Source organism: Ranitomeya variabilis, chromosome 2 (genome assembly GCF_051348905.1).
Source record: "Ranitomeya variabilis isolate aRanVar5 chromosome 2, aRanVar5.hap1, whole genome shotgun sequence".
Lineage (NCBI taxonomy): Eukaryota > Metazoa > Chordata > Amphibia > Anura > Dendrobatidae > Ranitomeya > Ranitomeya variabilis.
The window spans coordinates 887874607-887946695 of record NC_135233.1 but is presented as its reverse complement, the minus strand read 5'-3'; positions in this window follow the sequence as shown (position 1 = coordinate 887946695).

Below are 72089 nucleotides of genomic sequence, written 5' to 3'. Positions count from 1 at the left end.
GGAGCGCCATTTGACTTTTCAATGCAAAATTGACTGGAATTGAGATGGGACGCCATGTTGCGTTTGGAGAGCCCCTGATGTACCTAAACATTGAAACCCCCCACAAATGACACCATTTTGGAAATTAGACCCCCTAAGGAACTTATCTAGATGTGTTTTGAGAGCTTTGCACCCCCAAGTGTTTCACTACAGATTATAACGCAGAGCCGTGAAAATAAAAATTCTTTTTTTTTTTCACAAAAATGATTTTTTAGCCCCCAGCTTTTGTATTTTTACAAGAGTAACAGAATAAACTGGACCCCAAAAGTTGTTGTCCAATTTGTCCTGAGTACGCTGATACCCCATATATGGAGGGTAACCACTGTTTGGGCGCATGACAGAGCTCGGAAGGGAAGGAGCGCCATTTGGAATGCAGACTTAAATGGATTGGTCTGCAGGCGTCACGTTGCATTTGCAGAGCCCCTGATGTACCCAAACAGTACAAACCCCCCACAAGTGACCCCATATTGGAAACTAGACCTCCCAAGGAACTTATCTAGATGTGTTGTGAGAACTTTGAACCCCCAAGTGTTTCACTACAGTTTGTAACGCAAAGCCGTGAAAATAAAAATTCTTTTTTTTTTTCACAAAAATGATTTTTTAGCCCCCAGCTTTGTATTTTTACAAGGGTAACAGAATAAATTGGACCCTAAAAGTTGTTTTCCAATTTGTCCTGAGTACGCTGATACCCCCTATGTGGGGGGTAACCACTGTTTGGGCACATGACAGAGCTCGGAAGGGAAGGAGCGCCATTTGGAATGCAGACTTAAATGGATTGGTCTGCAGGCGTCACGTTGCATTTGCAGAACCCCTGATGTACCCAAACAGTACAAACCCCCCACAAGTGACCCCATATTGGAAACTAGACCTCCCAAGGAACTTATCTAGATGTGTTGTGAGAACTTTGAACCCCCAAGTGTTTCACTACAGTTTGTAACGCAAAGCCGTAAAAATAAAAATTCTTTTTTTTTTCACAAAAATGATTTTTTAGCCCCCAGCTTTGTATTTTTACAAGGGTAACAGAATAAATTGGACCCTAAAAGTTGTTGTCCAATTTGTCCTGAGTACGCTGATACCCCCTATGTGGGGGGTAACCACTGTTTGGGCACATGACAGAGCTCGGAAGGGAAGGAGTGCCATTTGGAATGCAGACTTAAATGGATTGGTCTGCAGGCGTCACGTTGCATTTGCAGAGCCCCTGATGTACCCAAACAGTACAAACCCCCCACAAGTGACCCCATATTGGAAACTAGACCTCCAAAGGAACTTATCTAGATGTGTTGTGAGAACTTTGAACCCCCAAGTGTTTCACTACAGTTTACAACGCAGAGCCGTGAAAATAAAACATATTTTTTTCCCACAAAAATGATTTTTAGCCACCCAAATTTTTATTTTCCCAAGGATAACAGGAGAACTTGGACCCCAGAAGTTGTTGTTCAATTTGTCCCGAATACGCTGATAACCCATATGTTGGGGTAAACCCCTTTTTGGACGCACGGGAGAGCTCGGAAGGGAAGGAGCACTGTTTTACTTTTTCAACGCAGAATTGGCTGGAATTGAGATCGGACGCCATGTCGCGTTTGGAGAGCCCCTGATGTGCCTGAACAGTGGAAACTCCCCAATTCTACCTGAAACCCTAACCCAAACACACCCCTAACCCTAATCCCAACGGTAACCCTAACCCTACCCCTAACCTCACCTCTAACCGTTTAATGAACATTTTCTGACAGTCATAAGTGCCACGTATTTAAGTGCCACGTATTTAAGTGCCACATATTTAAGTGCCACGTATTTAAGTGCCACGTGTTTCAGTGCCACGTGTTTCAGTGCCACGTGTTTCAGTGCCACGATATTTCAGTGCCACGTATTTCAGTGCCACGTACTATAAATACTATAACTATGTGGTTATACGTGGCACTGAAATATCGTGGCACGTAAATACGTGGCACTTAAGTACGTGGCACTTAAGTACGTGGCACTTAAGTACGTGGCACTTATATACGTGGCACTTATATACGTGGCACTTATATACGTGGCCACTGAAATATCGTGGCACTTATATACGTATATAAACGTATATTTTAGTGCCACGTATTTCAGGTTAGGGGTAGGGGTAGGGTTAGGGGTAGGGTTTTTTTTTTTTGTTTGTTTTCTTGTGTTTTTCTATAAAAACGCATGCGTCTAAAAACGCATGCGTTTTACCACGTTTACATGCGTTTTTTCACACATGCGTTTTTTTAAAAAACGCATGCAGATAAAAACGCAAGTGTGAAACCAGCCTAAAAGACGCTTTTTATAGCAAAAAAGTTTTTGCGTCTCCACTTTTTGAGACCTATAATTTTTCCATATTTTGGTCCACAGAGTCATGTGAGGTCTTGTTTTTTGTGGGACGAGTTGACGTTTTTATTGGTAACATTTTCGGACACGTGACCATTTTTGATCACTTTTTATTCCTATTTTTGTGAGGCAGAATGACCAAAAACCAGCTATTCATGAATTTCTTTTGGGAGAGGCGTTTATACCGTTCCGCGTTTGGTAAAATTGATAAAGCAGTTTTATTCGTCGGGTCAGTACGATTACAGCGATATCTCATTTATATAATTTTTTTATGTTTTGGCGCTTTTATACGATAAAAACTATTTTATAGAAAAAATAATTATTTTGGTATCGCTTTATTCTCAGGACTATAACTTTTTTATTTTTTTGCTGATGATGCTGTATGGTGGCTCGTTTTTTGCGGGACAAGATGACGTTTTCAGCGGTACCATGGTTATTTATATCCGTCTTTTTGATCGCGTGTTATTCCACTTTTTGTTCGGCGGTATGGTAATAAAGCGTTGTTATTTGCCTCGTTTTTTTTTTTTTTTTTCTTACGGTGTTTACTGAAGGGGTTAACTAGCGGGCCATTTTTATAGGTCGGGTCGTTACGGACGCGGCGATACTAAATATGTGTACTTTTATTGTTTTTTTTATTTTATTTAGATAAAGAAATGTATTTATGGGAATAATATTTTTTTTTTTTTTTCATTATTTTGGAATATTTTTTTTTTTTTTTTTTTTTACACATTTGGAAAAAATTTTTTTTACTTTTTTACTTTGCCCCAGGGGGGGACAATACAGATCGGTGATCTGCCAGTTTGCATAGCACTCTGACAGATCACCGATCTGAGGAAAGTGCAGGCTGCTTCACAGTGCCTGCTCTGAGCAGGCTTCTGTGAAGCCACCTCCCTCCCTGCAGGACCCGGATCCGCGGCCATCTTGGATCCGGGTCTGGGAGCTGCAGGGAGGGAGGTAAGACCCTCGCAGCAACGCGATCACATCGCGTTGCTGCGGGGGGCTCAGGGAAGCACGCAGGGAGCCCGCTCCCTGCGCGATGCTTCCCTGCACCGCCGGCACATCGCGATCATGTTTGATCGCGGTGTGCCGGGGGTTAATGTGCCGGGGGCGGTCCGTGACCGCTCCTGGCACATAGTGCCGGATGTCAGCTGTGATAATCAGCTGACACCCGGCCGCGATCGGCGGCGCTCCCCCCGTGAGCGCCGCTGATCGCGTATGACGTACTATCCCGTCGGCGGTCATACGGGCCCACCCCACCTCGACGGGATAGTACGTCGGATGTCAGGAAGGGGTTAAATGGGAATTGTGTCCATGGGCCACTTCCAAGACCCAGACTGGAGGGAGAAATCGGTTCCAATACCTTCGTACAGATCTCTCCAAAAATAAAAGCCCATGTCTGGTTTTCCTAAATATGACTTGGTCAAATAGTTTGACCAAGTCTACACTCACTTTTATTTTGCGCTGTGGCTGTAATTACAATGTTCTCCAGCAGTTTCGGTATGTTTCTATGCACATCCTGGGAGACACGTAACAACCCTCATAAATTATTTCCCTTACTGCCTCACAGTAGTGTAAAGCTGAGATACAGAGGAGTACTAAGATGGCGGCAATGAGCCCCCGGCTGCTATGATAACCCTTCCATCCTCCCACAATCATGTTGCAGGGAACTGACATGAGTCAATGAGAGTGCACACCTGTGGTCACGCTATTTAAATGCAGGTATCAGTGATTGGCAGCGGCATTTAAGTAGTTAAACAGCAGCAATCATGGCTTGCCCTGATCTCTGCTGTTATGGAGAGATGCCGGCTATGTATTACAGCTGGCATCTGCTATGAATGGAGCAGATATTGCTGCATACACTCACATCCTGGCCATAACATACGTATATGGCAGGCTGTGGAAAGGGGTTAAAAGGAATCTGTCAACAGGTTTTTGCTATGTAATCTGATGTAGGGGCAGAGACCCTGATTCCATCAATGTATCACTTATTTTAATGAGTGCAGCAGTTGTGATAGTGTTATGGAAATATTAGGGTTGGATAAATATATCCCTGTGTGTGCTGTGGCCGCTCCCAATAAGACTGAGTATTTTGAGCGCTCATCAAGAATGGACTGTACACAACTGTGACAGAACAACATTCCATCAATACTGATACTTTATTGTACATACATAGTTTTATATTTTCACATAGAAAGGAGTGGTTAGGGGTTGTCAGGGGTGGTTAGTTAATTACCATATTGTCTAGCTCCTCTGTCATTGGTTATCTAAACATATATGGAATATTGTGACTAATGCTCATATGACAGCGGATTAAGCAACTAAACTTGAGTTCTGTGTCTAGGACAAAGTGGAGACATCTGATCAGCAGTCACCAAACATCTGACACTCTTCTGCTTTTGAGAGATGGAAAACCCCATACAATCTGTCTGGCTCATATCAGTTCATTGTCAGCCATTTTAATCCATTGATTATAATGTATATATTGGCTGTGAGCATATGAGTATATATGATTATAGAGGGGTATACATGCAAGTGAGATCTACATGATATATATATTTCTATCACAAGCCCCCCTTAGATATCACTTGCCCTAATCCTAGCCTCCTGTCCCAAAGCGCTGCAACTCTTTTGTGCTGTCGGCGAACTGACACAAGCCTAACGCCTGTGCCCCACTCCGTACAGACTTTTCGCAAATGGGCGGTCAGGAGATCTGTCCCTAACGGGGGTTCGTTGCAATCAGTCTCTTAGTCAATAGCAGGTGTAGTGAGCGATGTGTAGTCTTTATCAGGTAGGTCATCTTTTCGGTCAGGCCGCAACATCATTCTGGCTTGGGTGTCATCTTCTGGTAGGGGAGCTTTCTTGCGATGCGATGAGTGGATCCAAGCGGGTCTTCCCTCCAGTTTCGCAGAGTTTGGTGTCATCAGCAGCACTTGAACAGGACCATCAAATCTGGGATCGAGTGGTGTTCTCCTTACAAACTTTTTTCCACCAACTCCCAGTCTCCTGGCTTCTAGGAGTGCATACCGGACACTGAATCTGGATCTGGCAATGAAGAAAAAACTCGAGAATGGATGTTAGCAAGTTTCTTGGTGAGTTCAATTACATAAGCAGACAAAGTATCATATTACATAATCAGCTGCTAAGGGAAAGGATACCGCTAACCTGGGACTAGACACAAACAAAATTTCATACGGTGACAGCTTTTCTGGGCCTATGGGAGTGTGCCTAACACTGAGTAGTGTGATTGGGAGTGTGTAGGCCTAAGTCTGACCCTACTGCTGACTAGATCTCATGTGAGGTTTGCTGTGAATGCGGGTCCCTGGTCACTCTCTATCACTTCTGGGACCCCATAGCTGCATATCTCGTCTCTGAGAGTAGCTTCTTTGCAGTAGTCTTTGCTGACTGGTTATTCACTGGGAAAGCTTCTGGCTGTCATCCTGAGAACATGTCCACGACCACAAGGGCATATTTGAATCCTTCACTTGGCGGAATTTGGATGTGGTCTATCTGGATCCTCTGGAAGGGGGTACAGTGGTCTGGCCAGACGATGTGTGGGAACTTTCTTCATTCTTCCAGGGTTGCATTTGCCACAGGTCAGACAGCTGTTTATGAACTTGGCTGTTAGGGTGGAGATTTCTGGAGCGAACCAGTAAGCACCAATCGGATCATTCATATGTGTCTTTAATCTGTGTGTGGGCCCATGTGCCACCATAGGGTACATGCTTCGGGGTAAACAGGGTTTGTAGTCCATTGAGGATACCCTTCCTTCTTCATGTGTTGCTCACTTCTGCATCCAGCATTCCTTCTTGTCCTTTGGGGCTTGCTCTTGCAACTTTTTTGAGCAGATCCCAGGATGTCATCTTGTCAGGTTTCCTGTCTTCAGCAGTCCTGTAGTAGCCGTCCGGCTCCACGACCTCTTCCACTTGTCCATATTGTCTTCCCTTGACTGTTTCTTTGGCTGCCATATCCGCCATGTTGTTGCCTCGTGCCTCTACTGTGTTTAGTTTTCCATGCGCTTTGACTTTTAGTATTGTCACCACTTTTGGAAGTTGAAGTGTGTTCAGCAGGTCCTTAATGGCTCCATTGATGCATCACGGTTGTTCCGCTTGCTGTGATGAAGTCCCTTGCAGCCCAGATGGGTCTGAAGTTGTGTGCTATGCCATGCAAGTACCTTGAATCGGTATACATTTTCTCAGTCTTGTCTTCTGCCATCTGGTAGGCCTTCATCAGCGCTATCAGTTCTGCTTCCTGGGCTGACAGACTGGGCGGCAGACTTCTGGACCACAGGATCTCTTGATTGCTGGTCACTGCACATCCCGTGTGGAATCTTCCTTCATTATCTGCGAATCTGGAGCCATCCACATAGAGGATCAACTCTGGGTTGGTCAGTGGCTCTTCTGCCACCTTGGGTAGTCCTGCTGTTTCCTGTTGCATGATGCTGAAGCAATCATGGTCATCCGTCCGGAGCAAATTCAGTTCCCATGCAGACTTTTTATCTGAGGGTCCATATCTGTATCCCCCCTTGGGAGTGGGAGTAGAGTGGACGGGTTGAGGACTGTGCATCTGGAGATGGTGACATTGTCGGGCAGGAGTAGAGAGCACTGGAGGCGAAGATGCCTGGCGGTGGAGAGATGTTTTGGCTGGGTTTGGTTGAGGATTGCTGAGATGTCATGCAGAGCCAGGATTTCCAATGGTTTTTCCACTGACGTCAGTAGTCCTGTCCAGGAGGGCGTGTGCTGCAACTGCTGCTCTCAAGCGGGAGGAAGAGGCTCCCCTTGCAACTGGATCCAGGCAAGCTGAAAAGTAGTCCGAAAGTCTCTGCTTTCCCCCCTGAAGCTGTGTCAGGACTCCAGTAGCAAGGCCTTCTCTTCTCATCAAGTAGAGACGGAATGGCTTCTTGTAGTCAGATAGGCCTAGTGCTGGCGCTGAGACTACAGAGCCTTTTAACTTCTTGAACGAACTGAAGGCCACCTGTCTGGAGGAACAGGGTCACGCTGACGTATTCACACAGAGGCTGCATTAGGACGGAAGCATCAGGGATCCAGGCTCTGCAATACGAAACTAGACCAAGGAAGGCCTGTAGCACCTTTGGAGTTGTCGGAGGGACCATCTTCTCCACTGTGGTCTTCCGGTCATCTGTCAGGTGTTTCGCCTGGTGAGCAATACAGTGTCTCTGGAACGTAACTTGCTTCAGACACCACTGGACTTTGTTCTTTGAGATCTTGCAGTGCTGCTCCGCCAGGTAGAGTAGGAGATGCAAGGAATGGGCTTTACACGTGTCAGAGTCAATTGCACAAAGGAGTAGATTGTCCATGTATTGTAGCAGGGTTACTTCTGCATGTTCTGCGACCCAGTTGGTGAGGACTGTGGACATTGCTTTGGTGAACGGTGAAGGGCTGTTCTGGGCCCACTGTGGCATCACTGTCCATGTGTGGTGTCCCCCCTGGTGCATTAAGGCAAACAGGAACTGGTCATCCGGGTGAAGGGGAACACTGAAGAAAACATTAGCCAGGTCGGTCACTGTGAACACTTTTGCTGTGGCAGGCACATTTGAGAGCAGAGTGTGCGAATTCAGAACAATTGGAGTTTCAAACACCGTGACGTCATTCACAGCTCTCAGGTCATGTACCATTTTGAACTTGGCTGGCTCTCCTTTTACAGTCTTTTTCTTGACGGGGAAAAGCGGGGTATTGCAAGGCGATGTGCGAGGAACAATGATTCCTATTTCCAGGTAGACCTTCAGTCGGTCAGAGGCAGCTTGACTCTAGGCCTGGCCTGGGCCTTACGAGGGTACGGGGTACATGGCTTGAGTGACACCCGTACTGGGGCAACTTGAGGTTTTCTCACGTGCTGGGGTCCCTTAGACCATAGACTTTCTGGTACTACGTCCAGTACCTCCTTGAGTAGGCCTCATTGGTTGCTTAATGTTCTTGTAGGGCCGCCAGCATGACTCTTCTTGGGTCAGGGATGAAGAAAGTGTCACTGTCCCATCTTCGTGGAACACTATGGTTGCCTTCAGCTTCTGCAGTAGGTTCGCTCCCAGCAGGTTGAGTGGCAGGTCCTTTACACCACAAACTGGGACAGGATAGAGTGTCCTGGCTGAGTGCACATGCTCAGTGGCTTTGTAAGCTGAGAATGTCTGACTTGACCATCAATGCCCATGCGAGACACAGAGGATTCTGATAGGCAGGTGGGATCAGTGAGTTCCACAGGTGTCATCACACTTCTGGCTACACCACGTTGGATCTGACAATGCCATCCATTTTAAGGGTAATTTGAGGTAGTGGTCTTGCAGATGAAGTTTTACATATCAGGAGCATAGTGTCTTGCGGGCCTGGCTTGCTTGCCTCTGTCCTATGGACGGGGTACTTCACTGCTTTCTGCACTTCTTCCTTGACCTGTTTCTCTGGACCAACTCTTGGGTTGCATGGGTCCAGTCTCTTCGGGGGCGTGGGTGCCCTGCACTGGTTCTGGAAATGGCCAAACTTGCCACAGATGTAACACTTGACACTTCTTCTGTCTTCGTAGGGTGGTTGCGCTTCCAGGTCAGTGGTCACCATGAGAGGGGCTGTCTTCTGCACCCCTGGTTGGGACTCAATCCCTTTGGCTACTGTGGACAACATGATGGGTACTGCAGCGGCAGCGGGGTCCGGCCTGCTGATTGAAGCTGCGGTGGTAAGACGGGGCCTGCAGGTGCATTCGTGGCGAGGCCCGGGGGTGCCATGAGACCGACGGCTGCATCCAACCCAAGGTCTTGGGGCATTACAGGGGCTGCGGCTGCATCTGCCGTCACTTCTTACCCCTGCTCCGACATAGCTTCTCCCCTTTGCTAACCTTATTGAGGTCGGTGTCTCCTCTCTGGAGTCTGCAGCGGTTCTTCCAGTGTGTTGATCGGCACTTTGCAGCGTCTTCACCTCTGGCTCCCCTTCCGGCGTTCTCAGCAGCACGGCACCCGTTTCCTTCTTTGCGCTCTTTGTGGTGCTATAATGGCGGCAGTTTTGGCAACAATTAGCAATAAACAGTCTCCTAGGCGCACATAAAACATTTTGCTGGGTCAGTCCACTGCTATTGACCTGTTCCTAGGCCTAGCCACTATCAGTGGTTTCCTGATTGGCTGTCTCAGTCCATGCACAAAGACCTGTGCCAACATTTGCCTGTGTATCTGGTCTTGAATGGTGAAGCCCAAGTCTTGGAATACTTGCATTACTCTGCCATGAAACTTCTTTACAGACTCTGTCTTGTTTTGGCTCATGTCATGGCTTGTCCTGCCAATCTGCCTTTGGCCCACTCTCTGAGCTGTTATATTAGCTGTGGCCCTGACTCCCAAGCATGTACATCTAATTCTGCTGGAAGTTTGAATTGTTCCTTCATGATTGGCCAGAGTGCATCACCTGCTTCTATTTTCATTCATGGCCCAGAGATCATTCCAGGTGGCTGCATATCAGGTGGCTTCATATGTTTACTGCTTCTGCCACTTTCTTCGGTAAAATGGCATGGGATGCATCCCTGGGTCTGGAAGATTGTCACCTGACTTGGGGTGGAGTGCACATAGTGTAATGGTGGTGCCTCTATCTGCCCCTGTATTCTTGGTGCCTGTGGGTTTCTTTTTCTAGTACTGGACAGCATATATGATGTTCCCTCTTCATCTTCATCAGAGGAATAGTTGTGATAGCTTGTACTGGGGTCATACACTGGCTGATATTGGACTCAGAAGTTGCTTTTTATGTGAGGATGTCTCCCCCCTTGCTGAAGCTATGATGGATTAGGCTTATAGTTCTATGTTGGTGTGAATGTAGGCAGCTCTGACCGGTGCTGAAGTTGTACATTATCAATACATGGTGATATCAAAGTTCATGTAAAACCTTAACGGTTACAATATTGTTGACTGTGAAATGAGGTAACGGAGGATCTGTCAGTGAGCTCGTTCTGATATCATTCCTCCCCCCTCTGCACCCAGGGCTGAGCTGCCTGCTGCCTGATGTGTCTGGGGCTGCCCACTGTAGGGGGGAACTTTCACCTTCTTTCCCCGATATGACAGCTGGCAATGGCTGGTTTGTGCCAGGGGCATAGAGGGAAACCTTGTGCTGTAAGCACCATATTGTTCGAATTGGGCGTTGGCCCAGCCGGCAACAAAGAGGAAAAAAGAGGAAGAAGAAGGAGGAGGGGTTGAGGAGTGAGACAAAGGAATAGTAGGAGGGGAGAGAGAATGTGGAGAAGAGGGAGGAGAAGAGAGGAGTGGAGAAGGAGGGGAGTGAGAGGGTGAGGAGAAGATGGAGGGTATGGAGGGGAGAGATAGAGAGGGGAAGAGAGAAGAGAAAAAAATGTGGAGGAAGAGGAGAGGAAAGGAGAGAGAGAATGCGGAGAGAAAAGACTGACAGGGAAAAAAAGAGGATAGAGGAGAACAACAAGAATAATAGAGAGGAGCAATTATGCCCTCTCCCTGTAGGGAGAGACGGGGCGCACCACATACTGTGCAAAAATAACTACCTACTGCGCAGATTCTCCTGTCTCATACCCACAAAAATCACTTCCTGGTTTGCTCACATAACTTTCTGTACCACCTAAACGATGTAAGCTCTGCTGCTACTTCATACCATGTATTAGTATTCAGCAATCTAACATCAGCTAACTTCCCTTATTTTCCTTTCTACGTCATGCCACTCCGCAGCTTGAAGTCTGCCATTCTTATGAATTTCACGTACTTTATTCCTTCCAAAAATCTTCACATACTTAACACCTTCGTGTTCTGCCACTATCTAGGGGCTGTTTTCTCATCAGGAAGTAAAAAGACTTTCCTGTTGCTCGGCCACTTTATTCCCCATGGAAAAAGCAAAAAAAGAAAAACACACAATAATGAAAAAAACAGTACTAAAAAAACTTCTAAAAATGAGTATATAAAACTCTAAGAAAAACCCAAAACGATAAGAAAAACCGTCAAAAACTTAGTTCACAACCAAAAACTCAAAATTATAATACAAAAGGAAAGAAAAAAAACTTTTTCCAAAAATAAATAAATAAATAAAAAAATAAAAAGGTAAAGAGATTGAAGATTGAGGAAAACTTAATTAAAAATTTTAAAATGCCGCAAAAAGAAAAAGACCCTTTAAGAGAGTAAAAAAAAATTAAAAATGAAAACGGCTTTTCTCTTCTCCTTTTTTTTTTTTTTTTTTAGAATCTCTGCGCTCAAATGCAGTCAGAGACACACTTCCTCTTTTTATTCCGTATGCTATTGCAATAATATCAAATGTCACTAAAATCACATATCTGAAAACATGTATGTCACATCAAAAATGATAGATACAATTTAACTTAACTTCTTCACAAAAAGCTACACATAGCCAGCATTGCAGCTGAAAATAGTCAGTAAAAAAAACCCGATGTGACAGTGTGATTTACAATGCATAGATCTCTCTGCTAAACAGCACGGAGAAAGAGGAAGTTCGGAGAAGAGAGAGAGAAAAAAAACTTTCTTTTACGGTTATATGCCCTTAAAGCGGCAATAGTACATGACACAAACAGAAACAGATAGACAATCCGGGAGATTCCCTTTGAAATTCTGTGACACGTGCAGGTTGCGCTGGGAACAGACTACTGCCAATCGCACTGGACACACCTGTGCCCGGGCCGCCTGAGTGCCTGAGTGAGAAGCACAACAAGCGGGAAATCTACCACCCCGGTCCGGACGTCCTGACTGGCCGCCGGCTACGGGAATCTGCAGTAGCCCTCTAAGTTATCACTACCCGTGCCTGGAACATGGGACTACCTGCCCCGGAACTCTACCTGTTCCTCCTATGCACGGGAATCCTGCAATAACTTATCGAGCGATTTGACCTCCTGCGGTCTGTTTCCCAGCAACCACAAACAAAAGTCACTTTTTCCTTCTCTCGGATTTTACACAAACACATACACGGTCCACAGCAGACACCTCCCAGGGTGGATTCGTGGCTACGGATTTTTTACACTACCTGGGAATTTGTGACCAGACCACACCTGACCGGCAAGAGGTATAGACAAGGACTGGGCACAGGGGACTTTCAGGTAAGATGATAACATTTTCTTACCTTACTTATGGAGCTGCGCAGTCTCCTGCCCCTGTGCCAAGGCCACGGCTACAACTTCCGTATCTCCGGTTAGAAGGATCCCGTGCGTTTCATCCGTGCCTCGCTGTTGGGCGCCATTAATGTTATGGAAATATTAGGGTTGGATAAATATATCCCTGTGTGTGCTGTGGCCGCTCCCAATAAGACTGAGTATTTTGAGCGCTCATCAAGAATGGACTGTACACAACTGTGACAGAACAACATTCCATCAATACTGATACTTTATTGTACATACATAGTTTTATATTTTCACATAGAAAGGAGTGGTTAGGGGTTGTCAGGGGTGGTTAGTTAATTACCATATTGTCTAGCTCCTCTGTCATTGGTTATCTAAACATATATGGAATATTGTGACTAATGCTCATATGACAGCGGATTAAGCAACTAAACTTGAGTTCTGTGTCTAGGACAAAGTGGAGACATCTGATCAGCAGTCACCAAACATCTGACACTCTTCTGCTTTTGAGAGATGGAAAACCCCATACAATCTGTCTGGCTCATATCAGTTCATTGTCAGCCATTTTAATCCATTGATTATAATGTATATATTGGCTGTGAGCATATGAGTATATATGATTATAGAGGGGTATACATGCAAGTGAGATCTACATGATATATATATTTCTATCACAAGCCCCCCTTAGATATCACTTGCCCTAATCCTAGCCTCCTGTCCCAAAGCGCTGCAACTCTTTTGTGCTGTCGGCGAACTGACACAAGCCTAACGCCTGTGCCCCACTCCGTACAGACTTTTCGCAAATGGGCGGTCAGGAGATCTGTCCCTAACGGGGGTTCGTTGCAATCAGTCTCTTAGTCAATAGCAGGTGTAGTGAGCGATGTGTAGTCTTTATCAGGTAGGTCATCTTTTCGGTCAGGCCGCAACATCATTCTGGCTTGGGTGTCATCTTCTGGTAGGGGAGCTTTCTTGCGATGCGATGAGTGGATCCAAGCGGGTCTTCCCTCCAGTTTCGCAGAGTTTGGTGTCATCAGCAGCACTTGAACAGGACCATCAAATCTGGGATCGAGTGGTGTTCTCCTTACAAACTTTTTTCCACCAACTCCCAGTCTCCTGGCTTCTAGGAGTGCATACCGGACACTGAATCTGGATCTGGCAATGAAGAAAAAACTCGAGAATGGATGTTAGCAAGTTTCTTGGTGAGTTCAATTACATAAGCAGACAAAGTATCATATTACATAATCAGCTGCTAAGGGAAAGGATACCGCTAACCTGGGACTAGACACAAACAAAATTTCATACGGTGACAGCTTTTCTGGGCCTATGGGAGTGTGCCTAACACTGAGTAGTGTGATTGGGAGTGTGTAGGCCTAAGTCTGACCCTACTGCTGACTAGATCTCATGTGAGGTTTGCTGTGAATGCGGGTCCCTGGTCACTCTCTATCACTTCTGGGACCCCATAGCTGCATATCTCGTCTCTGAGAGTAGCTTCTTTGCAGTAGTCTTTGCTGACTGGTTATTCACTGGGAAAGCTTCTGGCTGTCATCCTGAGAACATGTCCACGACCACAAGGGCATATTTGAATCCTTCACTTGGCGGAATTTGGATGTGGTCTATCTGGATCCTCTGGAAGGGGGTACAGTGGTCTGGCCAGACGATGTGTGGGAACTTTCTTCATTCTTCCAGGGTTGCATTTGCCACAGGTCAGACAGCTGTTTATGAACTTGGCTGTTAGGGTGGAGATTTCTGGAGCGAACCAGTAAGCACCAATCGGATCATTCATATGTGTCTTTAATCTGTGTGTGGGCCCATGTGCCACCATAGGGTACATGCTTCGGGGTAAACAGGGTTTGTAGTCCATTGAGGATACCCTTCCTTCTTCATGTGTTGCTCACTTCTGCATCCAGCATTCCTTCTTGTCCTTTGGGGCTTGCTCTTGCAACTTTTTTGAGCAGATCCCAGGATGTCATCTTGTCAGGTTTCCTGTCTTCAGCAGTCCTGTAGTAGCCGTCCGGCTCCACGACCTCTTCCACTTGTCCATATTGTCTTCCCTTGACTGTTTCTTTGGCTGCCATATCCGCCATGTTGTTGCCTCGTGCCTCTACTGTGTTTAGTTTTCCATGCGCTTTGACTTTTAGTATTGTCACCACTTTTGGAAGTTGAAGTGTGTTCAGCAGGTCCTTAATGGCTCCATTGATGCATCACGGTTGTTCCGCTTGCTGTGATGAAGTCCCTTGCAGCCCAGATGGGTCTGAAGTTGTGTGCTATGCCATGCAAGTACCTTGAATCGGTATACATTTTCTCAGTCTTGTCTTCTGCCATCTGGTAGGCCTTCATCAGCGCTATCAGTTCTGCTTCCTGGGCTGACAGACTGGGCGGCAGACTTCTGGACCACAGGATCTCTTGATTGCTGGTCACTGCACATCCCGTGTGGAATCTTCCTTCATTATCTGCGAATCTGGAGCCATCCACATAGAGGATCAACTCTGGGTTGGTCAGTGGCTCTTCTGCCACCTTGGGTAGTCCTGCTGTTTCCTGTTGCATGATGCTGAAGCAATCATGGTCATCCGTCCGGAGCAAATTCAGTTCCCATGCAGACTTTTTATCTGAGGGTCCATATCTGTATCCCCCCTTGGGAGTGGGAGTAGAGTGGACGGGTTGAGGACTGTGCATCTGGAGATGGTGACATTGTCGGGCAGGAGTAGAGAGCACTGGAGGCGAAGATGCCTGGCGGTGGAGAGATGTTTTGGCTGGGTTTGGTTGAGGATTGCTGAGATGTCATGCAGAGCCAGGATTTCCAATGGTTTTTCCACTGACGTCAGTAGTCCTGTCCAGGAGGGCGTGTGCTGCAACTGCTGCTCTCAAGCGGGAGGAAGAGGCTCCCCTTGCAACTGGATCCAGGCAAGCTGAAAAGTAGTCCGAAAGTCTCTGCTTTCCCCCCTGAAGCTGTGTCAGGACTCCAGTAGCAAGGCCTTCTCTTCTCATCAAGTAGAGACGGAATGGCTTCTTGTAGTCAGATAGGCCTAGTGCTGGCGCTGAGACTACAGAGCCTTTTAACTTCTTGAACGAACTGAAGGCCACCTGTCTGGAGGAACAGGGTCACGCTGACGTATTCACACAGAGGCTGCATTAGGACGGAAGCATCAGGGATCCAGGCTCTGCAATACGAAACTAGACCAAGGAAGGCCTGTAGCACCTTTGGAGTTGTCGGAGGGACCATCTTCTCCACTGTGGTCTTCCGGTCATCTGTCAGGTGTTTCGCCTGGTGAGCAATACAGTGTCTCTGGAACGTAACTTGCTTCAGACACCACTGGACTTTGTTCTTTGAGATCTTGCAGTGCTGCTCCGCCAGGTAGAGTAGGAGATGCAAGGAATGGGCTTTACACGTGTCAGAGTCAATTGCACAAAGGAGTAGATTGTCCATGTATTGTAGCAGGGTTACTTCTGCATGTTCTGCGACCCAGTTGGTGAGGACTGTGGACATTGCTTTGGTGAACGGTGAAGGGCTGTTCTGGGCCCACTGTGGCATCACTGTCCATGTGTGGTGTCCCCCCTGGTGCATTAAGGCAAACAGGAACTGGTCATCCGGGTGAAGGGGAACACTGAAGAAAACATTAGCCAGGTCGGTCACTGTGAACACTTTTGCTGTGGCAGGCACATTTGAGAGCAGAGTGTGCGAATTCAGAACAATTGGAGTTTCAAACACCGTGACGTCATTCACAGCTCTCAGGTCATGTACCATTTTGAACTTGGCTGGCTCTCCTTTTACAGTCTTTTTCTTGACGGGGAAAAGCGGGGTATTGCAAGGCGATGTGCGAGGAACAATGATTCCTATTTCCAGGTAGACCTTCAGTCGGTCAGAGGCAGCTTGACTCTAGGCCTGGCCTGGGCCTTACGAGGGTACGGGGTACATGGCTTGAGTGACACCCGTACTGGGGCAACTTGAGGTTTTCTCACGTGCTGGGGTCCCTTAGACCATAGACTTTCTGGTACTACGTCCAGTACCTCCTTGAGTAGGCCTCATTGGTTGCTTAATGTTCTTGTAGGGCCGCCAGCATGACTCTTCTTGGGTCAGGGATGAAGAAAGTGTCACTGTCCCATCTTCGTGGAACACTATGGTTGCCTTCAGCTTCTGCAGTAGGTTCGCTCCCAGCAGGTTGAGTGGCAGGTCCTTTACACCACAAACTGGGACAGGATAGAGTGTCCTGGCTGAGTGCACATGCTCAGTGGCTTTGTAAGCTGAGAATGTCTGACTTGACCATCAATGCCCATGCGAGACACAGAGGATTCTGATAGGCAGGTGGGATCAGTGAGTTCCACAGGTGTCATCACACTTCTGGCTACACCACGTTGGATCTGACAATGCCATCCATTTTAAGGGTAATTTGAGGTAGTGGTCTTGCAGATGAAGTTTTACATATCAGGAGCATAGTGTCTTGCGGGCCTGGCTTGCTTGCCTCTGTCCTATGGACGGGGTACTTCACTGCTTTCTGCACTTCTTCCTTGACCTGTTTCTCTGGACCAACTCTTGGGTTGCATGGGTCCAGTCTCTTCGGGGGCGTGGGTGCCCTGCACTGGTTCTGGAAATGGCCAAACTTGCCACAGATGTAACACTTGACACTTCTTCTGTCTTCGTAGGGTGGTTGCGCTTCCAGGTCAGTGGTCACCATGAGAGGGGCTGTCTTCTGCACCCCTGGTTGGGACTCAATCCCTTTGGCTACTGTGGACAACATGATGGGTACTGCAGCGGCAGCGGGGTCCGGCCTGCTGATTGAAGCTGCGGTGGTAAGACGGGGCCTGCAGGTGCATTCGTGGCGAGGCCCGGGGGTGCCATGAGACCGACGGCTGCATCCAACCCAAGGTCTTGGGGCATTACAGGGGCTGCGGCTGCATCTGCCGTCACTTCTTACCCCTGCTCCGACATAGCTTCTCCCCTTTGCTAACCTTATTGAGGTCGGTGTCTCCTCTCTGGAGTCTGCAGCGGTTCTTCCAGTGTGTTGATCGGCACTTTGCAGCGTCTTCACCTCTGGCTCCCCTTCCGGCGTTCTCAGCAGCACGGCACCCGTTTCCTTCTTTGCGCTCTTTGTGGTGCTATAATGGCGGCAGTTTTGGCAACAATTAGCAATAAACAGTCTCCTAGGCGCACATAAAACATTTTGCTGGGTCAGTCCACTGCTATTGACCTGTTCCTAGGCCTAGCCACTATCAGTGGTTTCCTGATTGGCTGTCTCAGTCCATGCACAAAGACCTGTGCCAACATTTGCCTGTGTATCTGGTCTTGAATGGTGAAGCCCAAGTCTTGGAATACTTGCATTACTCTGCCATGAAACTTCTTTACAGACTCTGTCTTGTTTTGGCTCATGTCATGGCTTGTCCTGCCAATCTGCCTTTGGCCCACTCTCTGAGCTGTTATATTAGCTGTGGCCCTGACTCCCAAGCATGTACATCTAATTCTGCTGGAAGTTTGAATTGTTCCTTCATGATTGGCCAGAGTGCATCACCTGCTTCTATTTTCATTCATGGCCCAGAGATCATTCCAGGTGGCTGCATATCAGGTGGCTTCATATGTTTACTGCTTCTGCCACTTTCTTCGGTAAAATGGCATGGGATGCATCCCTGGGTCTGGAAGATTGTCACCTGACTTGGGGTGGAGTGCACATAGTGTAATGGTGGTGCCTCTATCTGCCCCTGTATTCTTGGTGCCTGTGGGTTTCTTTTTCTAGTACTGGACAGCATATATGATGTTCCCTCTTCATCTTCATCAGAGGAATAGTTGTGATAGCTTGTACTGGGGTCATACACTGGCTGATATTGGACTCAGAAGTTGCTTTTTATGTGAGGATGTCTCCCCCCTTGCTGAAGCTATGATGGATTAGGCTTATAGTTCTATGTTGGTGTGAATGTAGGCAGCTCTGACCGGTGCTGAAGTTGTACATTATCAATACATGGTGATATCAAAGTTCATGTAAAACCTTAACGGTTACAATATTGTTGACTGTGAAATGAGGTAACGGAGGATCTGTCAGTGAGCTCGTTCTGATATCATTCCTCCCCCCTCTGCACCCAGGGCTGAGCTGCCTGCTGCCTGATGTGTCTGGGGCTGCCCACTGTAGGGGGGAACTTTCACCTTCTTTCCCCGATATGACAGCTGGCAATGGCTGGTTTGTGCCAGGGGCATAGAGGGAAACCTTGTGCTGTAAGCACCATATTGTTCGAATTGGGCGTTGGCCCAGCCGGCAACAAAGAGGAAAAAAGAGGAAGAAGAAGGAGGAGGGGTTGAGGAGTGAGACAAAGGAATAGTAGGAGGGGAGAGAGAATGTGGAGAAGAGGGAGGAGAAGAGAGGAGTGGAGAAGGAGGGGAGTGAGAGGGTGAGGAGAAGATGGAGGGTATGGAGGGGAGAGATAGAGAGGGGAAGAGAGAAGAGAAAAAAATGTGGAGGAAGAGGAGAGGAAAGGAGAGAGAGAATGCGGAGAGAAAAGACTGACAGGGAAAAAAAGAGGATAGAGGAGAACAACAAGAATAATAGAGAGGAGCAATTATGCCCTCTCCCTGTAGGGAGAGACGGGGCGCACCACATACTGTGCAAAAATAACTACCTACTGCGCAGATTCTCCTGTCTCATACCCACAAAAATCACTTCCTGGTTTGCTCACATAACTTTCTGTACCACCTAAACGATGTAAGCTCTGCTGCTACTTCATACCATGTATTAGTATTCAGCAATCTAACATCAGCTAACTTCCCTTATTTTCCTTTCTACGTCATGCCACTCCGCAGCTTGAAGTCTGCCATTCTTATGAATTTCACGTACTTTATTCCTTCCAAAAATCTTCACATACTTAACACCTTCGTGTTCTGCCACTATCTAGGGGCTGTTTTCTCATCAGGAAGTAAAAAGACTTTCCTGTTGCTCGGCCACTTTATTCCCCATGGAAAAAGCAAAAAAAGAAAAACACACAATAATGAAAAAAACAGTACTAAAAAAACTTCTAAAAATGAGTATATAAAACTCTAAGAAAAACCCAAAACGATAAGAAAAACCGTCAAAAACTTAGTTCACAACCAAAAACTCAAAATTATAATACAAAAGGAAAGAAAAAAAACTTTTTCCAAAAATAAATAAATAAATAAAAAAATAAAAAGGTAAAGAGATTGAAGATTGAGGAAAACTTAATTAAAAATTTTAAAATGCCGCAAAAAGAAAAAGACCCTTTAAGAGAGTAAAAAAAAATTAAAAATGAAAACGGCTTTTCTCTTCTCCTTTTTTTTTTTTTTTTTTAGAATCTCTGCGCTCAAATGCAGTCAGAGACACACTTCCTCTTTTTATTCCGTATGCTATTGCAATAATATCAAATGTCACTAAAATCACATATCTGAAAACATGTATGTCACATCAAAAATGATAGATACAATTTAACTTAACTTCTTCACAAAAAGCTACACATAGCCAGCATTGCAGCTGAAAATAGTCAGTAAAAAAAACCCGATGTGACAGTGTGATTTACAATGCATAGATCTCTCTGCTAAACAGCACGGAGAAAGAGGAAGTTCGGAGAAGAGAGAGAGAAAAAAAACTTTCTTTTACGGTTATATGCCCTTAAAGCGGCAATAGTACATGACACAAACAGAAACAGATAGACAATCCGGGAGATTCCCTTTGAAATTCTGTGACACGTGCAGGTTGCGCTGGGAACAGACTACTGCCAATCGCACTGGACACACCTGTGCCCGGGCCGCCTGAGTGCCTGAGTGAGAAGCACAACAAGCGGGAAATCTACCACCCCGGTCCGGACGTCCTGACTGGCCGCCGGCTACGGGAATCTGCAGTAGCCCTCTAAGTTATCACTACCCGTGCCTGGAACATGGGACTACCTGCCCCGGAACTCTACCTGTTCCTCCTATGCACGGGAATCCTGCAATAACTTATCGAGCGATTTGACCTCCTGCGGTCTGTTTCCCAGCAACCACAAACAAAAGTCACTTTTTCCTTCTCTCGGATTTTACACAAACACATACACGGTCCACAGCAGACACCTCCCAGGGTGGATTCGTGGCTACGGATTTTTTACACTACCTGGGAATTTGTGACCAGACCACACCTGACCGGCAAGAGGTATAGACAAGGACTGGGCACAGGGGACTTTCAGGTAAGATGATAACATTTTCTTACCTTACTTATGGAGCTGCGCAGTCTCCTGCCCCTGTGCCAAGGCCACGGCTACAACTTCCGTATCTCCGGTTAGAAGGATCCCGTGCGTTTCATCCGTGCCTCGCTGTTGGGCGCCATTAATGTTATGGAAATATTAGGGTTGGATAAATATATCCCTGTGTGTGCTGTGGCCGCTCCCAATAAGACTGAGTATTTTGAGCGCTCATCAAGAATGGACTGTACACAACTGTGACAGAACAACATTCCATCAATACTGATACTTTATTGTACATACATAGTTTTATATTTTCACATAGAAAGGAGTGGTTAGGGGTTGTCAGGGGTGGTTAGTTAATTACCATATTGTCTAGCTCCTCTGTCATTGGTTATCTAAACATATATGGAATATTGTGACTAATGCTCATATGACAGCGGATTAAGCAACTAAACTTGAGTTCTGTGTCTAGGACAAAGTGGAGACATCTGATCAGCAGTCACCAAACATCTGACACTCTTCTGCTTTTGAGAGATGGAAAACCCCATACAATCTGTCTGGCTCATATCAGTTCATTGTCAGCCATTTTAATCCATTGATTATAATGTATATATTGGCTGTGAGCATATGAGTATATATGATTATAGAGGGGTATACATGCAAGTGAGATCTACATGATATATATATTTCTATCACAAGCCCCCCTTAGATATCACTTGCCCTAATCCTAGCCTCCTGTCCCAAAGCGCTGCAACTCTTTTGTGCTGTCGGCGAACTGACACAAGCCTAACGCCTGTGCCCCACTCCGTACAGACTTTTCGCAAATGGGCGGTCAGGAGATCTGTCCCTAACGGGGGTTCGTTGCAATCAGTCTCTTAGTCAATAGCAGGTGTAGTGAGCGATGTGTAGTCTTTATCAGGTAGGTCATCTTTTCGGTCAGGCCGCAACATCATTCTGGCTTGGGTGTCATCTTCTGGTAGGGGAGCTTTCTTGCGATGCGATGAGTGGATCCAAGCGGGTCTTCCCTCCAGTTTCGCAGAGTTTGGTGTCATCAGCAGCACTTGAACAGGACCATCAAATCTGGGATCGAGTGGTGTTCTCCTTACAAACTTTTTTCCACCAACTCCCAGTCTCCTGGCTTCTAGGAGTGCATACCGGACACTGAATCTGGATCTGGCAATGAAGAAAAAACTCGAGAATGGATGTTAGCAAGTTTCTTGGTGAGTTCAATTACATAAGCAGACAAAGTATCATATTACATAATCAGCTGCTAAGGGAAAGGATACCGCTAACCTGGGACTAGACACAAACAAAATTTCATACGGTGACAGCTTTTCTGGGCCTATGGGAGTGTGCCTAACACTGAGTAGTGTGATTGGGAGTGTGTAGGCCTAAGTCTGACCCTACTGCTGACTAGATCTCATGTGAGGTTTGCTGTGAATGCGGGTCCCTGGTCACTCTCTATCACTTCTGGGACCCCATAGCTGCATATCTCGTCTCTGAGAGTAGCTTCTTTGCAGTAGTCTTTGCTGACTGGTTATTCACTGGGAAAGCTTCTGGCTGTCATCCTGAGAACATGTCCACGACCACAAGGGCATATTTGAATCCTTCACTTGGCGGAATTTGGATGTGGTCTATCTGGATCCTCTGGAAGGGGGTACAGTGGTCTGGCCAGACGATGTGTGGGAACTTTCTTCATTCTTCCAGGGTTGCATTTGCCACAGGTCAGACAGCTGTTTATGAACTTGGCTGTTAGGGTGGAGATTTCTGGAGCGAACCAGTAAGCACCAATCGGATCATTCATATGTGTCTTTAATCTGTGTGTGGGCCCATGTGCCACCATAGGGTACATGCTTCGGGGTAAACAGGGTTTGTAGTCCATTGAGGATACCCTTCCTTCTTCATGTGTTGCTCACTTCTGCATCCAGCATTCCTTCTTGTCCTTTGGGGCTTGCTCTTGCAACTTTTTTGAGCAGATCCCAGGATGTCATCTTGTCAGGTTTCCTGTCTTCAGCAGTCCTGTAGTAGCCGTCCGGCTCCACGACCTCTTCCACTTGTCCATATTGTCTTCCCTTGACTGTTTCTTTGGCTGCCATATCCGCCATGTTGTTGCCTCGTGCCTCTACTGTGTTTAGTTTTCCATGCGCTTTGACTTTTAGTATTGTCACCACTTTTGGAAGTTGAAGTGTGTTCAGCAGGTCCTTAATGGCTCCATTGATGCATCACGGTTGTTCCGCTTGCTGTGATGAAGTCCCTTGCAGCCCAGATGGGTCTGAAGTTGTGTGCTATGCCATGCAAGTACCTTGAATCGGTATACATTTTCTCAGTCTTGTCTTCTGCCATCTGGTAGGCCTTCATCAGCGCTATCAGTTCTGCTTCCTGGGCTGACAGACTGGGCGGCAGACTTCTGGACCACAGGATCTCTTGATTGCTGGTCACTGCACATCCCGTGTGGAATCTTCCTTCATTATCTGCGAATCTGGAGCCATCCACATAGAGGATCAACTCTGGGTTGGTCAGTGGCTCTTCTGCCACCTTGGGTAGTCCTGCTGTTTCCTGTTGCATGATGCTGAAGCAATCATGGTCATCCGTCCGGAGCAAATTCAGTTCCCATGCAGACTTTTTATCTGAGGGTCCATATCTGTATCCCCCCTTGGGAGTGGGAGTAGAGTGGACGGGTTGAGGACTGTGCATCTGGAGATGGTGACATTGTCGGGCAGGAGTAGAGAGCACTGGAGGCGAAGATGCCTGGCGGTGGAGAGATGTTTTGGCTGGGTTTGGTTGAGGATTGCTGAGATGTCATGCAGAGCCAGGATTTCCAATGGTTTTTCCACTGACGTCAGTAGTCCTGTCCAGGAGGGCGTGTGCTGCAACTGCTGCTCTCAAGCGGGAGGAAGAGGCTCCCCTTGCAACTGGATCCAGGCAAGCTGAAAAGTAGTCCGAAAGTCTCTGCTTTCCCCCCTGAAGCTGTGTCAGGACTCCAGTAGCAAGGCCTTCTCTTCTCATCAAGTAGAGACGGAATGGCTTCTTGTAGTCAGATAGGCCTAGTGCTGGCGCTGAGACTACAGAGCCTTTTAACTTCTTGAACGAACTGAAGGCCACCTGTCTGGAGGAACAGGGTCACGCTGACGTATTCACACAGAGGCTGCATTAGGACGGAAGCATCAGGGATCCAGGCTCTGCAATACGAAACTAGACCAAGGAAGGCCTGTAGCACCTTTGGAGTTGTCGGAGGGACCATCTTCTCCACTGTGGTCTTCCGGTCATCTGTCAGGTGTTTCGCCTGGTGAGCAATACAGTGTCTCTGGAACGTAACTTGCTTCAGACACCACTGGACTTTGTTCTTTGAGATCTTGCAGTGCTGCTCCGCCAGGTAGAGTAGGAGATGCAAGGAATGGGCTTTACACGTGTCAGAGTCAATTGCACAAAGGAGTAGATTGTCCATGTATTGTAGCAGGGTTACTTCTGCATGTTCTGCGACCCAGTTGGTGAGGACTGTGGACATTGCTTTGGTGAACGGTGAAGGGCTGTTCTGGGCCCACTGTGGCATCACTGTCCATGTGTGGTGTCCCCCCTGGTGCATTAAGGCAAACAGGAACTGGTCATCCGGGTGAAGGGGAACACTGAAGAAAACATTAGCCAGGTCGGTCACTGTGAACACTTTTGCTGTGGCAGGCACATTTGAGAGCAGAGTGTGCGAATTCAGAACAATTGGAGTTTCAAACACCGTGACGTCATTCACAGCTCTCAGGTCATGTACCATTTTGAACTTGGCTGGCTCTCCTTTTACAGTCTTTTTCTTGACGGGGAAAAGCGGGGTATTGCAAGGCGATGTGCGAGGAACAATGATTCCTATTTCCAGGTAGACCTTCAGTCGGTCAGAGGCAGCTTGACTCTAGGCCTGGCCTGGGCCTTACGAGGGTACGGGGTACATGGCTTGAGTGACACCCGTACTGGGGCAACTTGAGGTTTTCTCACGTGCTGGGGTCCCTTAGACCATAGACTTTCTGGTACTACGTCCAGTACCTCCTTGAGTAGGCCTCATTGGTTGCTTAATGTTCTTGTAGGGCCGCCAGCATGACTCTTCTTGGGTCAGGGATGAAGAAAGTGTCACTGTCCCATCTTCGTGGAACACTATGGTTGCCTTCAGCTTCTGCAGTAGGTTCGCTCCCAGCAGGTTGAGTGGCAGGTCCTTTACACCACAAACTGGGACAGGATAGAGTGTCCTGGCTGAGTGCACATGCTCAGTGGCTTTGTAAGCTGAGAATGTCTGACTTGACCATCAATGCCCATGCGAGACACAGAGGATTCTGATAGGCAGGTGGGATCAGTGAGTTCCACAGGTGTCATCACACTTCTGGCTACACCACGTTGGATCTGACAATGCCATCCATTTTAAGGGTAATTTGAGGTAGTGGTCTTGCAGATGAAGTTTTACATATCAGGAGCATAGTGTCTTGCGGGCCTGGCTTGCTTGCCTCTGTCCTATGGACGGGGTACTTCACTGCTTTCTGCACTTCTTCCTTGACCTGTTTCTCTGGACCAACTCTTGGGTTGCATGGGTCCAGTCTCTTCGGGGGCGTGGGTGCCCTGCACTGGTTCTGGAAATGGCCAAACTTGCCACAGATGTAACACTTGACACTTCTTCTGTCTTCGTAGGGTGGTTGCGCTTCCAGGTCAGTGGTCACCATGAGAGGGGCTGTCTTCTGCACCCCTGGTTGGGACTCAATCCCTTTGGCTACTGTGGACAACATGATGGGTACTGCAGCGGCAGCGGGGTCCGGCCTGCTGATTGAAGCTGCGGTGGTAAGACGGGGCCTGCAGGTGCATTCGTGGCGAGGCCCGGGGGTGCCATGAGACCGACGGCTGCATCCAACCCAAGGTCTTGGGGCATTACAGGGGCTGCGGCTGCATCTGCCGTCACTTCTTACCCCTGCTCCGACATAGCTTCTCCCCTTTGCTAACCTTATTGAGGTCGGTGTCTCCTCTCTGGAGTCTGCAGCGGTTCTTCCAGTGTGTTGATCGGCACTTTGCAGCGTCTTCACCTCTGGCTCCCCTTCCGGCGTTCTCAGCAGCACGGCACCCGTTTCCTTCTTTGCGCTCTTTGTGGTGCTATAATGGCGGCAGTTTTGGCAACAATTAGCAATAAACAGTCTCCTAGGCGCACATAAAACATTTTGCTGGGTCAGTCCACTGCTATTGACCTGTTCCTAGGCCTAGCCACTATCAGTGGTTTCCTGATTGGCTGTCTCAGTCCATGCACAAAGACCTGTGCCAACATTTGCCTGTGTATCTGGTCTTGAATGGTGAAGCCCAAGTCTTGGAATACTTGCATTACTCTGCCATGAAACTTCTTTACAGACTCTGTCTTGTTTTGGCTCATGTCATGGCTTGTCCTGCCAATCTGCCTTTGGCCCACTCTCTGAGCTGTTATATTAGCTGTGGCCCTGACTCCCAAGCATGTACATCTAATTCTGCTGGAAGTTTGAATTGTTCCTTCATGATTGGCCAGAGTGCATCACCTGCTTCTATTTTCATTCATGGCCCAGAGATCATTCCAGGTGGCTGCATATCAGGTGGCTTCATATGTTTACTGCTTCTGCCACTTTCTTCGGTAAAATGGCATGGGATGCATCCCTGGGTCTGGAAGATTGTCACCTGACTTGGGGTGGAGTGCACATAGTGTAATGGTGGTGCCTCTATCTGCCCCTGTATTCTTGGTGCCTGTGGGTTTCTTTTTCTAGTACTGGACAGCATATATGATGTTCCCTCTTCATCTTCATCAGAGGAATAGTTGTGATAGCTTGTACTGGGGTCATACACTGGCTGATATTGGACTCAGAAGTTGCTTTTTATGTGAGGATGTCTCCCCCCTTGCTGAAGCTATGATGGATTAGGCTTATAGTTCTATGTTGGTGTGAATGTAGGCAGCTCTGACCGGTGCTGAAGTTGTACATTATCAATACATGGTGATATCAAAGTTCATGTAAAACCTTAACGGTTACAATATTGTTGACTGTGAAATGAGGTAACGGAGGATCTGTCAGTGAGCTCGTTCTGATATCATTCCTCCCCCCTCTGCACCCAGGGCTGAGCTGCCTGCTGCCTGATGTGTCTGGGGCTGCCCACTGTAGGGGGGAACTTTCACCTTCTTTCCCCGATATGACAGCTGGCAATGGCTGGTTTGTGCCAGGGGCATAGAGGGAAACCTTGTGCTGTAAGCACCATATTGTTCGAATTGGGCGTTGGCCCAGCCGGCAACAAAGAGGAAAAAAGAGGAAGAAGAAGGAGGAGGGGTTGAGGAGTGAGACAAAGGAATAGTAGGAGGGGAGAGAGAATGTGGAGAAGAGGGAGGAGAAGAGAGGAGTGGAGAAGGAGGGGAGTGAGAGGGTGAGGAGAAGATGGAGGGTATGGAGGGGAGAGATAGAGAGGGGAAGAGAGAAGAGAAAAAAATGTGGAGGAAGAGGAGAGGAAAGGAGAGAGAGAATGCGGAGAGAAAAGACTGACAGGGAAAAAAAGAGGATAGAGGAGAACAACAAGAATAATAGAGAGGAGCAATTATGCCCTCTCCCTGTAGGGAGAGACGGGGCGCACCACATACTGTGCAAAAATAACTACCTACTGCGCAGATTCTCCTGTCTCATACCCACAAAAATCACTTCCTGGTTTGCTCACATAACTTTCTGTACCACCTAAACGATGTAAGCTCTGCTGCTACTTCATACCATGTATTAGTATTCAGCAATCTAACATCAGCTAACTTCCCTTATTTTCCTTTCTACGTCATGCCACTCCGCAGCTTGAAGTCTGCCATTCTTATGAATTTCACGTACTTTATTCCTTCCAAAAATCTTCACATACTTAACACCTTCGTGTTCTGCCACTATCTAGGGGCTGTTTTCTCATCAGGAAGTAAAAAGACTTTCCTGTTGCTCGGCCACTTTATTCCCCATGGAAAAAGCAAAAAAAGAAAAACACACAATAATGAAAAAAACAGTACTAAAAAAACTTCTAAAAATGAGTATATAAAACTCTAAGAAAAACCCAAAACGATAAGAAAAACCGTCAAAAACTTAGTTCACAACCAAAAACTCAAAATTATAATACAAAAGGAAAGAAAAAAAACTTTTTCCAAAAATAAATAAATAAATAAAAAAATAAAAAGGTAAAGAGATTGAAGATTGAGGAAAACTTAATTAAAAATTTTAAAATGCCGCAAAAAGAAAAAGACCCTTTAAGAGAGTAAAAAAAAATTAAAAATGAAAACGGCTTTTCTCTTCTCCTTTTTTTTTTTTTTTTTTAGAATCTCTGCGCTCAAATGCAGTCAGAGACACACTTCCTCTTTTTATTCCGTATGCTATTGCAATAATATCAAATGTCACTAAAATCACATATCTGAAAACATGTATGTCACATCAAAAATGATAGATACAATTTAACTTAACTTCTTCACAAAAAGCTACACATAGCCAGCATTGCAGCTGAAAATAGTCAGTAAAAAAAACCCGATGTGACAGTGTGATTTACAATGCATAGATCTCTCTGCTAAACAGCACGGAGAAAGAGGAAGTTCGGAGAAGAGAGAGAGAAAAAAAACTTTCTTTTACGGTTATATGCCCTTAAAGCGGCAATAGTACATGACACAAACAGAAACAGATAGACAATCCGGGAGATTCCCTTTGAAATTCTGTGACACGTGCAGGTTGCGCTGGGAACAGACTACTGCCAATCGCACTGGACACACCTGTGCCCGGGCCGCCTGAGTGCCTGAGTGAGAAGCACAACAAGCGGGAAATCTACCACCCCGGTCCGGACGTCCTGACTGGCCGCCGGCTACGGGAATCTGCAGTAGCCCTCTAAGTTATCACTACCCGTGCCTGGAACATGGGACTACCTGCCCCGGAACTCTACCTGTTCCTCCTATGCACGGGAATCCTGCAATAACTTATCGAGCGATTTGACCTCCTGCGGTCTGTTTCCCAGCAACCACAAACAAAAGTCACTTTTTCCTTCTCTCGGATTTTACACAAACACATACACGGTCCACAGCAGACACCTCCCAGGGTGGATTCGTGGCTACGGATTTTTTACACTACCTGGGAATTTGTGACCAGACCACACCTGACCGGCAAGAGGTATAGACAAGGACTGGGCACAGGGGACTTTCAGGTAAGATGATAACATTTTCTTACCTTACTTATGGAGCTGCGCAGTCTCCTGCCCCTGTGCCAAGGCCACGGCTACAACTTCCGTATCTCCGGTTAGAAGGATCCCGTGCGTTTCATCCGTGCCTCGCTGTTGGGCGCCATTAATGTTATGGAAATATTAGGGTTGGATAAATATATCCCTGTGTGTGCTGTGGCCGCTCCCAATAAGACTGAGTATTTTGAGCGCTCATCAAGAATGGACTGTACACAACTGTGACAGAACAACATTCCATCAATACTGATACTTTATTGTACATACATAGTTTTATATTTTCACATAGAAAGGAGTGGTTAGGGGTTGTCAGGGGTGGTTAGTTAATTACCATATTGTCTAGCTCCTCTGTCATTGGTTATCTAAACATATATGGAATATTGTGACTAATGCTCATATGACAGCGGATTAAGCAACTAAACTTGAGTTCTGTGTCTAGGACAAAGTGGAGACATCTGATCAGCAGTCACCAAACATCTGACACTCTTCTGCTTTTGAGAGATGGAAAACCCCATACAATCTGTCTGGCTCATATCAGTTCATTGTCAGCCATTTTAATCCATTGATTATAATGTATATATTGGCTGTGAGAATATGAGTATATATGATGTATACATGCAAGTGAGATCTACATGATATATATATTTCTATCACAATAGAATCACAGTTTTCTCTGCTGCTTTTCTAGCAGAGCTCAGAATGTTGAGCCCTATGTAACCCCACCCAAACCACTGATTTATAGCTTTCTGAGAATGTTGTAAATTGAGAGAAAGCTGCTAACCAATGCTGTGAGTGTGGTTGGACTACAAGGCATGAAGGCAGCTTGTCCTGTAGTGATAATCTGATAAAATACTGATTTTATTGAAACAAAAACACACAGGCTAGTAGGTGACAGATCACTGGAATACGAGTATCAGTCACTACATTATGTTGCTCTTAAATTACATAGCAAATACCTGCTAACAGATTCCCTTTAAAGCTAAGTTCATACACAGCCATGGTTTGTTTTGCCTGCAATTTTGCTAAATTGACATTTCCACAATTTCAAAAGAATCCAGGGAATACTCTGTGACCACAACTTGTGAAACCAGCATTAAGATGGCTATGGCTCAACAGATGTTTATTGCCATTTACACAGCATGATTATCAGGAACGAGTGTTTCTAGGAAACCATCTTTCTAGTCAGCACATTGTGTGCAAGAAGGAGATGTGCTGTCAAGAACAATGACACCGCATATAATTACTGATCATTCGGGCCTGATGGCCTCAGCCCACGTGTCCTCTGAACGTGTGCAAACCAACTGTGTACTGTCTTCCAGCACCTGTTTAACTGGAGCCTTCAATCACCGGGGTACCAGAACTGTGGAAGACCCCCTGCCTGGTGCCGGTTCCTAAGACCACTTTTCCAACTTCCCTACAAGACTATCGTCCAGTGACCTTAACTTCACATGCTATGAAGTCCTTGGAGAGAATAATACTTGCGTACTTGTGTCCGAGGGTGAGGGCTTTTACTGACCCCCTACTGTTTGTGAACCAGCAGAGATTGGGGGTGGATGATGCTGTAGTGTCTCTGCTACATTCAGTGCATTCATTCTTGGACAACGATGGAACTGCAGAGCGTGCCATGTTCTTTGACTTCTCAAGTGCTTTCAATACCTTACAGCCACTCTTACTACATAGTAAGTTGACTGATGTGGCAGTAGATGAGGGGATGGTGAACTAGATAAACGACTATCAGCCGGACAGGCCGCAGTTTGTAAGGATGGGGGGGTGGTATCTGGTAGTGTACGGAGCAGTGTTGGAGCCCCTCAGGGTACAGTGCTGTCGCCCCTCCTTTTCACATTGTATACAGCGGACTTTCAGTATAAATCAGATTTTTGTCACCTCCAAAAATTCTCAGATGACTTAGTGATTGTGGGGGGCATTGTGAGGGACCGGGGGAGGACGAATATAGAAGGATGGTTTCTGACTTTGTGGATTGCTGCCGGACTAACTGTCTAGAACTAAATGTAAAGAAAACCAAGGAGTTGGTGGTGAGTTATAGAAGGAAAAAGGAGGATTACTTACCAATCAATATTGCTGGCCAGGAGGTTGAGATTATTGAGAGCTACAAATATTTGGAGGTTCACCTTGACAGTAAACTCGATTGGAGATGTCATACAGGAAACGTTTACAAGAAAGGAATGAGCAGACTGTACTTTCTTCGGAAGCTCAGGTCATTCAATGTGTGCAGTAAAATGCTGGAAATGTTCTACCAGTCTGTTGTGGCAAGCGCTATTTTTTTTTGCTATTAAATGCTGGAGCAGTAGTGTGCGAGTTTCTGATGCTAATAAGCTTAACAAACTTATAAAGTGCTTTCAATACCTTACAGCCGCCCTTACTATGTAATAAGTTGACTGATATGGCCGTAGATGAGGGGATGGTGAACTGGATAAACGACTACCTGACAGACTGACCACAGTTTGTAAGGATGGGGGAGGTGGTATCTGTCAGAGTATGGAGCAGTGTTGGAGCCCCTCAGGGTACAGTGCTGTCGCCCTTCCTCTTCACATTGTATACAGCGGACTTTCAGTATATATCAGAATTTTGTCACCTCCAAAAATTCTCAGATGACTCAGTGATTGTAGGGGGCATTGTGAGGGGCCGAGGGGAGGAGGAATATAGAAGGATGGTTTCTGACTTTGTGGATTGGTGCCAGACTAACTGTCTAGAACTAAATGTAAAGAAAACCAAGGAGTTTGTGGTAAGTTATAGAAGGAAAAACGAGTATTACTTACCGATCAATATTGCTGGCCAGGAGGTTGAGATTATTGAGAGCTACAAATATTTGGGGGTTTACCTTGACAGTAAACTCGATTGGAGGCGTCATACAGAGAAGGTTTACAAGAAGGGAATGAGCAGACTGTACTTTCTTCGGAAGCTCAGGTCATTCAATGTGTGCAGTAAAATGCTGGAAATGCTCTACCAGTCTGCCGTGGCAAGCGCCATTTTGTTTTTGCTATCATATGCTGGGGCAGTAGTGTGCGAATTTCTGACGCTAATAAGCTCAACAAACTTATCAAGAAGGCAAGCGCGGCTGTTGGCCTCCATCTGGACTCTTTTGAGGAGGTATTGGAGGATAGAATTCAGAAGAAGTGTAGGGCTATAATGATCAATAATACACACACACTATACGAGCTGTTCTTGAAGCAGAAGAGCAATTCAGCAGCTGTCTAATCCTACTAAGCTGTAAGAAGGAGAAATTCAGGAAATCGTTTGTACCTACTGCTATGGGGATGTATAATAATTTCCTATGGGTGGTAGACAACAATGACTGATTGCTGGTGTACTAATGTCAATTAACAGTGACTTATATACCTGAACTACCCACATTTATTTGTTATGTAATGTTGGTATACTTGTGCAAGATTTGTGTCCGAATATTTTATGTACTGCTGTTTGTATTGCTGCTGTAATACCGTAATTTCCCCCAGGATCAATAAAGTATCGGATCGGATTGGATCGTATTCTGTGCACATCGTTAGCACACTTTGTTTGTCTAAACAGGCTATTAACAGACTGCCCATAGCCAAACATGTAGCTAATCAATGATAGCCATTGGTGGGCCAATGTAAACGAGCCTTAATGCTACTGAATTCTAGGATCCACTAACAATCTAATAGGTTAATTTTACCATTTCTGATCTATTGTCTCCCAGAGTAGTAAGCAATGCCAGATCTGCCTGGCAATGCTTTCTCTCCGTTCCAATAACATGTTAATGAAGAAGATAAAGAACATAATTGTCTGACAAATCATCATTATCTTAAGTGTATGAACAATTTTACTTCATATGGCTTGGAAATAATATATTATTTCTGGTCCAAAGACATCTAATAGTCTAATTCCACAAATTCATAAAAAAAAGGATCATGACAAAACTATATTTTGGTAGTCATTACGGCAGCATCAATAATCTCCTTTTAATGCAGATGTTCACTTGGTAATGTAAAGTATTATGTTGCCTCATAAATTGTCAAAATAAATAAATTATTCTCCAAGGAAGATAAAACTCTAATATGTCTCATTCAATGTGTTCAAGTTAAAATCAGGGAAAAACCTGGGAATGGCAAAGAAAGAACAGAAAATTAAAGGAAACATGCCATCATGAAAAGAGTGTCTGATAGCAGGGAGGATGTTATAGAACAGGAGGAGCTAATCAGGCTGATATACATTTTTGTGGGAAAAGCTTAAGTAAAATTAGCATTTTAGTTATTGAGATCCCTGGTGTTTGCATGCTAATGAACCTAGTGGGTGGTCCCACTCAGTGATGTATAGTCTATAGTCATAAAGTGAAGACTGTCAATCATTGAGTAGGACCGCTCACTAGGTTCATTTGCATACAAACAAAAGGGATTTCTAAGAATAAAATATGAGTTATACTGGATCATTTCCTACCTATATATCTGCCTCTGCTCAACTTCTTCTATATGCCATGCTGTCCACTGAACAGATTGCATGTAAAACATCACAGGCTCCCCTTAAGATTACAGTACTGTTTGGGGATATTTTTTATATTTAAAAATCCAAAACAACCTATTTTATAAATCTTAGAGAACCTCTTATGTAATTCATAAAATGTAAGGTATTTTAGGTGGTGGAACTAGAGTTAGTGACACCACAAAATGTATATAACAGGGAATGGTCAATACAATAATTCCATAAACACTATAATTCTTAAATGAACCTGGATTCCAATGCAAAAGGTGTTCATGAGTTCATGGTACCTTGTCCTGACCTGGGTGGGAGTCTACCCTCTTCCACCAATACTAACCTAACTCTGGGGAGTTGAAGTGACTAAATAATCCAGGTCTTCTCAATGGTTGGCTAAGCCACTAAAACAAGCCTGAAGCCCCATGCATGTTTCTGAGCCTGATACAATAGACCAGGTATTACATAACAAACTGGCACTGTACATGAGTTTCATGATGACTGAAGGAGGAATAACATGACATGGCCTTGCAGGCATGGGGTCAACTGAAATACAGTAGTGAAGTTAAAAAGAGGTCACAGACATTCACCTTTCAACCAAGAATATGTTTAATCAAACAATTCAACCAAACATCTTGATTTTTAGTAAATTTTAAAAGATTGTTACAATTGTCATCTACTTTAAAAAGTATTATAATTTTGAATTTAAATTAGAAATGTATTAATACACTCGGTACCGAAAGTATTCAGATCAGTAGCGTAGCTACCGGGAGGAAGAGGGTACAGGCGCCCCGGGCCAGAGGGGGCCCACCCGGAGCTACACTACTGTAACTGCATTGGTAGCCGGCATTCTGCGGCAGAGCAGGGAGAATCGATCTCCCTGCTCTGCCGCTATGGGGCCCTTGAGCAGGCAGGGGGCCCAGTGCCAGCATTGGGCCCCCCGCCTGTCATCGCAAGGTGAGCTGGTGTTTCGGCATCTAGCTGATACAGCTCACAGCATTGATGGGAGAAGGCATTTTCTGCTCCTTCTCCCATCATCCCCTGTTAGCGTCTGGCGTCACCGACACTGACAGCGGGCGCGATGATGTCAATGCCCAGCGTCCGCTGTCAGGAGATGAGCGGGAGCTCATCGCAGCACGGGAAGCAGGAGGAAGAAAGGTGAGCATTTATTGTTTTTTATGGGGGCTGCCTTAAAATATAAGGTCTGCCTATGGGGGTACTGTCTTATACTACATGGTCTGCCTATAGGGGTACTGTCTTATACTACAGGGTCTGCCTATAGGGGTACTGTCTTATACTACAGGGTCTGCCTATGGGGGTACTGTCTTATACTACAGAGTCTGCCTATAGGGGTACTGTCTTATACTACAGGATCTGCCTATAGGGGTACTGTCTTATACTACAGGGTCTGCCTATAGGGGTACTGTCTTATACTACAGGGTCTGCCTATAGGGGTACTGTCTTATACTACAGGGTCTGCCTATGGGGGTACTGTCTTATACTACAGAGTCTGCCTATAGGGGTACTGTCTTATACTACAGGGTCTGCCTATAGGGGTACTGTCTTATACTACAAGGTCTGCCTGTGGGGGTACTGTCTTATACTACTGGGTCTGCCTATAGGGGTGCTGCCTTATACTAAAAGGTCTGCCTATAGGGGTGCTGCCTTATACTACAAGGTCTGCCTATAGGGGTGCTGTCTTATACTACTGGGTCTGCCTATGGGGGTGCTGCCTTATACTTCAGGGTCTGCCTATGGGGTGCTGCCTTATACTACAGGGTCTGCCTATAGGGGTACTGTCTTATACTACAAGGTCTGCCTATAGGGGTGCTGCCTTTTACTACAAGGTCTGCCTATAGGGGTGCTGCCTTATACTATAGGGTCTACCTATGGGGGTGCTGCCTTGTGCTATATTGAGGACTATCTGTCACATTATACTATATGAAGGCTATCTATTGGGCCATCATACAGTGTGGGGATTACAGTGAAGGGGCAATTATACAGTGTTGGAGTCATCAAACAGTTTGGGGGCTACTAAGGGGTCATTATACTGTGTGGGTGGTACTATACAGTGAATGGGCATTATACTGTGTATAAGGGAGCTGTACAGGGGGAGACCCGGGACATTATTAAATGTAAAGTGGGCACTTATTGTTATAGGGGAACTCAGGTTACTGTGACTGTCAAAGGGGCACACAGGGCATTATTACTTTCTAGGGGGCACAATATGGGCACTGTTTTCTAGGGCACTTGTGCCTGACATTACTATATTATAGAGGGGTGCTTTAGAATTTAGAGGGCACAGAGAACCACACAGCAGGTGCAGTAATAGGGACACATATGGCAGCAGCGACTCAGTATTGGGGTATCAGGTGCAGTAATAGTGACACATACGGCAGCAGCGGCTCAGTATTGGGGTATCAGGTGCAGTAATAGGGACACATACGGCAGCAGCAGCTCAGTATTGGGGTATCAGGTGCAGAAATAGGGACACATACGGCAGCAGCGGCTCAGTGTCGGGGTATCAGGGGCAGTAATAGGGACACATACGGCAGCAGCGGCTCAGTATTGGGGTATCAGGTGCAGTAATAGGGACACATACGGCAGCAGCGGCTCAGTATTGGGGTATCAGGTGCAGTAATAGGGACACATACGGCAGCAGCGGCTCAGTATTGGGGTATCAGGTGCAGTAATAGGGACACATACGGCAGCAGCAGCTCAGTATTGGGGTATCAGGTGCAGAAATAGGGACACACGGCAGCAGCGGCTCAGTGTCGGGGTATCAGGGGCAGTAATAGGGACACATACGGCAGCAGCGGCTCAGTATTGGGGTATCAGCAGGATGAGGAGTTTGTGCAGGTTGGGAATAGATGGTGATGGGGCTGGAATATGAGAAGTGAAACGTGTCTTTGTTGTATTCTCTGCAGACGAGTCCTAGCTGGAAGAAGTTGTTGTGTCGGTCTGGGCCAGATGGAAAAGACGGGAAAAGTGAACAATTCCATCAGAAAGATCGTCAGTGGTAAGGCTACGTTCACATTTGCGGTCAGCGCCGCAGCGTCGGGCGCCGCAGCGGCGCCGCATGCGTCATGCGCCCCTATATTTAACATGGGGGCGCATGGACATGCGTTGTGCTGCGTTTTGCGCCGCATGGCCGCAAGCGTTGGACGCAAGAAACGCTTCAAGTTGCATTTTTTTTGCGTCCAACTTTCGGCCAAAAAGGACGCATGCGGCGCAAAACGCAGCGTTTTAGCGTGCGTTTTGCCGCGTTTTTGTTTGCGTTGTGCGCTGCGGCGCCGACGCTGCGGCGCACAACGCAAATGTGAACGTAGCCTAAGACATTATCTGTAACTGTGCAGTGATCTCTTATATGTTCTGTAGGGCTGGTATCTACCACAGACCATATGGCAGTAATATCCATGTTGGTCGTTATATAGAGATTATCTTCAGTAACAGTGCGGTCATCTGCTGAGGTTCTCCTCCACTATTAGGGTGTGTCACCAAGTTGTAATCAAGGTTACCTGGTTAGGGGCCCACTGAGAAGTTTCGCCCCCCCTGAACCAAAACCCTAGCTACACCTCTGATTCAGACCGTTTACATTTTTCACTCTTATTGCAGCCATTTGGTAAATTCAAAAAAGTTCATTTTTTCTCATTAATGTAAACTCTGCACCCCATCTTGACTGAAAGAAATAGAAATGTAGAATTTTTGCATATTTCATAAAAAAGAAAACCTAAAATATCACCGTTGAAGTTTTGAAGTTAAAATTCGCAACTATGTTATAATATTAATGTCAAACAGCAGGAATTTCAAACCAAAATGAACAAAAAGAACTAATTTAAAAGAGAGAAAGTGAAATGTAGTCCATTTCTCCAAGTTTTAATGAAGTCCCTGGGTTTATAAGGATCATGGGCTCTGCAATTAAGAATCAATGTGCACAGATAGGCAATTATTATCCAGTATATTTAATTAAAGGCAATTAGCAAAAAATAAGCAGAAGAAATAAATGAAGCTACAGTTTTATCTTACTAAGAAAAAATGGCTAAAAGACAATTTGAAGAACAGCAGTGACACCAACCTCAAAGCGTATTAATGTGTAAATGTTTTAAAGAGAATCTGTCACCACATTTGATCTATCTACACTATTAATATGGTCATACAGGCTATAGAATGCTGACAAATAGCCTTACTTTTATGCTTAATATCAGATGCCTTGTTGCTGAGAAATCATCTTTAATCACATAATATAAGTGACCTCTTCCAGGCTCCCAGGCAGATGGTGCCTGGAAGATAACTCTGCCTCTAGAGCTTATTTTACATGAATGGGAGTTACCAGTGTGATGTAAGGGTACTGTCACACTCTGCAACTTTACAACGATCACGACCAGCGATACGACCTGGCCGTGATCGTTGGAAAGTCGTTGTGTGGTCGCTGGAGAGCTGTCACACAGACCGCTCTCCAGCGACCAACGATGCCGAAGGCCCCGGGTAACCAGGGTAAACATCGGGTTACTAAGCGCAGGGCCGCGCTTAGTAACCCGATGTTTACCCTGGTTACCATCGTAAAAGTAAAAAAAAAAAAACACTACATACTCACATTCCGGTGTCCGTCAGGTCCCTAGCCGTCTGCTTCCCGCTCTGACTGAGTGCCGCCGTAAAGTGAAATCAGAGCACAGCGGTGACGTCACCGCTGTGCTCTGCTCTTACTTTACGGCCGGCAGTCAGTCAGAGCGGGAAGCAGACTGCGAGGGACCTGACGGACACCGGAATGTGAGTATGTAGTGTTTGTTTTTTTTTACTTTTACGATGGTAACCAGTGTAAACATCGGGTTACTAAGCGCGGCCCTGCGCTTAGTAACCCGATGTTTACCCTGGTTACAAGCGAACGCATCGTTGGATCGGTGTCACACACACCGATCCAACGATGACAGCGGGAGATCCAGCGACGAAAGAAAGTTCCAAACGATCTGCTACGACGTACGATTCTCAGCAGGGTCCCTAATCGCTGCTGCGTGTCAGACACAGCGATATCGTATGGATATCGCTGGAACGTCACAGATCGTACCGTCGTAGTGACAAAAGTGCCACTGTGAGACAGTACCCTAAGAGAAGCAAAAAATGTGTTTGTAAATTTCTCCTGTTCTGTATTAGCTACATGTCTCACTGGTAACTCCTCTTCATACAAAATAAGCTCTGGAGGCAAAGTTATCTTCCAGGCACCATCCTCCCAGGAGCCAGAGAGAGGTCACTTATATAAAGTGATAAGAGGATTGCTCAACAACAAGGCATCTGATATGAGAAATACAGGTAGGACTTTTTTCAGCATTCTGTAGCCTGTATTATTATTATTATTATTATTATTATTATTATAGCACCATTTATTCCATGGCGCTTTACATGTGACGAGGGGTGCCCATGTTATTAGTTTAGATAGGTTAAATGTGGTGACAGACGCTCTGGTACGTCAAATACATAACTAAGGGCATGTACATATGATTTTATGTTTTTAAATGTGCTGCAAAATCTGAATTTTTCAGTGATCGATGACATTCTCAGTAAGCGGTCACTCACCAATCAAAACTTCCGACATGTTACTATGGAATAAGAACATAGCCATTATATTTGAAGTAAAAAAAATGGAAACAAAAATTGGGCTTCTAGGAGCACTGCAATGATCCAAGGACACAATTCTAATGTTTAAACTTTAACATTTATTGAGCTATGCATACAGACTAATACATGCCATCATTTATACCATACCTATTGACCTTATGCTTAATGATGTCAGTGATATAAAATTTTTCCCTCCAGTACACTAAGTGCAGTGAGGGGTTAAGCTAATTATGTATAATGGGATGGCTTTTATGTTGACATCCATAGAGTGGGTGGGAGGATGTCCACCTTATTTCCACCTCAGGGTGTAGCCTGGGGTCTAAGTAGCTGGCCTCCAAAGGCAGCAGTGTGTCAGATCATGCGCCCCTTCAGCAGTGTTCAGTGTCTGGAGAGGCACACTCCAGAGAAGAGTTTGTGGTTTGCTGATACCTGAACTGTGGGTATTGCTAACACTGAGTGGGCTGATCCCCGCTAATACAAGGACTGTGCCTAGTGCTACCGTTTTGTTTTTGCTGTTTTGCCCAGAGGACCGCGTTTACTTTGTGCTTCGCCTTGGTTCATGCCACATCTAGATAAACCAAGTACATTCCTAAAGTTGCAGTGTTCCTGTGTCTACCTCCATGTACAACTGACTGAGCTGATCTACCACAATATACAGTATATAATTAAAAATCAAACATAACACTTGTGCATTGATGGCAGTGATGCAATGTCTATATGACCAACAAATAAAGCAGCACTGTGTAGTGCTATAGCATGCAAGCATGAAATATGACATTTGAATTACAGTACTGCACTAGAAAATATGAAAAATTGAGACTACTTAGCACACAATTGGCCATTTCACGTGTACCCAGCAGCCACAATAAGGCGATTCTCGGTCCTAGGAACTTACCCAGTGTGAATCTTCTCTTAGACTAAAGTCTACATTTCTATGGGTAGGTAGGATCCTGCTGTAATTAAAAATGGCTGAGGGATGGAGTGCTTAGTAAGAGGGCCAATGTATACAAATATCAGCCATCTCCACATATAACCAACAAATAAAGCAGCACTTTGTAGCGCTATAACATGCAAACATGAAATATGAAATTTGGATTTCATTACTGCACTTTAGAGGATTCACATTAGGTAGGTTCCCAGCAACGAAAATCGCCTTATGGTGGCTGCCAGGTACACATTAATTGGCGAATTTGTGAGCCAAGTATCCTCAATTTTTCATATTTTCTAGTGCAGTAATGTTGGTTATATGTGGAGATGGCTGCTCTTAGTAAGCACCTGTTCACAACTGATTTCTGTTTGGAAGTGACTGTCAGTCTTTTATTATTTGCAATGTCTATATGGTTACAGACATTGAAATATTTCCTATAGAAGATTCACTACAAATAAAAATTCTGTTGGATGGAATCAGATTTGTGTTGGAACACATTTTTTTCATTTGAGGGTGTGACCTACCAGGAGGTGAAGGGCTGCTCAATGGGTACACGGTTTGCGCCTAGTTATGCCAACCTATTCATGGGTCTTTTAAAGTCTGTTCACATTGCTCGCTCCTCTCTATGGACTGGGACATCTGAAGAAGCGCAATCTTTTGTTCATCAAATGAACAATTCCTGGGGATTGGAATTTCATTTTCCTTTTTTCACAACTGAAATTCAGTTTTTGGATTTTGGACTTGGATTTTGTTATTTGTTATACATTGAGGTTCAGAAGGCATAGTTGCAGCCGTGGAGAAATAATCTGCAATTAACAGGGTTGTGCCTGTTGCTTCACAATCGATCCATGTGAGTAGAAGCCACTTTCCTCTACTCAGAATTATTTATCTGCTCAAGGAGCGCTTTCCATCTGTTTTTTCTACATTATATTCAAAATGGCACAGAGATTAACATAGTGCTTTTGGTCCTTCATTTCAGTGATTGTCGGAGTCTCAATACCCAGATCCCCACTAACTACGGTTTATGTCATGTTTAATATTTTATGAAATGGTAATTAATCTTTAAATGTGTGAAATCAGATTCCACACTAAAGTTTTCACTTAGTCGGCAGTACATTATGTGTACACATGGCCTGAAGGTAAGTGCTCCTCTAAACAAGAAATATATCAACAATTTCACTAGAAACTAGATATTAATTGGACATAACAGAAAAATATAATAGACTTAAAGAGCAGGTCCACCTTCCCAATTATTTCAAAAGCAGCAACAACAAAAAATGAAGTTTGCCATTCAATCTAATTAAAAATATATATTGTTTGTGTCTAAAGATCTTCTAGAGACATATATTTTTCTAAAATAATCTGTATAGTCTGACTACACAGAAATATTACCCTTTAACTGTGCACTAATTTTTGATAACTTACCAAATGTATTTGTCAGAAAAAACTGTGAATTGTTTTTGCACCGATACCTTTGAAACTCATAGGTCTCATTAGCAGTCATAAACATTTATTTTTTTATTTTTTTACTATGCTTTGCTTATATACTGCCATCATTCAAACTCCTTGCAGATGTTGTCCTTGAACCCAGGATTTGAACCCAGGACCCCATCACTGCAAAGCAACAGTGCTAACCACTGAGCCACCATTCTACCCATAGAGCATGACATAATAGAAGATTTTTAATTTTGCAACTCTGAAAATTGCTTCATATTTCAGAAACATTGGAATAATAAGAAAAATGGCTGAAATCTAGATCTTCCCCTTTGGACTGCAGTAAGTCATACTTTTCAAGAAGTGTTACTCTTCAAACACTTGTGTGAAGGACTAACCCGGGTTGGAGTAGTAGTATTGCAACCACTAGGACCAGCAGCTGCAGGTAGCATAGTCAGGGATAGCCAAGGAGTCAGTACACAGGAGCAGCACATAACGTAGTAAGGGATAACCAAGGAGTTGATACACAGGAGCATCAGTATAATCTTAGAATAAAGAAATGAAGGAACAGGTGAAAGGAAGCTTGACTAGAGGCTGATAGCTCAATAATATCATGGAATGGAGTGCAATGCCAGGTTTAAATGGGATGTTGAATCAGGGTGGAGACAATCAGGAACTCACAGTGAAGACAATCAAACAACACAGGTACAAGCATCTGGGTTAACACAGAACTGTCTAGCAAGCTGAATAGCTCAGAGGGAATAACTGCTGCCTGGTGCACAAGAGCTGCTGGGTTCCAGTCTTGACAGTTTGCTTGCTAACTATTGGCTTCCCATCATGTTTCCTGATTATTTTTATTCATCTTTAGAACTGATTACTCCTATTCTCCTACAGACATTAAACCTTGCTGCAGTCTGTGAAGATCAATGTAGTAAAAAGGAGGCTGAGTTCATGCACTAGGAATAAATATACTTGGCATAATAGAAATGATATATACTGTGATAGAAATATATATATCATGTAGATCTCATTTGCATGTATACTCCTCTATAATCATATATTATCATATACTCACAGCTAATATATACATTATAATCAATGGCTTAAAATGGCTGACAAACTGATATAAGCCAGACAAACTGTATGGGGTTTTCCAGGCAAAAACAGGAACTTAGGCCAGATGTCCTGAAGTAATGTCTAGAATATCGCTAAGTCTTGCTGAAATAGCAGAATAGGGTGACAGCTAGGTCCAAGAGTGCTAAATCAGCTTGTTGCCAGGTAGACTTCAGTCAGAATATGCGATGTACTCAGTTAAATACATTATGTATTTATGTATTCAGTCAGCCAATGAAATAATAGCTAGACAATATGGTAATTAACTAACCACCCCTAACAACCCCTAACCACTCCTTTCTATATGCAATTATAAAACTATGTATGTACAATAAATGATCAGTATTGATGGAATGTTATTGACACAGTGTTGTGCAGTCTCATTCTTGATGAGCGCTCAAAATACTCAGTCTTATTGGGAACGGCCGCAGCACACACAGGGATAGATTTATCCAAACCAAATTTCCATGACAATACCACTGACCACCAATGTGTATACAGCTCTGGCAAAAATTAAGAGACCACCAAGTCCTGTCATGGGCAGCCCTATTGAAAACCTCTGGAATGTAATCAAGAGGATGATGGATAGTCCCAAGCCATCAAACAAAGAAGAACTGCTTACATTTTTGAGCCAGAAGCAGTGTGAAAGACTGGTGGAAAGCATGCAAAGACGCATGAAAGCTGTGATTAAAAATAATGGTTATTCCACAAAATATTGATTTCTGAACTCTTCCTGAGTTAAAACATTAGTATTCTTGTTTCTAAATGATTATGAACTTGTTTTCTTTGCATTATTTGAGGTCTGAAAGCACTGGGGGGGGTTTTTTGGGTTTATTTAACCATTTTTCTTTGTCAGAAAAAAAATACAAAATGTATTGCTTGGTAATTCAGAGACATGTTGTCAGAAGTTTATAGAATAAAAGAACAATTTACATTTTACTCAAAAATTTACCTATGAAGAGAAAAATCAAACAAACTGAACATTTTGCAGCGGTCTTTTCATTCCTGCAGACTGTGAGCACTCGCAGGCAGGGTCGTCCCACCTTATGTACCTGTGTGCCTTAGTTTTTGCTCATGTTTAATGTATTTGTCTATATTTGCCCCCTTTTTCACATGTAAAGCGCCATGGAATAAATGGAGCTATAAAAATGTATAATAATAATAATTTTTGCCAGAGCTGTATGTAGTGAACATTCCAATACACACACGCTATCTGTGTTATTTAGATGAATGGCTCACATAAAAAAATGCCTTCGACATGGCCATATATTACATAGTTGCCCATACATATCTAAGTGGCAACATATTATATTACATTTTCCCTGCCTTAGCTAATTGTCAGGAGTAACAGTAACAGTCAGGAGCAGATAAGACAAATGACAGAAACAGGTCGGGATACACACCAGGTCAAACTGAGGAGTCTGCACACTAAAGGGAAACACTGAGTCAAGACGGGAACAGGGGAAAACAGAGACATGGGTTCAGACAGCAAACGCCGCAGGACAAATCGGAGCAATCAGAGTCAGCTTACAACAGCACTAGGCAGAAACTATAAGGCCTCTTTCACACTTCCGTCTTTTAGCTCCCGTCAAAATCCGTCGATTTTTGAAAAAACAGGATACTGCAAATTTTTCTGCAGGATCCTATTTTTTCCCATAGACTTGTATTAGCGACGGATTGTGATGGATAGCCATCCGTTTCATCCGTCGTGCACTGGAGCTGTCAGAAAATTGCTCTCCGTCGGGTGGAGAAAGCGTTCAGAGGAATGTTTCACTCGCTCAGCAACGGATCCTGCGCTGCCCGTCGTTGGCTATAATGGAAGCCTCTGGATGCAGGATCCGTCGCTGACCATCAAAAACAGGAATCCAGTGACATATCCCGTTTTTCAATACTGAGCATGCCTGGAGGGATTTCCTAGTCAGGGGAAAATTCTCTCTCTCTCGCTCTTTCTCTCTCCAGAATTTTCTACATTCAAATTCAGGCAGCGCCTAATTCAACGCATCCGTCAAGAAACTGGATGCATTACATCCGTTTTCCACTATTTTTAAGGCATCCGTCGATACGTCGCAGCGACGCATTCTGACGGCCGCCTGCCGACGGAAGTGTGAAAGAAGACTAACTGACATGATCTGCAGGACACAGCGGGGCTAAATAGCAAACCTGAGACCAGACTGAGGCTGAGAAAAGTTAACCCTTGACATGATCAGAGCGGGAAAAGGGAAGACAGGACTCAAAACCCTGTCTGGATCATGACACTATATAGCAACCTCATGGCCTATAATAAACCTGTAGTTTGGAAATGTTCATTGACATCAATGGGAGAGAGTCCTCTAGGAAAGCTCTGCACAGATGTCATTCTGCAGGGAGTGAGAGGAGGTGAAATGTTACGATCAGGTGTGATATTGTGGCTTCTCTTTATCAGAGAACCCTGCTTGTAGTGATAATGAGATGAATCCTGGAAAGTGATCTCTATAGAACAAAGGACAGTTGATTATGATCAGTGTGAAAACTGCAAAATTACAGGATACATTTTCAGTTTTAGATACTGAAAAAATATGTTTAGGAAAAAAAACGATCTAATCAATACTTTATTTTCTCATGATGCCTTTAGAGAGACACCAACTGTGCACAAAATGTATTCATGAATAAATATTGTACGTCAATACTATATATATATATATATATATATATACACTCACTGGCCACTTTATTAGGTACACCTGTCCAACTTCTTGTTAACACTTAATTTCTAATCAGCCAATCACATGGCGGCAACTCAGTGCATTTAGGCATGTAGACATGGTCAAGACAATCTCCTGCAGTTCAAACCGAGCATCAGTATGGGGAAGAAAGGTGATTTGAGTGCCTTTGAACGTGGCATGGTTGTTGGTGCCAGAAGGGCTGGTCTGAGTATTTCAGAAACTGCTGATCTACTGGGATTTTCACGCACAACCATCTCTAGGGTTTACAGAGAATGGTCCGAAAAAGAAAAAAAATCCAGTGAGCGGCAGTTCTGTGGGCGGAAATGCCTTGTTGATGCCAGAGGTCAGAGGAGAATGGGCAGACTGGTTCGAGCTGATAGAAAGGCAACAGTGACTCAAATCGCCACCCGTTACAACCAAGGTAGGCCTAAGAGCATCTCTGAACGCACAGTGCGTCGAACTTTGAGGCAGATGGGCTACAGCAGCAGAAGACCACACCGGGTACCACTCCTTCCAGCTAAGAACAGGAAACTGAGGCTACAATTTGTACAAGCTCATCGAAATTGGACAGTAGAAGATTGGAAAAACGTTGCTTGGTCTGATGAGTCTCGATTTCTGCTGCGACATTCGGATGGTAGGGTCAGAATTTGGCGTAAACAACATGAAAGCATGGATCCATCCTGCCTTGTATGGAGCATCTTTGGGATGTGCAGCCGACAAATCTGCGGCAACTGTGTGATGCCATCATGTCAATATGGACCAAAATCTTTGAGGAATGCTTCCAGCACCTTGTTGAATCTATGCCACGAAGAATTGAGGCAGTTCTGAAGGCAAAAGGGGGTCCAACCCGTTACTAGCATGGTGTACCTAATAAAGTGGCCGGTGAGTGTATATATATATATATGTACAGTGGGTATGGAAAGTATTCACATGGAGTGCCCCCACGCAAGGGCAATGGGGTACTCGGTGCCAGGTCCTTCGGTTCAGGGGATGTCACAGTGGCCCGACCCGGTCCGTGGCCCTTTGAGGGGCGTCCAGTAAAAAAAAAGGAAAGTTTGTATGATGTTCGTGACGCTACCTGTGGTATTCGGTCAGGGTGACCGACGCTGCTTAGGGGTCCACTGGGGTGATGTTATGGCAGCTAGATGGTATACCTTCCCACAGGTGAAGTGTATCCCCAGGGCTTCCCAGAAGTGTAGATGGTGATGGTGTAAGGCGCGGTGAATAACGAGGACACAAGGTTGCAGTCTCAGTACCTTTTACTGAAGGCTTCAGTGTCCACAGTCCTTTGCACCGGATCACGGGGTAGGCAGAGTCCGGCCGGTCTGAAGGCAAATCCAGAGTCTCCTTATCCAGGTGGAATGCAATAGCCTTCCTATGCGCACAGTAACACAGTAGGTCCTCACTTGCTTAAGCTCTAATGAAGTCCTCACTGTTATTACTCTTCTCTCTCTGTTCCCCGTGGTTGGATAGAACAAAACCCGTATGACTGATGGCCTGAGGCTTGTTTATAGGGACCCTAGAGACGCCCCGACCCCCACAAGTTGCCACCTGTCTTCTTAGGTATTAAGGTCGGGCAGCCAACTTGGAATTGACTGTCCTGCCAGTGTCTGAAGCAATGGCGTAGAGCACTTTACTCCCTCAGTATTCTGGCTACCGGAACGCACACCAGAAGGATGTAGCTCCTCACGTCTACTATCCTCTCTGGTATCCACTTGTTGCTATGCCTTCGTTTCTCACTCACTACAACACGCTTCCTTTCAGTGTCTCTTTCTTTGGATGCTGCCGCAGGCAGGCTGGGGCAGGCGCAGCTCCGTGGACCCTCGTCTTCCACAGACCGTAGCCTGGATCTGACTGGAACTTGCTCCAGCCAGCTCGGTCTGGAGACCTTTCTCTCTCAGTCTCCAGCCAGGAACTTTCTGACTAACTTTCCCTCCAACTACCAGTTTTACCTAAAACTGTGAGGAGTGGCCTAATAGATAGAACCTTTGCTCCCCCTGGTGGCTGGAGTGTGAAGTGTGTGGTGTGTTTGTGATACCTGGACAGAAGATCTCCTTTATTGCCTCCAGACGTAATATCACTCCCCCTAGTGGAGGAATGACACTACTGCAACGACCAGGACTCTGGGGCGCTGCACATACACCTTTAAATTTTTCACTTTTTGTTTCATTGCAGCCATTTGGTAAAATCAAAACAGTTCATTTTTTTCTCATTAATTTACACTCTGCACCCCATCTTGACTGAAAAAAACAGAAATGTAGACATTTTTTGCAAATGTATTAAAAAAGAAAAGCTGAAATATCACATGGTCATAAGTATTCAGACCCTTTGCTCAGTATTGAATAGAAGCACCCTTTTGAGCTAGTACAGCCATGAGTCTTCTTGGGAATGATGCAACAGGTTTTTCACACCTAAATATGGGGATCCTCTGCCATTTTTCCTTGCAGATCCTCTCCAGTTCCGTCAGGTTGGATGGTGAGCGTTGGTGGACAGCCATTTTCAGGTCTTTCCAAAGATGCTCAATTGGATTTAGGTCAGGACTCTGGCTGGACCAGTCAAGAATTGTCACAGAGTTGTTCTGAAACCACTCCTTTGTTATTTTAGCTGTGTGCTTAGGGTCATTGTCTTGTTGGAAGGTGATCCTTTGGCCAAGTCTTAGGTCCAGAGCACTCTGGAAGAGGTTTTTATCCAGGACATCTCTGTATTTGGCCACATTCATGTTTCCTTCAATGGCAACCAGTCGTCCTGTCCCTGTAGCTGAAAAACACCTCCATTGCATGATGTTGCCACCACCATGTTTCACTGTGGGAATTGTATTGGGCAGGTGATGAGCAGTGCCTGGTTTTCTCCACACATACCACTTCGAATTATTACCAAAAAAAGGCTATCTTCGTCTCATCAGATCAGAGAATCTTATTTCACATAGTCTGGGAGTCCTTCATGTGTTTTTTAGCAAACTCTATGCGAGCTTTCATATGTCTTGCACTGAGGAGAGGCTTCCGTCAGGCCATTCTGCCATAAAACTCTGACTGGTGGAGGGCAGCAGTGATAGTTGACTTTGCAAAAACTTTCTCCCATCTCCCTACTGCATTTCTTGAGCTCAGCCACAGTTATCTTGGGGTTCTTCTTACCTCTCTCACCATGGCTCTTCTCCCACGATTGCTCAGTTTGGCTAGATGGTCAGGTCTAGGAAGACTTCTGGTGGTCTCAAACTTCTTCCATTTAAGGATTATGGAGGCCACTGTGCTTTTAGGAACCTTGAGTACTGCAGAAATTCTGTTGTAACCTTGGCCAGATCTCTGCCTTGCCACAATTCTGTCTCTGAGCTCCTTGGTCAGTTCCTTTGACCTCATGATTCTCATTTAGTCTGACATGCACTGTGAGCTGTGATGTCTTATATAGACAGGTGTGTGCCTTTCCAAATCAAGTCCTATCAGTTTAATTAGACAGAGCTGGACTCCAGTGAAGGAGCAGAACCATCTCAAGGAGGATCACAAGGAAATAGCATGTGACTTAAATTTGAGTGCCTGAGCAAAGGGTCTGAATACTTATGTCCATATCTGTCCAATTCCAGCCTTGCTGAAGCATCCCCAGATCAGCACCGGGTCGTCTAATGGTTAGACGGAGACTTGGAGAGGCGTACAAGCCACAGTGTCTTCCACTCACTGTGAAATTTGGTGGAGGATCGGTGATGATCTGGGGATGCTTCAGCAAGGCTGGAATTGGACAGTTTGTTCTTTGCGAATGATGTATAAATCAAGCCGCATACAAGGTTATCCTGGAAAAGCAGTTGATTCCTTCTGCTCAGGCAATGTTTCCCAACTCTCAGGACTGGTTTTTCCAGCAGGACAATGCACCATGCCACACAGTTAGGTCAATCAAGGTATGGATGAATGACCACCAAATGAAAATTCCTGTCATGGCCAGCCCAATCTCCAGACCTGAACCCCATTGAAAACCTCTGGAATGTAATCAAGAGGAAGATAGATAGTCATAAGCCATCAAACAAAGAAGAACTGCTTACATTTTTGTACCAGGAGTGGCATAAGGTCACCCAAAAGCAGTGTGAAAGACTGGTGGAAAGCATGCCAAGGTGCATGAAAGCTGTGATTAAAAATCATGGTTATTCCACAAAATATTGATTTCTGAACTCTTCCTGAGTCAAAACATTAGTATTGTTGTTTCTAAATGATTATGAACTTGCTTTTGGGGGGGTTTTTTGCATTATTTGAGGTCTGCAAGCAATGCATTTTTTTGTTATTTTGACCAGTTCTCATTTTTAGAAAATAAATACAAAATTTATTGCTTGAAACTTCTAAGACATGTTGTCAGTAGTTTATAGAATAAAAGAACAATTTACATCTTACTAAAAAATATACCTATAAAGAGAAAAATCTGACAAACTGAAAATTTTGCAGTGGTCTCTTAATTTTTGTCAGAGCTGTGTATATATATATATATATATATATATATATATATATATATATATATATATACACTCACCGGCCACTTTATTAGGTACACCATGCTAGTAACGGGTTGGACCCCCTTTTGCCTTCAGAACTGCCTCAATTCTTCGTGGCATAGATTCAACAAGGTGCTGGAAGAATTCCTCAGAGATTTTGGTCCATATTGACATGATGGCATCACACAGTTGCCGCAGATTTGTCAGCTGCACATCCCAAAGATGCTCCATACAAGGCAGGATGGATCCATGCTTTCATGTTGTTTACGCCAAATTCTGACCCTACCATCCGAATGTCGCAGCAGAAATCGAGACTCATCAGACCAAGCAACGTTTTTCCAATCTTCTACTGTCCAATTTCGATGCGCTTGTACAAATTGTAGCCTCAGTTTCCTGTTCTTAGCTGAAAGGAGTGGTACCCGGTGTGGTCTTCTGCTGCTGTAGCCCATCTGTCTCAAAGTTCGACGCACTGTGCGTTCAGAGATGCTCTTAGGCCTACCTTGGTTGTAACGGGTGGCGATTTGAGTCACTGTTGCCTTTCTATCAGCTCGAACCAGTCTGCCCATTCTCCTCTGACCTCTGGCATCAACAAGGCATTTCCGCCCACAGAACTGCCGCTCACTGGATTTTTTTTCTTTTTCGGACCATTCTCTGTAAACCCTAGAGATGGTTGTGCGTGAAAATCCCAGTAGATCAGCAGTTTCTGAAATACTCAGACCAGCCCTTCTGGCACCAACAACCATGCCACGTTCAAAGGCACTCAAATCACCTTTCTTCCCCATACTAATGCTCGGTTTGAACTGCAGGAGATTGTCTTGACCATGTCTACATGCCTAAATGCACTGAGTTGCCGCCATGTGATTGGCTGATTAGAAATTAAGTGTTAACAAGAAGTTGGACAGGTGTACCTAATAAAGTGGCCAGTGAGTGTATATATATATATATATATATACACACACAGTACAGATCAAAAGTTTGGACACACCTTCTCATTTAAAGATTTAAGGATTTTTCTGTAAAAATTGTAAATTCACACTGAAGGCATCAAAACTATGAATTAACACATGTGGAATTATATACTTAACAAAAAAGTGTGAAACAACTGAAAATATCTTATATTCTAGGTTCTTCAAAGTACCCACCTTTTGCTTTGATGACTGCTTTGCACACTCTTGGCATTCTTGATGAGCTTCAAGAGGTAGTCACCTGAAATGGTCTTCCAACAATCTTGATGGAGTTCCCAGAGATGCTTAGCACTTGTTGGCCCTTTTGCCTTCACTCTGCAGTCACGTTTACCCCAAACCATCTCGATTGGGTTCAGGTCTGGTGACTGTGGAGGCCAGGTCTGTTGTGGATTCTGTTTGCGGGCTCCCTCTGGTGGTTACTGCTGGTACTGGGTGACTTTGGTGGGTTGCGGCCTTTGGTTTCCATCTGTCCATCAGAGGCTGGGTGTTTCCTATTTTACCTGGCCTTTCTGTCATTTCCCTTGCCGGCTATCAATGTGTTCAGATGTGCTCTGTTTGGTTCCTGCCTACCTGCTCCCAGATCTTTCAGGATAAGCTAAGTGCTGATTTTCAGTTGTTTGGTTTTTTGTCCAGCTTGCTTAGAATGTCTCTTTGTTAGCTGGTTGCTCTAGTGGACTGAGGTTCTCCCCATGTGCCATGAGTTGGCACATGGGTTCTTGTAATCTCAGGATGGTTTTTTTTGATTAGGGTTTTTTGCTGACCGCTCAGTCCCCTTTTGTGTCATTCTGCTTTCTAGTTTTCAGCGGGCCTCTATTTGCTAAAGCTATATACATCATCTCTATGTGTGTGCCTTCCTCTCATTTCACCGTCAATACATGTGGGGGGCAACTATATCTTTGGGGTTAATTCCTCTGGAGGCAAGTGAGGTCTTTGTTTCCTCTGCAGTACTAGTTAGCTCTTAGGCTGGTGCGTGGCGTCTAGAACCAACGTAGGCACGCTCCCTGGCTATCTCTAGTTGCGTTTGTCAGGCGTAGGGCAGCGGTCAGCCCAGGTTCCATCACCCTAGAGCTCGTCCGATATTTATTATATTTTGCTAATCCTGTGCTATCCCTAGCCATTGGGGATTCATGACACAGGTCATCTGACGTAGCACCCCATCACTCTCCTTCTTGGTCAAATAGCCCTTACACAGCCTGGAGGTGTGTTTGGGGTCATTGTCCTGTTGAAAAATAAACGATGGTCCAACTAAACGTAAACCAGATGGAATAGCATGCCACTGCAAGATGCTGTGGCAGCCATGCTGGTTCAGTAAGCCTTCAATTTTGAATAAATCGCCAACAGTGTCACCAGCAAAGCACCCCCACACCATCACACCTCCTCCTCCATGCTTCACGGTGGGAACCAGGCATGTAGAGTCCATCCGTTCACCTTTTCTGAGTCGCACAAAGACACGGTGGTTGGAACCAAATATCTCAAATTTGGACTCATCAGACCAAAGCACAGATTTCCACTGGTGTAATGTCCATTCCTTGTGTTCTTTAGCCCAAACAAGTCTCTTCTGCTTGTTGCCTGTCCTTAGCAGTAGTTTCCTAGCAGCTATTTTACCATGAAGGCCTGCTGCATAAAGTCTCCTCTTAACAGTTGTTGTAGAGATGTGTCTGCTGCTAGAACTCTGTGTGGCATTGACCTGGTCTCTAATCTGAGCTGCTGTTAACCTGCGATTTCTGAGGCTGGTGACTGGGATAAACTTATCCTCAGAAGCAGAGGTGACTCTTGGTCTTCCTTTCCTGGGGCGGTCCTTATGTGAGCCAGTTTCTTTTTTTAGCGCTTGATGGTTTTTGCAACTGCACTTGGGGACACTTTCAAAGTTTTCCCAATTCTTTGGACTGACTGACCTTCATTTCTTAAAGTAATGATGGCCACTCGTTTTTCTTTACTTAGCTGCTTTTTTCTTGCCATAATACAAATTCTAACAGTTCTAACAGTCTATTCAGTAGGACTATCAGCTGTGTATCCACCTGACTTCTGCTCAACACAACTGATGGTCCCAACCCCATTTATAAGGCAAGAAATCCCACTTATTAAACCTGACACGGCACACCTGCGAAGTAAAAACCATTTCCGGTGACTACCTCTTGAAGCTCATCAAGAGAATGCCAAGAGTGTGCAAAGCAGTCATCAAAGCAAAAGGTGGCTACTTTGAAGAACCTAGAATATAAGACATATTTTCAGTTGTTTCACACTTTTTTGTTAAGTATATAATTCCACATGTGTTAATTCATAGTTTTGATGCCTTCAGGGTGAATTTACAATTTTCATAGTCATGAAAATACAGAAAAAATCTTTAAATGAGAAGGTGCGTCCAAACTTTAGATCTGTACTGTACATATCATCAGAAGATGGAAAAATGTATAAAAAGGTAATGTTAATGCTTCTTAAATTTACATAAGTCCTTCTAGTTACTAAAGCAAATCGTTCTTCTATAATGTTTCGAGACCTCTTAATGGCTGTACACAAGGTGTACAATGCTGAGAATGAATGTAGTAGTGTTGTTAAAATGTTTTATGCAAGCTGTTAAAACCACTTTTACAAAATACAATAGCCTTGATGATTTTTACGAGACTGTTCTACTCTCTGGATGTTACTTTGCTATTTACACATTTCACTTCAGACCTGTACAAACGGGTAGCAAATGTGGATTTTAAGGTTTACTTACTATAAACCTAACACAAATTTCGAAGTCAAAATGAAAGGAACGTTTATACTTTAATATATATCTTGGAAAGCAATTAAATTCTTTGGTTCAACACAAAGAAAAGTTTTAGCTGTTAATACCAAGATATTAGTTATTGTTTTAATCAGAATGTGTTACTTGTAATAAATCTGTTATTATAACAGACCTCTTTGATGGGTGACGTTTAAATAATACCATATAATGCCATATTACTATTACTTACTTCCTATGCACATGCTTTTTCACTGAAAAGCAAAGGTAAAAAATACCAAAATAAGATTGCACTAATGTAGAACTAGTCTCTAGAAACAACAACCAGATAAAATATCTAGCATATATTCAAGTTATCTTTTTAATAGTGTTTTATACTAATTTCTTCATAAGGAAAACTACTCTCCTACAAAGAAGGCATACCCCATCACATATTAAAATTTGTCCCTGGACCAGAAATCTTCTAAAGAAGGTGCATGCAAAGTACAAGGATTTACAGGGTTATTACTTTCTTTGGCATTCATGGTCAAGATGGGAATAACTGTTACTCTGTCCCAGTCACCAGAGGAGGGGTTACAAAGGCAGAGGCATATTATCTAGGGGGGCATGCGGGGAATCGGCCCCGGGCGCAGACGGCAAGCGCACCCCTTCAGACCGTTTGATGTGGTGGTTCGAGGTGTCTTCCCGGTGGCTGTATTTTGCCTGGGAGTCAATTGAAGCCCTGATCTCCAGGAGTGTGATCAGGGCACATGATCAGTTTGATGATGTAACTTGCCGGCGCTGCAGAGGCACATACAACAATGGTGGTAAATGCTACAGTGGAGAAGATGCTGAAGTTTTATTGTAATAGGGGGAAGAATTAGGATTTGAGGACACAGTTTGAGGACGAAGAAATAAGATTTGAGGACACAATTTTGGAGGGGAAGAAATAAGATTTGACCACACAGTTTGGGGAACAAGAAAGGGATGGGTAAAGACACAATATGGGGAGGGAAAAAAATGAGGACACACTATGAGGCGCAAAGGGAGGGATGGGTGGCATGTATACGGATACAGTATGAGAGGGGTATAGGTGCAGACACAGTATAATGAGTGGGCGGGATGAGAGCGGACACAGTATGAGGAGCGAGGGGGAATTTATGAGGATACAGAATAGGGAGCGAGGGAGGGGATGGGTGCAGAGACAGTATGGTGAGTGGGGGATGGGTTTGGACACAGTATGAGGAGCGAGAGGACGAATGTATTTGGACACAGTATAGGGAGTGAGGGTGATGGGATGGGTGCAGACACAGTATAGGGAGCCGGGGGGATGTATGAGGAGGCAATATGGAGAGCCAAAGGGATGAATATGTGAGACAGTATGGTTAGCGGGGGATGTGAGAGGTGACAGTATGAGGCGGGATGGGAAAATATGTGAGCAGACAGTGTGGGGGAAAAAAGTGTGAGTGAACACAGAATAAAGACGTAGTTTGGGGTAGCATTGGGGGAACAGTGTAAGGACACAGAAAGGAAGGTTCAGTATACCAAGGTGGGGGAATGTGATGAGGGGGCACAGTATAGAAACTGGGCCCTTTAGGGGGACACAGTGTGAGAGGACAATGTGAAAAGTTGCCTGTTGTGAACTCCGTTTTCAGGCTCCCTCTTGTGGTCACAGATGGTATTGTGTGACTTTGGTTTTTTGGCTCCCCCTGGTGGTTTGGTTTATTATCCTGCGGGTCTGGCTGGATCAGCTGCCTCGTTATTCACCAGGGAGGTTCCTATTTAGCTCTGCTTCACTTCCACTTGTTGCCGGCTGTCAATGTATTCAGTGCTATTCTGATTACTCCTGATTATCTCGTTTTCTGCCTCTTCAGGATAAGCTAAGTTCTGTTTGAATATTTTTTGCTCATCTGCCTGCAATATGATTTCTGTGTAAGATGAGTCTAGTCCAGCTTGCTAATATGTGATTTCTTGTTGCTGGTAAGCTCTGGGGTACGGAGTTGCTTCCCCCGCACCGTTAGTTGGTGCGGGGGCTCGAGCAATCTCTGCGTGGATATTTTGAATAGGGTTTTTTATTGACCGCACAGTTTCCTTCCTATTTTCTGCTATCTAGTATTAGCGGGCCTCATTTGCTAAATCTGATTTCATCTCTGTGTTTGTGCTTTCCCCTTAACTCACCGTTAATATTTGTGGGGGGCTATTCTATATCTTTGGGGTCATTCCACTGAGGCAAGAGAGGACTTTCTTTCCCTCCAGGAATAGTCAGTTTCTCAGGCCGTGAAGAGACGTCTAGGATTTTCAGGTAACGTTCCACGGCTACTTATAGTTGTTTGCGGATAGGATCAGGTTGCGGTCAATCTAGTTACCACCTCACCAGAGCTAGTCGTCTGTTCAGTTACTTAGCTAGTCTGTCCTGCGATCCTTGCCACTAGGATCATAACAGTTGCCCCAGTATTATAGGAGGGGGCAGTAGGTAGAGCATGTATCATAAGAGGCACAGTGTGTGTATCATAATTTGTGCAGGGAATATAGTGAAGGGCAATTATTTATTCAGGGGCTCAGCATAGGGCAGATATTTTTATTCAGGAGCATTATAACGATCCTGCTATTTTTATTGACATCATGTGGGGATGATTAGCAGTGGCTGTTAAATTTCATCAGGGAGTCTAGACAAGTTGAAGAAGAAAAGAAAGACGACTCCAATCAGAGACAAGGTCATCTATAAGGTACCTAGATGTAAATGTTTTTGTGATACTAATTCTCATATTTTAATTTATGCTAAGAGCACTAAAGGGGGATGTACAAGATTGTGATGAGTGTGTAATCACTCTATGTGACTGTAGACTTCTGAATTCTCACAGTGCTCACTGCACATTGTCAGGATTCTCTGGTGCCGGTGATTTTCATACATGCGGTCACATAACAACTAGAAATGAGTGGCCTATCTCAATGAAAATTAATTAAGCCAGGTCGGACACGTTTAGTTGGAATGTGGCCAGAAGTATACAGATCGCATACTTTTGCTCATATGCCAGTTCACTCTTGCCACCGGCAAGGGAGAATCCTAAAAGCATGCGCTGTGAGAATGCAGAAGCCTGTAGTCACATAGAGTGACTGCAGACTTTCCTCTCTAACCTGGACAAGGCCTTTAAGTATAAAATGAAGCCCTATAGCAGGCCACTCCTAACAGTGTGTAATATACTCACTGTCAGGATTCAGCTCTGCTTGCTGGTTCTATCAGTCATCACATGGCCACTTCACTCATATGTGATTTTCACACTGATTGTCACGTGACAGCAAGCTTTATTTACTGCTTCTCTCAGTTTTTCACTTAACACAGAGATTTAGGGAGAACAGTTTGTCGGCATGTGACTGTAAGTGTGCAAATCGCATGTGCTTGGGATGTGGGTGGGGCGCCAAACTGAATTCTCGCCCCGGCTGCTGGAAAACCTATATACACCTCTGCAGTAAAAATGGGGCCATGCACATCAGTCTTAATGAACATGGCCGCTGATGTAATATGCGCCTAGTTCATTAAGAGGCGCACACCATTTAATGAATTAGGCGCATCTGACAAGTACCTTGGTCCTCCAGCGGAAATGTGTTCTGCTGAAGTAAGTGGAATAAGTTTTCATGAATTTGACAGGCTGTATTCCCCTATGCTCACAACATACTGGCCTAGATGTACAGGACTAGCATGAAAACTCCAAAAGTTGCAATATTTTTGTTCAACTTTTCTTCAAACCAAGTTACGCAAAGACATTGTGATTCATTAGGGTATTAGGAAATCTGTCAGTAAAATAAACCCTCTGAAGCCATGTATATGAGCATGTAAATCAGAGTTAAATAAAATGATACCTTGATATCTGCAATCTGATGCCTTATTCCAGTGTAATTACATTTTTCTTAAAATGTAAATGAACTGTTAAGATCTAATGGGCCGACACTCCCTGAGATTCTGGCTCCAGAGCTTATTTTAAATGAAAGAGGCACATTACCAGCGTGAGACATGTAGACCAGGAGAGCAGACAGTCAGTCATTACATTGTCGCACACTGGTAACTTCCAATTTTATTCAAAATAAGCTCTGGAGGCAGATTCTCAGGGAGGTCTATGTCCGGCCTGTAGATCTTATCAGCTCATTTACATATTAAGAAAAACAGTGTTTTCTCTGGAATGAGACATTGGATCACAGATATCTAGGTTTCATTTTATTCAGCTTCCTATGACCTGCATGCCCATATAGATGGCTTAGGAGGTGAAGTGCAGGGGTAGCACCCTATGCAGTGATGAGGCAGTGACTCAGCAAAATTCCAAAACAAAAGTCTCTCACATAAAGTACACAGCACACGATATCCTCCGCTTTGCAGGCGGGAAACATATCCTTCAGATTGCAGCCGAGATACACGCCAGTCCACCTCCAAGACCGGTTGACGTGGGTGACTGCACCGCCACGTATGCTGTGGGTGCCAAGCCTCCCAGCTCCCTTGGCTGTTTGGCTCCACTTGCCTGTGTTGCCTCACACAGGTGGAGCTCTGCAGAGCCGACTGCTCTGTACTCCTGCAAACACCAGACTGACACTGACTTTGACCCTGACACACCCAACTCTCTGCTTCAGGGGTTTTTACAAGCAACCTGTGGACTTCAGCCACATGGAAAACCTGGCCAGGAATGAAACGGACTGCACCGCTACCATTCTGTAGTCCGTTTCAAAAGACAAACGCCCACTGCAGGTTTTCTTAAATCTGCCTTGGACAAATAGTTTGCCCAAGACTAACACTTTTTATTCCACATTGCAATCACAGCTACGCCGGTGACTGCCATGCACTCCCATGGTCTCAATACGCCTCCGTGTGCATCCTGGGGGGAACACATAGTGACCCCTACATGTAACACCGTCACTGCCTCACAGAGGTTTGATAATGTTAACAGATTCCCTTTAATGAATCGTCCCCAAAAGTTAATATATGATTGGGCATATGAATAAATATTACCTGACATCCTCCTTGTGCATCCCTCAAACTTGGAATTGGTATTTTAGGGTCCCTTATGTGTTATCATATGGACAATATGTATGGACCCAAGTGCACACACACCCACATATATCGTAATCCAGAACATTTTCCTTTAATTGTTCCATTATGATTTGATAAATGAGAAATTACTTGGAAATTTCACAAAGAGAAGAACTGAAAGACCACATTTCCTGAGCTATCAGCTGTATTTACAGTGGCTGACATAAGTGCTCCCCGCAGCTATTGTGCTGTACAGTAACGGTGCCCTTTTCAAGAGGACACTATACACATTCCAGATCTATAGAAGTCACCAAGCCGGCAATGGATGTATCCTCCATTTTATCATCAGATTCCAAGAAATATTATATTACATTTAGCTATAAGTCAAGAGTGCCACATAGTGGATTTTCTAAAGCAAGCATGTCTACAACGCACAGTGAACAATAGGCATTTTCTGAAGTACAAAATATGTGATATCCAATATCAATTATTGTCTATTGCATTTATGCAACTAATCTTTATTTTCTCCTACAATTTCCTCTTATCAACAAAACGAAAATCCATTATATACAATGACAATAGGAGAATATTGATGTACAAGCAGAACTATTAATATATTAATGCAAAATGCTTTTCTCCAGAAGGAAGTCAATGTATCATGCAGAGGTGTTAGTTGCAAATGTTGCCTCAGATTTCACCTACTGCTATGCAATCTGTAGCAAATTCAGAAGAAATGTGCGAGAAATGCACCATGCTATGTTTTGAAAATAATTTAAAATGCCGATTTTCATGCAAATCTCAGCTATTTCTATACAATAAGGCCCAAGGCTCCGGGGGACAAGTGGAAGATAGCCCATATTATAGAGAGCAGCAGCATTCTTAGTGTCCTGCCCGTTGCTTTCTCTATGACTCAGCCAGCTGGTAGCATAAACAGAGGGCGATGGAAGCGGAGCTGCGGAGGATTGTCTTGTTTCTTTTTTAAAAATTGTGTTTATTGGGAGCAGGAGAGGACATGATATTAGAATGAATTGTAGGGTGGGAGAGAGGACATGAAAACATAGTGAATTGGGGCAGGACATGTAATTATAATGTACTGCCTATGGAATTTTTTATATTTTTTATGGTTTTAATATGAAATAAATACAATTTTGAAACATTTGACTACATTTTGGACTATTCTCATTTGTTATAGATTTATACATACTGTCATGTTGGAGTTACTAGTGCAGCGCCCCAGAGACCTGGTCGTTGCAGTACTGTCGCTCCGGAACTAAGGGGAGTGATGGTACGTCTGATTGCACTAAAGGAGTTCACCTGACCAGGTGTCACAGTCACACATTACACTTCACACTCCGGCCACCAGGGGGAGCAAAAGGTTCTATATATTAGGCCACTCCTCACACATGGGTAAAACTGGGGGTTGGATAGGAAGTTAGGGAGAAGCTGACTGGGTTTTGCCCAGGTAACATCTTGTGAGAGAAGAGGTTGCTTGGAAAGACACAGGGAGGTCCCTGTCAGGGGTGGGATCCTGACAGAGGCCTAGCAAAAGGACAGATCATTACGGAGCCGTGCCTGCACCTCATTGCGGCGGCATCTTAAGAAAGGACACAAAGCGAAGTATATTGTGGAGAAGTGAGAAACGAGATCACAGCACAAAGGTGATAAAACCAGAAGGAGTCGTGCCCCGAGATCGGCAACATCCTTCTGAGGTGCGTAGCCAGCGGCCGGAATGCCGAGGAAGTAATAGACTCTACGCATTACTTTGAACTACGGCAGGGCAGTTAACTCTAGATTGGCTGTCTCACCTTTTACACCTAATGAAGACAACGAAGGCAATTGTGGGAGAAGGGCGTCTCTAGGGTCCCTATAAAATAACTCCAGGCCTACCCCGTCATACGGGTACGTCCTATCCATATCATCTGGGGGACGGAGAGAAAGAACAAAGGTAAAGAGACTGCAACCCTGTGTCCTTGTTATTAACTGCGACCTACACCGTCACCTACATCTTTAATTGGGCGCCCCTTAGCAGGGCCACGGACCGGGTCAGGCCACCATGACATCCCCAGAACCGAGAGACCCAGTACAGAGTACCCCGCTGCCCTGCGTCTGGGGGCCGCTCCACTATCATTATGGTATTTTATCCTTTAATTTTTGGTTGAATTCTTTGGCTACCAGTCTGGTCCTGGTTAGTGCCCTGGTACCCTGAATGCTGCCTTAGAAAACAAGCAAACCTGGCGCTACCACACAGAGAACTTTGACGCCAATGCACTATTTGCCAATACCTGTACTTCCCAGACATATGTAGCCTCTGACTCTTAGACTACTAAACTTTGTGCTGCTCAACTATCTGCTGGTCCAGTCACTATAGGGTATAGACTAAATGCAATTACAGCTGGAATATCAGTACTAACATTGGGCATATACAGTGCACATAGTTCTACAAACAGCTATGTAAATGCACATGAAAGCATGGTGGTAAGGATATGGTAACCTGTCAGCCGACAGCGTCCACATTGAATCCGTGTGGGCTTACATCATCCAGCTCCAACGTCTAGTGACGGTCATCACACCGGGCTGTAGCAGGAATTCAGCAACTATGCACTTCCATTAGGCTGCAAATCTCAGCCCGGTCTCACACTGAGGGCCACACACAAATCTATTCATCACAGACCTTCTCTCACCATCTAAAGTCTCAGAGGAGATGCACCCCTGTTCACCACTGTCCACTGCTCACGTGTTCGATTCCTCTGGTCACTCAATTGATTAATCTGGTCATGCGATCTATTCCTCTGGTCACTCGATTGATTAATCTAGTCACTCAAACGATCCATTGCAGTATTCTATTCTCATTTCAGTAAACCGGATGCCTTATCTTCTGGAAATAAGTCCACATCCAGTGCTGTTGCTGCATCCTCCAAAACGTCCTCCGAGGGCTTGGCTGTAAGCCAGTGCTGTGTTCCTCTCCACAGGTAGTGATGAGTCCACTGACCTTTGTGGCTTTTTGTATTTTTCACCTGATACACAGAAGGCCACATGTCCCTTGACACCCAACTTCTGTTTCCCCCTGGGCAGTCTCTTATCTACCAAGTGTCTTCATTGACTGTCTCTGTCCACTAGATGGCAGCATCTGCCCATAAATGCGACACAGCTAGTGTTGAGCGATACCTTCCGATATTGAAAAGTATCGGTAACGGATTGGATCGGCCGATATTCAAAAAATATCGGATATCGCCGATACCGATACCCGATACCAATGCAAGTCAATGGGACCAAAATATCGGAATTAAAATAAACCCTTTCTTTCCTTGTAGGTTCATTCTACATGAAGGAAAACAACTAAGAATAATGTAGGATGTATTGGGGGAGGTGGAGGAGACAGTAAAGGCATAGAGGTTTAGCGCAGTCAAATGGAATAGCAGGAATTAAGTTTTTTTTTTTAAGACGTTCGGAGTAACAAAGATATTGACTAAGGGTACTGTCACACTATACAATTTACCAACGATCACGACCAGCGATACGACCTGGCCGTGATCGTTGGTAAGTGGTTGTGTGGTCGCTGGGGAGCTGTCACACAGTCAGCTCTCCAGCGACCAACGATGCCGAGGTCCCGGGTAACCAGGGTAAACATCGGGTTACTAAGCGCAGGGCCGCGCTTAGTAACCCGATGTTTACCCTGGTTACCAGCGTAAAAGTAAAAAAAAAAAAAAAACGTACATACTTACATTCCGGTGTCTGTCCCCCGGCATTCTGCTTCTCTCCACTGTGTCTGCGCCAGCCGGAAAGCACAGCGGTGACGTCAGATGTCACCGCTGTGCTCGCTTTCCGGCCGGCCGGTGCTCACAGTGCAGAGAAGCAGAACGCCGGGGGACAGACACCGGAATGTAAGTATGTACTGTTTTTTTTTTTTTACTTTTACGCTGGTAACCACGGTAAACATCGGGTTACTAAGCGCGGCCCTGCGCTTAGTAACCCGATGTTTACCCTGGTTACAAGCGAACGCATCGCTGGATCGCTGTCACACACAACGATCCAGCGATGACAGCGGGAGATCCAGCGACGAAAGAAAGTTCCAAACGATCTGCTACGACGTACGATTCTCAGCAGGGTCCTTGATCGCTGCTGCGTGTCAGACACTGCGATATCGTATGGATATCGCTGGAACGTCACGGATCGTACCGTCGTAGCGATCAAAGTGCCACTGTGTGACAGTACCCTAAGTTAAGATTATTTTATATTTTGTCAGATATTGATGTTTCACTAATTCCATGCTCTCCACTTTCTTTTTTACTTCTCCGACACTTTCTTCTTCATCATCCTCAGCAGCAGCATCTTTTACATCAACTTTTTCTTCACCTTATTCATCTTCTTCTTCATCTTCTACCTATTATTCTTTTTTGTTACATTCTTCATATTCTTTTTATTCCACTATTATTCTTCTTCATATTCTACTTCTTCATCATATTCTTATTTGTGACAGGCATTCCTGTCGTTGTTATCTATAAAAGTTTGAAGATTACACCTTCCGTTCTGCCTGTCACAAAAGAGTTACAACAGGATTTGTCTGCGTTCAGTTTGTCCTGCAGCAGCAGGCTTTTTCCAGGGGCACCATGAGGAGGAATGGACTCACCCCCATACACTGCTTAGTCTTCTTCTGCTTATAATTTAGATAATATCTTTTGCTCTGATTTTTAGTCTTATGCTTAATGTTCTTCTGCTCTTTGTTCTGCAGCTTCTTGTTCTTCTGCTTCTCGGTCTTCGGGGTCGTCGTCTCCAGGGTCGTCCGTCGTCTCTAGGGTCGTCGTCTCCGGGGTCGTCGTCATCTTCGGGGTGGTCTTCAGGGTCGTCGTCTCCAGGGTCGTCGTCTCAGGGGTCGTCGTCTCAGGGGTCGTCATCTCAGGGGTCGTCGTCATCTTAGGGGTGGTCTTCAGGGTCGTCGTCTTTAGGGTCTTGAACTTGGAAATGTAGCAGAAGGTACAAAAAGGCTGAGGAAATGCCGAGAACCAGCTGACGGTACTGGAACCCGGATGGCTACCCGAAGGTCCAAGAGCCAATGGAACTACCGAGGACCAGCTGACGGTCCTGGAACCCGGTTACTAAGCAGGAGGTACCCATGCCAGAAAGCACAACCAAGGACCACCTGACGTTGGTGGAACTCGGATACCCAGAAGGAGGCGCCTAAGCCAAAGGCTCTGCCCAGAACCAGCTGACGGTACTGGAACCAGGATGGGGAGCAGAAGGTACAAGAGCAAAAGACACTGCCGAGAACCAGCTGACGGAACTGGAACCCGGATGGGTAGCCGAAGGTACAAGAGCCAATGGAACTACCGAGGACCAGCTGACGTTACTGGAACCCGGTTACTAAGCAGGAGGTACCAGTGCCAGAAAGCACTACCAAGGACCACCTGACGTTGGTGGAACTCGGATACCCAGAAGGAGGCACCTAAGCCAAAGGCTCTGCCCAGAACCAGCTGACGGTACTGGAACCAGGATGGGAAGCAGAAGGCACAAGGGCAAAAGACACTGCCGAGAACCAGCTGACGTTACTGGAACCCGGATGGGTAGCAGAAGGTAAAAGAGCCAATGGAACAACCGAGGACCAGCTGACGGTACTGGAACCCGGTTACTAAGCAGGACGTACCCGTGCCAGAAAGCACTACCAAGGACCCCCTGACATTGGTGGAACTTGGATGCCCAGAAGGAGGCACCTAAGCCAAAGGTTCTGCCTGGAACCAGCTGACGGTACTGGAACCAGGGGGACCTATTCAAGATTGTCTTCCTAAGAACCAGCTAATGGTGCTGGAACTCAGATAGGTAGAAGGTCCACAGGAAAAACAAAAGCTGCTAGGCCGCGAGCCGGCCGTGGTTACCGAAAATCCACAGTCCTACAGGGGGAGCTTGTCCTATTGGCACTACGGAACCAGCCTTGATTGCCAGTTCCCGCAGCCCACATAGGAAGCACCTAAACTGCAGGCACCATGGAGTCGTCTAACCCGACAGGACAACGTATTGGAGGCCAAGTGACCTTGACACTACCAGGAAACAGCTGGCGTGCTGTAACCGGGCTGGGCAGGAGGGAGTACCTCTGGCAAAGACACTTTTGAGCAGCAGCTAGCGGTGGTGGAGCCCAGGGACAGCAGGAGGAGCAGGGTAGAATTATTGCCGCAACACAGCAGGGGCCAAGCTGGCGTTACTGAACCCCACTAACACAGAAGCGAGTGTTTTTTTCTGTGCAGACAGCACTTCCGAGCAGCAACAAGCGGTGTTGGAGCCCAGGGACAGCAGGAGGAGCAGAGTGTAGGCCGCAGCCTGCACTCAAGGCAGTTCAATATCTGTTGTTTGTCACGGGAAGACTAGGTGGGCAAGAGCTAATAACCCGGGCCCCTGCAATTTCCCTCAGACTAGGGAAATCCTGACTGACCCTCTACCTAGAGTTTACACTGATGGTGTGCATGTCTAGGCCTCGACCCTCGCCCTGTCTCCTGTTCCAACCCTAGGCTGAAACCACCGCCCTCCACCCAGTGAAAAGATCATACACCAATACCCACAGTTAGCACAGACAAGGATAACGGAAAATATACACCACGCCGCAGTCACTCAGGAATACACTATAAATGCGCAGGGCAAAATAAATACAAATATAGGAAGGAAAACCAAAAGAACCGCAGCAACTACGCGATCAAAAATACCCAGAGGAATCTATTAATGTTAAATACAAAATCAACTTTATTAGAAACAATCAATCAGGACAGGAGACATAGGGGAGCAAGGCTTACATCGTTTCACACATGTTTGGAAATGCTAGGGTGCACACCGTAGGATTGGTATTAAATATATAAGAAAGTGCAGAAAATTGCATGATTAAAAGGTGCCCGCTGTGGTTGGATTGATTCTGTGCGGTCCAGGTAAATTATATGTTTTATCTACTTTGCAAACTATTTTTTGGCAAATGTCAGTACACTCACATGTGACGACAGTGTATATACCTTTTAATCATGCAATTTTGTATTTAACATTAATAGATTCCTCTGGGTATTTTTGATCGCGTAGTTGCTGCGGTTCTTTTGGTTTATATCATGTGCGATTACCCTACAACATCCTAGTATGTTGCCCACTGTACATGATTATATTCTCTTCTTTTCATACAAATAATTTTTTGTGGGCATGAGTCTTGTGAAGGTATTTTGTTAAATATAGGAAGGAGTAAATAAGACAAAGGGAAATACACAACCAGATACGATACTCCAACTACTAGCTCACCACTCCAGACCGAGATAACAACGCACAAGACAGAAGCTATAAGCGGCGACGCCCAATGTTCAGGAGAACTATTTAAAGGCAGTGGGCATGGCCCAGCTTCCAATCCGATCACCAGGTAAATTAACCCCGGACCAGCTAGATAAAATCTAGCGGACGCCAATGAGCGCATAGTGGACAAAAGCGGAATTACCGCTGTCTGTCGGACGACCTGGTCTGAACAGCGTCCGACATGACATTGTTGTGTCAGCGTGGCAGTCGCAGGACACATTGCGGGATACACAGCTTTGGATCAGCTGACGTTACTGAAACCCAATAACACGGCAGCAAGTGTTGATTGTGCAAACAGCACTTCCGAGCAGCAACTAGCGGTGTTGGAGCCCAGGGTCAGCAGGAGGAGCAGAGTGTAGGCCGCAGCCTGCACTCAAGGCAGTTTAATATCTGTTGTTGTGTCAGCGTGGCGGTCGCAGGACACATTGCCGGATACACAGCTGGGGATCAGCTGACGTTACTGAAACCCAATAACAGAGGAGCAACTGTTGACTGTGCAAACAGCACTGCTGAGCAGCAACTAGTGGTGTTGGAGCCCAGGGACAGCAGGAGGAGCAGAGTGTAGGCCGAAGCCTGCACTCGAGGCAGTTTAATATCTGTTGTTGTGTCAGCGTGGCGGTCGCAGGACACATTGCCGGATACACAGCTGGGGATCAGCTGACGTTACTGAAACCCAATAACAGAGGAGCAACTGTTGACTGTGCAAACAGCACTTCCGAGCAGCAACTAGCGGTGTTGGAGCCCAGGGTCAGCAGGAGGAGCAGAGTGTAGGCTGAGGCCGAATTGGAGCAAATTGAAACGGAACCCTTAAACCCCCCCAGGCGTTAGTAACTGAAAGAGCCACCTTGTGCAGCAGTAATGCTGCACAAGGAAAAGGTGGTTCTTTTAATTATGCTACTTGCACACGCTGAACGAAACGAAACCGTCACGGAGGCGGTACTTTCCTTCTTAATGAGACGCAGCACAGCTGTCAAACAAAACCCCTTGGTGCTGGGCACAGCCTCTTGAGCGTTGCTTTTTTGTGTACTGGAGTCTGCGCTGTTATGTTATCCCTTGGCCATGCGCTCTTAGCGCTGCCCGTCTTCTGACACTGACATCATTTGATGTCAGCCTGTGCGGTCGGCTGCCCATGAATCCCAGCCCCGCAGTGTCTTCTGATTTATTCACACTGCTGGGCTGGGATTCATGGCCTTGCGCAGTAAATATGTTCGCCTCTCACTCATGTCCTTACGCCTGCTTCAGACTGTGCGGCGTCAGCTGATCCCTAATCACATGCCACGGCCGTGAAGCCGCACAGTCTGAAGAAAGCGGAAGGAGATGAGTGAGAGGCGAAGATATGCACAGCACATGCCCATGAATCCCAGCCCCGCAGTGAGAATAAATAAGACACTGCGGGGCATGATCTCGGGAAGGGTGGCCGCACAGGCGCAGCCAGCCTGACAACAAATGATGTCAGAAGACGGGCAGCGCTAACTGCGCATGGGCAAGGGATAACATAACAGTGCAGACTCAGGGACAGATTCAAACAACGCTGAGGAGGCGGCACACGGTGACAAGGGGGTTGCTGCGTGTCATTACGAAGGAAAGTCACACCTCCGGGACGGTTTAACGGTCTCAAGGGACACCTTTTATAAGTGTTTAGTTCTGCGTGTGCAAGGTGACTAACTAAAAGAGACACCTTGTCCAAATGCAGCATTAGTGCTGCACAAGGTGGCTCTTCTAGTTACAAACACCTGGGGGGGGAAAGGTTCCCTTTAATTTCAGTTGTTGTGTCAGCATGGCGGTCGCAGGACACATTGCCGGATACACAGCTGGGGATCAGCTGACGTTACTGAAAACCAATAACATGGCAGCAAGTGTTGACTGTGCAAACAGCACTTCCGGGCAGCAACTAGTGGTGTTGTAGTAAACCGAAAAAAAGATGGACTCCAAAGCTAAAAATTACAGTTTATTAAAGAACCATTAAAACATTACAAGATACAAATAGGGTATATAGTAAGGCAAAAAATAAAAGTAGAAAGGCAACACTAGTGCCGCATACATATATATCCTGCTCTAAAGGTGAAAAAAGAAGGGAAATATGCCATAGCACAATGCACGATAAATATTTTGATGATATTCCAGTGACTCTCAATCAATAACCTGTCAAATAATGAAGTAAAAATACGCATATAGTAGGTAGATATAAAAGACAAGGTATGTGAGTCAAAAGAAAAGATATATTAATTAAAGTGCCTAGTGCAAATAAATTATGGCAGAAAAACCCAATGTGTGACACCTGATTGTAATGAAGGTATACAACTATAATAGCAGCAATAAAGTGCTGGTTCACACTAAGAAAGCAGGTACAGGGGGACAAAAGGTGTGTGTGTGAGTCACAGAAAATAATAAGTAAATAAATAAATAAATAGAGTGACTCATGCAAGTCTTGAAAGACGAGTCATAGTGTCTGTGTGCAAGTTATAATGGGAAAAGATCCCCAGCACATACATTAATCAGACCATGGTATACTTACAAATAAGAAGGTATATGCACACGTAGAATCACACCCTGTAATCGTATGCGGAAAAGAGGAGCCCCGACGCGCGTTTCACATATATTGCTTCCTCGGGGGGCGCTAGTGCTAGGGTAGGAACGAGACTCTTTATATATGTGAAGAATATATGCTCGGCGCGGTAATGGCGGCGCTAATTCAGCCCAGCGCCAGCCGGAAGCGGCCGAACCGGCGTCCGACGTCACTCCCAGGCGCCCCACACTGACGCGCCAGTGGGAGGAGCCAAAGGAGCGACGCCGAAAGGACGCGTATCCACGGCAACCAACAAGCGCCGGCCAGAAGCAGCGCACACCGCACGGAGCAGAGAGATGAAGAAAGGGAGGCGGCCGTACAAAAAGACCATGGCACGGGCAACCTATGTGTAAAAATACACATGGCTGACTGGAAAAAGTGAGGGTAGAAATAAAGATAAAGAGAGGGTAAATAAGTGGAAATAATAAGATATCCGATATAAATGGGTGCAAGAGTAAAATACATCATTGAAAATAGAGCATGTGTACCATCAAAAAAATGGGGACACATACATTACAAATGCATGTGATAAATATAAGGCACATAAAGCCGTGCACAGTGAGCAAAATAATCTGTATATATATACATAATCTACTTATGTATAAAAGTGACAGTGCATATAGTACAAAAGGAAATACACTATAAAATGCCCACAGGGGCCAAACTATATGTAATAAGATAATAAAGTGCATATGAGTGCACATATATAAGTACACGTGTGTACATATACACACATATATATGTGTGCACATGTACACACATAAAACTTAGTGTAAAAAATTAAGTGCTTCCACAGTTAAAACAAATATCCCAGTCAGGAACAGTCAAAGGCCACTCCAGTATCGAAAGTCCATAACCGCCTCCAGGGATCACATAGGGAAAAACATATTAGAATATAATCTGTTGAGTAGAAAAAAGAGAAACAAATATAAGAATCAAAAAATGAAACAAAGATTAAAAACACTAGACTAAAACCGTTTTAAATAGAAACCAAAAGGGACTATAAAAAACTATAAAAATGGGACAAAACTAAGGACCTCGTTGAGACCCTTAGGACGGATGCAATCAATGCGCACTATCCATTGGGTTTCCAATTGGGCAAGACGTTTCTTCAAGTCACCACCTCGTCCATCCATGATGACACGGTCAATGCCACGCACTCGAAGTAGTTGACTGTTGCATTCATGTTTTTCTTTAAAATGCCTTGGTATGGGCTTCAAAAATTCATCAGCCGATGGATTGGATGCTGCCTTAATGTCACGAATATGTTCCAGGATTCTAATACGTAACTGGCGTGATGTTAAGCCGACGTATATAAGTCCACATGGGCATGTGGCGTAATACACCACATGATCCGTGGAACACGTGATATGCTGGGTAATTCGGAATTCTTTAGATCCGTCACTGGATAGGCAAGTAAAACAGCGCTCCAAATTTCTACATGCCGTACAATCCCGGCATGGAAAAAAGCCCCACCTGGGGCCCCTAGAACCAAAAATATATTTGGATTCCTGACCCCTATAATGACTATGAGTTAGCAAGTCACGGAGATTTTTATTCCTCCGGTATGTAATGGAGGATGTATCAGTCAGGCATTTAGTAAGTACTGTGTCATGTTTGATGATAGGCCAGTATTTGTCTAAGACTTCTTTCATTAGTATAGAATTATTTGAGTACGTGGCTATAAATCTCACCTGATTGGATATTTTGGATTCCTTTTTTGTCTTTAAGAGATTGGTCCGATCTATCCTAGAGGCTCTTCTTTTACATCTCCGGATTGTTCTTGATGAGTAACCACGGTCCAGAAATCTGTTAGAGATATCCTCTGCATGTTTATGGTATGTTACTTCTTCAGAGCAGATACGTTTAGCTCTGAGGAACTGTCCATAGGGGATACTGTTCTTGAGATGTCTAGGATGTGCTGACGTAGAGTGCAGCAAGCTGTTGACCGATGTCTCTTTCCGATGCAGATCACTTTGTAGCAAGCCATCACTACCCCTATGGATACGCACATCAAGGAAGTCCACGCTGTCCCGACTGTAATGGCAGGTAAGCTTGATATTAGTATCATTGACATTTAGTTCCTCTACAAACTTTTTCAAATCACTTTCAGTACCCTGCCAGATTGCAAAGACATCGTCTATATATCTAGACCACATAAGTATATTAGACGAAAGGGGTGTAGCATCAGTGATAAAGACCCTCCTCTCCCACAGCCCCAGGAACAGACATGCATAGGACGGCGCAAAGGCCGCCCCCATGGCTGTACCCTGGAGCTGTAGGTAGAGTGCCTCCTTAAAAATGAAAAAGTTATGGGTTAGTGCAAACTCCAGCAAGGACAGTAAAAATTTGCTGAGGTAATCATCAATGTCGGTGTTGTTCAAAAAGAAACTAACCGCCTCCATGCCATCGGTATGTCTAATAGACGTATAGAGAGACTCAACGTCTAATGTCACCAGCCACATATCAGGTTCCAAATTGATGTTAGAGATTTTGGATAGAATATCCCCTGTGTCTCGCAGATAGGATGGTAGTGTTTCCACTATAGGTTTGAGATAAAAATCCAACATCTTACCGATGTTCTCAGAGAGTCCCCCATTTCCAGAAACAATAGGGCGGCCCGTTGGACACGTCAAATTCTTGTGGACTTTAGGCAATAAGTACAGACATGGGGTCCGAGGTGTATTAGGAACCAAACCATCCCTCAAGTCCTTAGTGATTGTTCCATCAATGAAAGCTTCCTCCACTATATCAGATAATTCCGCCTGAAAGATAGAGGTGGGATTAAAACTTAACCTCCTATACGTATCCCCATCACGAAGCTGCCGGAAAGCCTCTTTTTCATACATCTCAGTGGGCCACAGCACGACATTGCCGCCTTTATCAGCAGGTTTAATAAGTATTTGACTCATAGAGCGTAGCTCAGTTAATGCTTGTCGCTGCTTGCGGGTCAAATTGTCGTGCTGTGAACCCACTGGAATCTTCTTAAAGTCCTCCGTAACCACTCGGACAAATGTCTCAATTTCAGGAAACAGATTAAGGGGAGGAAAACGTTTAAACTTGGGGAGTATAAACTTACCCTTAGGTATACCAGGGGAAGATTCCTCACATAGTTCATTTAAAATTTCAATAGTTTCTTGTTCCTCGATAGTCCATTGTGCATTGTCTGCATTTTTTCTTTGATGTAATTTATGCAGAACAAGTTTCCTGGCAAATAAATGGAGGTCTTTCACGGCTGTAAAGAAATTAAATGGTGAGGTAGGAGAAAAGTGGTGTTGTAGCCCAGGGTCAGCAGGAGGAGCAGAGTGTAGGCCGAAGCCTGCACTCGAGGCAGTTTATTATCTGTTGTTGTGTCAGCGTGGCGGTCGCAGGACACATTGCCAAATACACAGCTGGGGATCAGCTGACGTTACTGACACCCAATAACAGAGGAGCAACTGTTGACTGTGCAAACAGCACTTCCGAGCAGCAACTAGCAGTGTTGGAGCCCAGGGACAGCAGGAGGAGCAGAGTGTAGGCCGAAGCCTGCACTCGAGGCAGATTAATATCTGTTGTTGTGTCAGCGTGGCGGTCACAGGACACATTGCCGGATACACAGCTGGGGATCAGCTGGCATTACTGAACCCCACTAACACAGGAGCGAGTGTTTTTTTCTGTGCAGACAGCACTTCCGAGCAGCAACAAGCGGTGTTGGAGCCCAGGGACAGCAGGAGGAGCAGAGTGTAGGCCGCAGCCTGCACTCAAGGCAGTTTAATATCTGTTGTTGTGTCAGCGTGGCGGTCGCAGGACACATTGCCGGATACACAGCTGGGGATCAGCTGACATTACTGAAACCCAATAACACGGCAGCAAATGTTGACTGTGCAAACAGCACTTCCGAGCAGCAACTAGCGGTGTTGGAGCCCAGGGTCAGCAGGAGGAGCAGAGTGTAGGCCGAAGCCTGCACTCGAGGCAGTTTAATATCTGTTGTTGTGTCAGCGTGGTGTTCGCAGGACACATTGCCGCACACACAGCAGGGGAGCAGCTGGCGTTACTGAACC